The 72,089-nt window shown below is 36.7% G+C and overlaps 3 protein-coding genes across 3 annotated transcripts in view; 1 reads left to right on the top strand and 2 right to left on the bottom strand.

Moving 5' to 3' along the window:
- LOC135273229 (uncharacterized protein C12orf50 homolog) overlaps nt 1-19,624 on the bottom strand; it is a gene marked incomplete at its 3' end in the record, with an annotated part of 45,132 nt that extends 25,508 nt beyond the window's left edge. Inside the window, exons 1-7 of the mRNA XM_064372116.1 lie at nt 19,571-19,624; nt 17,456-17,575; nt 17,004-17,121; nt 7,622-7,777; nt 6,534-6,611; nt 6,338-6,451; nt 4,305-4,415 (exon numbers count right to left, since the gene is read on the bottom strand). Of these exons, the coding sequence (XP_064228186.1) occupies nt 4,305-4,415; nt 6,338-6,451; nt 6,534-6,611; nt 7,622-7,777; nt 17,004-17,121; nt 17,456-17,575; nt 19,571-19,624 (751 nt within the window). The remainder of the gene's footprint in view (nt 1-4,304; nt 4,416-6,337; nt 6,452-6,533; nt 6,612-7,621; nt 7,778-17,003; nt 17,122-17,455; nt 17,576-19,570) is intronic.
- Nucleotides 19,625-24,605: 4,981 nt separating this feature from the next.
- On the top strand, nt 24,606-40,009 carry RLIG1 (RNA 5'-phosphate and 3'-OH ligase 1). The gene is given in 9 exon segments (XM_064372118.1): nt 24,606-24,811; nt 29,326-29,443; nt 32,347-32,442; nt 33,090-33,206; nt 35,404-35,420; nt 35,422-35,602; nt 36,633-36,802; nt 38,070-38,175; nt 38,178-40,009. Coding segments are annotated over 9 exon segments (972 nt in total). The 5' UTR covers nt 24,606-24,721; the 3' UTR covers nt 38,255-40,009.
- On the bottom strand, nt 38,257-71,475 carry LOC135273230 (centrosomal protein of 290 kDa-like). Its single transcript, XM_064372117.1, has 10 exons — nt 71,432-71,475; nt 55,046-55,132; nt 53,190-53,354; nt 52,536-52,658; nt 51,012-51,184; nt 45,204-45,345; nt 43,974-44,047; nt 43,273-43,367; nt 40,205-40,284; nt 38,257-39,277 (listed from the first exon to the last, which is right to left on the bottom strand). The coding sequence occupies exons 2-10, from the start codon at nt 55,106-55,108 to the stop codon at nt 39,119-39,121; spliced, it is 1,074 nt and encodes a 357-aa protein (XP_064228187.1). The 5' UTR covers nt 55,109-55,132; nt 71,432-71,475; the 3' UTR covers nt 38,257-39,118.
- Between the last annotated feature and the right edge of the window lie 614 nt (nt 71,476-72,089).

Raw genomic sequence — 72,089 nt, 5'->3', positions numbered from 1 at the left:
GTGAGATGTATGTATATGTGTGTGTGTACGTATTTGCCCAAGGAGCAATGATTCAGTGTTTGCTAATTCAGGGTTCATGTCAGCTTTATGGAACGTAGCTACCAGGAATAACAAGAATCAATCGTGTGTGGGTTTTTGTGTGTATCAACTGTGTGTATATGTATAGACTATATACAGAGAAGAAATGCCCATGTTTTCATATATAAATACATATATATAGTATACATCTTATATATAGAAATGTGTGTATATATGTGGCATATATCTATCTGTCTGTAGATATTTACAGCAATATAAAAAGGCTACTGCTACAATCAACAGCATGGATCAGTCTCATAAAAAGAGCATTAAGTAAAAGAATCCAAACTAAAAGAGTTCAAACTGTATATTTCCAGTTATATAAATGCCAAAAAGTGCAAAATTAGCCTATAATAAGAGTGAGCAGGGTAGTGGTTACCATTGGGAGAAGACTACTGACTTGGAGGGAAGGAGCCATCTGGAGTACCATAAATGTGGTTATATTGATACATACACACGTAAAATTTTAACAAGCTATTCACTCCAGATCTGTGAACTTTATTAAAGTGTATAACACATTAAAATAATATTAAGATAAGACAATACCTCAAGTATTTCTCTTGAAATTGAACACTAACTCATTAATTATAATTTCAATTTTTGATCACCTTCATTTCAAAGATGTCTTATGAATACAGGGGTCTGAATATGTTTAGATATATCTATCATATACATATACCCAGAAGATTCTTTTATCTAGTGACACAGAGAACATTATGATGCCTGGAAAATCAATAAGCCTAACTATGCCAGAATCTAGAATGCCAGATGATGGAATTCTTGTAACATCCTTTTGGTATGGTTGTTCAACCAGTTTATGATAGTAATTTATAACAATATTACAGTAATAAACTGGTTGAACAACCACACCAAAAGGATGGTAGATAGACTAATGACTGTATAATGACATTCTCACATTTTCTAACACCCAACAAAGTAGGGAATATATAACTAATGTCACAATGTGAAGGAAAGTTTACTTTTATATGAAATCATTAGTTTATCAATGGTGGAAAATAACTTTTGATTAACCAAAAGGCAATTGGATTTGATAATATTTCAACAAAATGTTCAATTAGAATTGCTCAGGTTAAGTGGACCCCACTTATACAGGTTATACAGACAGTGGGAACTCCGATGGGAGAAACTACCAGTGTTTCTAATTTGCAGCTAAACTGATTACTTCAAGGCAACTAAATGATGCCAGCTAGACTAAAATGCTGCAGATATAAGAAGAAAGAATCAAATTACTTTAGCACCAGAATAAAAAAGAAAAAAGCATACACAGAAGAAAATGGCTGACACCAGGACAGCAGAAAGTATCACCAATATGCCTAAGATATACTGGTCCTTACTGACACCTGCTCTCAACTCCCTTCCTGATCTTCATGCACATTGTTCCCACCAGCCACACCTTTCAATCTCCCCACAAACTCTCTCTATATTTTTAAAACAAATGCCTGGAATTTTCAGTCAAAGGATTGATTTTCCAACATGTTTATGCTAAAAAGCAGTTCCAAAATATTTAAGCTATAATACACAGTTAGAATGTGATGTGTTGGAGAGATCCAAGATGGCTGATGATTAGCAGCTCGGGCACGTACCTCCCAGTGAAAGTGCAAAGAACGAGAGGACGCCACACTTTCAGACGAATATTTGTTGCTCACGGACCAGGAGATTCCCAGTGGAGGAGCTCCACGGGTCGCCAGGGCGACTCTTGTGGCCGGCGTGGCGGTTTTGCTGGTGCCTTAGCACGCCAGTTCTTGGTGCAGAGTCCGGAGATTCCCGGGCAGAAAAGCACCATCAATCTTAACACCGCTGTTTTGGCCGGCTCAGTGGATTGCTCAGATTTCGGCGCAGGGAATCAACAAGTTGGACGTCAGAGACCCAGTTAGAAAGTCGGTAATTATAAAGACGACAGACGGACAAATATATAATGAAGGGAAGAAACCAGCGTAAAAAGGTAGAGAATACTCAAAATCAGAATGCCTCTCCCTCTACAGGGGATTGCAATTCCTCATCAGTAACGGAACAAGGCTTAATAGATTACACGTGTGTTCCAATAACAGAAGCAGGTTTCAAAACGTGGGTGATAAGAAACTTCTGTGAATTAAAAGAACTTGTTCTAACCCAATGCAAAGAAACTAAGAACCTTGAAAAAAGGTTTGACGAAATGTTAACGAGAATGGACAATTTAGAGAAGAATATAAGTGAATTGATGGAGCTGAAAAACACAACACGAGAACTTCGCGAAGCATGCACAAGTTTAAACAGTCGAATTGATCAAGCAGAAGGAAGGATATCAGAAGTCAAGGACCAGCTCAGTGAAATGAAACGAGAAGACAAGAATGCAGAAAAAAGGATGAAAAGGAATGAGCAAAGTCTCCAGGAAATATGGGACTATGTGAAAAGACCTAATTTACGTTTGATAGGTGTACCTGAATGTGATGAAGAGAATGAATCCAAGTTGGAAAATACTCTTCAGGATATCATTCAGGAAAATTTTCCCAACCTGGCAAGGCAGGGTAACATTCAACTCCAGGTAATACAGAGAACACCACAAAGATATTCTTCAAGAAGACCAACCCCAAGGCACATAATCGCCAGATTTATTAGGGTTGAAATGAAGGAGAAAATACTAAGGGCAGCCAGAGAGAAAGGTCAGGTTACCCATAAAGGGAAGCCTATCAGACTTACAGCAGATCTCTCAGCAGAAACCCTACAAGCCAGAAAAGAGTGGGGACCAATATTTAACATCCTTAAAGAAAAGAACTTTCAACCCAGAATTTCCTATCCAGCCAAACTAAGCTTTATGAGCGAAGGAAAAATTAAATCTTTTGCGAACAAACAAGTACTTAGAGAGTTCACCACCACCAGGCCTGCTTTACAAGAGCTTCTGAAAGAAGCACTATACATATAAAGGAACAACCAATATCAGCCTTTCCAAAAATATATCAAAAAGCAAAGAACTTTAACACAATAAAAAATTTACATCAACTAATGGGCAAAACAGCCAGCTAGCATCAAACGCCGGTATTAAACTTATATATATTTTAATTGGATAAAAAGCCAAAACCCATTGGTATGCTGCATCCGGGCCCATCTTACATGCAACAATACACAAAGACTCAGAGAGAAGGAGGAAGATTTACCAATCAAACAGAGAGTAAAAATAAACTAATAAACAAAAAGCAGGAGATGCAATTCTCGCCTCTGATAAAGTAGACTTTAAAGCAACAAAGATCAAAAGAGGCGAGGAATGACATTACATAATGGCAAAAGGATCAATGCAACAAGAAGAGCTAACGATTCTATAGATCAACGAGATGGAAAATTAACAAGGATATTCAGAACTTGAACTCAGACCCGGAACAAGTAAACTTAATAAACATTTATAGAACTCTCCACTTCAAATACACAAAACATACATTACCACCTCACGCCTATTCCAAAGGTGACTATATAATTGGAAGTAAATCACTCCTCAGTAATCGCATAGCATTTCATAGGTTTAAATTAAATATTGGTTGGCTGTTTGTTTGTTATTTTCTTCCCTTATTCCTTCCTGACTACATCATTAAGCATAATTATCAGTGTAAAAGAGGTTTTCAATACCCATTACTAAATTGCATTCTAGCCTGGGCAAGAAAGCAATACTCCCATTCTCTCTCCCTCTTTCTTTTCCTTCTCCCTCCTCCCCATTCTCTCTCTCTCTTTCTCTTCCTTTTTCCTCCTTCCTATTCTCTCTCTCTCTTTCTCTTTAAAAAAAAAAAAAAAAAAAAAGAATGTGATGTGTTGGCACACATGATATATATTTGAATACAGCTGCTTTAAAGCAGACTTACTCAAATGACTTATTAAGTGCCTCTTTCATTTACAGCTCTGTTATAGTATATTACAGCACATACATGACACCTAAATTCATTACAGTCTGGAGTCGAGCCCCCACACACACACACACACAAACACACACACACACAGGCACACACACATCAGGTTTCTCATTGAAATATGGAAAATGGAATGTCTTACACACTGAACACAAATTCACACAAGGTATTTCGTAGAGATTTTAGTCTCTGAAAGCATCTGATTTTGTAACGTACCTCCAACTCCCTCTGTTAAACATGACATGGTCAAAAAAAGAAAAATTAGTTGTAAAAGATAAAATTCAGACATTCATTATATGGTGATAGATTCAGTCAATCAGTAATAAATTAACTCACCTCCATTTTCAGAAGCAGCAATGTCAGTCCCTGGTTTCCTATGCAATGATATTTTTATTTCACCTTGTCTTTCATATTGGTTAAATTTTGTTGGAACTGTAAGACTATCTCCTAGAAATAAGAAGAAGAAAAAGTCACTCCAGAAATTATTAGATGCTTAAATAAGAAATTTATGGTAGAATTCATGATGAAAGTAAAAAAGCTTTCAAGTTAATGCGAGTGTTGTTTGATCAGTGATCTAATAAACAATAAATTAATAAATATATGAGTTTTAAATTCTGTAATTGTCAACAAAGAAGTAAGCGAGTATATTCTCCTATTTGGATTATTTATTCAATGGCAATTAAAAAATTTAAGCTATCTAACACTATTGTATGTATTTAGTCAACACTAAACATATGGATATGTTTCTCATATACTGAATTTTGTAATATTGCTTTTGATTTTATCTGTTCACCAGGAACAATCAGATAAAATGTATTAACACTACAAAATGCTAATTACACTGATAATTAAATAACACTCTCGGCTTTCCTCATGCACATCTAGATAATTTTCTTCTAAAATAAACAAAAGCAGAATAAAAGAGAGATGACAACGTAATGCAATGTGTGATTATAGATTGAATCCTAGACCAGGGGAAATAAATAATTTTACTATAAAGAACATTAATGGTATAATTGGTAAAATTTATGGGAAAAGAAGGTAGTAAATGATATTGTTATCAGTGGTAATTTTGTGATTTTATATTCATACTACAGTTATGTAAAAGCAAAGCGATATCATTTCTATAACTTATTCTCTTAAACAGCTCAGAAAATTATAATTGTATATTTAGAGAGAGTGAAAATTCAAATATGGTAAAATGCTAACATTTGAAGGAAATCTAGGTGAAGGGTATATAGGAATTAACTGAAGCTATTTAAAAATAAAAGCCTTGAAAGCATAATACAAAGCAAAAGTACATACAATAGTCTTCATAATATGTCATCTTTTTTTTTTTTTTTTTTTTTGAGACAGAGTTTCGCTCTTGTTACCCAGGCTGGAGTGCAATGGCGCGATTTCGGTTCGCCGCAACCTCCGCCTCCTGGGTTCAGGCAATTCTCCTGCCTCAGCCTCCTGAGTAGCTGGGATTACAGGCACGCGCCACTATGCCCAGCTAATTTTTTGTATTTTTAGTAGAGACGGGGTTTCACCATGTTGACCAGGATGGTCTTGATCTCTTGACCTCGTGGCCCACCCGCCTGGCCTCCCAAAGTGCTGGGATTACAGGCTTGAGCCACTGCGCCCGGCCAATATGCCATCTTTAATGTTCATTGTTAACTTATTTTTTTCTTTTGTTTTTATTTCCTTCTGTTTTTTCTCCTCTGAGTAGTGCAGCCTTGCAATCTGTCCTTCCCTATATGGCTCCCAAGTCTTGCAGACTCTTCTCCATCTGATGGTGTGTTGCTGCCACCTACGGCCACATGTTTGAATAGTTCGCTACAAACAGACTTGCACAGCATCTTGCGGATGTTGACCCACAATAAATCAGATTCTCCAAAAGTAAGCGCCATAAAACACAGAGCCTTTGATTTGTCCTCCAGCACGGACCCTGAAATAGCCTTGTCCACAGAAGACTCTCATTCAATGACCAAATAATCTTTGTCCTGCCGCTAGCGTCATTCTGTGATCTCTTCTTCTTGGGCTAGGCTTACTTTTCTATTCAGAAAGAAAAATCTAGACCTCTTTCACAGGGGTGATTTATCTCAAAGACAAATAAAATGGTAAAAGCAAATTATTTACAGGATTACCCCATGGAGTGTGTAGTGTCATTGTGTGTTATGAAGTCTATTCATTCTGTCATTTCTCTAGGATAACATAATCCCATTAATAGCAGCTTTGGGTCATCCAATACAAACACTTTTTTCTAGCTCTCAATTACAATGTATTATTTATCACTTTATTCTTCTGTACATCATACTAAATAATTCAGTCTATCACACCAAGTATCTCTTATATATCACTATGAATGCTACCTTTTCATTTCTTACCTTTTTGCAATTCACTGCCACTTTCCAACGTCTTTTCTGACTCTTTCTCTGATATACGGGCCATACTTTTCGAGGATGAAATACCTGGAGGAGTATGAAATCCATAGTATTCTCCTAATCGACCATAAGAAAAGTAATAGTTAGTATATTGATCACATCAAGTATTATAAAATACAAAAAATGTTTGATTTCTTACCAGATTTATGATAAATCTCCTCAATTGCTCTTATTTCTTCAATTTCTTCAGGAGTCCTTGTCCATAATCTAGAAGCATCTATAGGATACATTTTTCTACTTAAATTTTCCCAAAGCCAAATAATGTGAAAATTTATAAACTAGAAAGAAAAACCCCAAATACTGTTTTCATGGATAGATTATGTTTTTATATGTTTAAAGTCAATAATTTTACATACTAGTAATAGTTTCAAGTTGCTACATTTTAAGGATTAAAGAGAATTAGTCAAGAGAAAAGAAAGGACTATGTAATATGTACTTTGAAATGAGATACTGAATGTATAGACTCAATGTTGAGATGATGTATGTTTATTTGGAGGTTGATGTAGGCATGAGAGACATGGAGCTGCAGCACACAGAAACAGTAATAAGTAGCTCTGTGTATTCCTAAGCACAGAAACTATGGTGGCCTGTGGCCCACAGAAGGACACATTCCAGCACAAAGACAGAGTGAGAGTTTATTTTTCTTCATGTTTATCTTGTATATGCACACTTTCTGGCACCACTGTTTTGGGTTGATAAGGGAGGCAAAGGATGGACTAAACTGCAAAAACCTGGGTTCTAAACCTGTTCATACTCTTGTGAGGATGACCTAGAATAATGCAGATGACAGTGCTTTATAGATTATTAACTATTACATAGATCTCTGTAACTCAAGGATTAAATGTGAAGCTAATATATTATTAATACATATGTATATAAATAGAAACATGTGCATCAATGTGTTTTAGAAACAATATATATAAAAAATGGAACTTATTGGTATCTCTCTATATATATTAATATATACACCTGTATATATTTAAGCATCAGATATGTCTCCCAACCATCACACAACAAAAAATTTCCAATCCAAATGATCATAAATATGTTAGACATAGAACAAATTAGAACATAACAAATTAAATTTGTTTAATACAATTCAAGTAATGTTCTCAGCAAAATCTGCCTTATATATTTCATCATAAACCTCTATAGTTAAACATACATGTAGAAAATGTTGCGAGGTTTGTGAATGCGCATTATAAACCTGAGAAAAGGTCTACTAACCATTTTGTTCTTCTATTTCCTCTTCTTCCTCAAAATTGATTTTTATAACTAAAGGACCGTGGATGGGTCGTGATATATTTTCCTGAGGTTTCAAAGGTTTCTGATTCTGGGTCTGGAGTGGAATTCCTTCCAGACTTTCTTTCTGTAGTGTTATATCTGCAGAGAAAATGCAACATTTTAGTCCATTAAAGATAAATGTGATAAGTATATTCGATAATCAATCATTGCCCTCCTAATTAACTATATATTATTTTACAACATGTATAATAATAATGCATTAATAGATTGTGTTTCTACGCATTAGCAATGAACAAACTGAAAATGAAATGAAAAATAATCCCACTTACAATAGCATCAAAGAGAAAAAATATTTAGGAATTAATTTTAAGATGTGCAAAATTTATATTCTGAAAAGATTGTTGAAAGAAGAAAAAAATGTTGTTGAAGGAAGTTACAGAGGTGTTGAAATGGAAAAATATCCTTGTGTATGGATTGATTTGTTGTTGGTATGGCAATATTTTCCAAATTAATCTATGGGTTCAATACAACCCTTATCAAAATCCCAACAGACTTCTTTGCAAAAATTGAGAAGCTGATTCTAAAATTTATATGGACATTACTACAAAACTAAAGTAATCAAGACTATCCGAACTAGCATAAAAACAAAAATAGATCTATGTATCATTGGAATAGGATTGCAAGACCAGAAATAAACCTTTATATGAATCAATTTATGCTCAATTGGTTTTCATCAAGGGTACATAGACCATTCAATGGAGAAAGAATAGTATTTTCAACAAATGGTGCTGGGACAACTACATAGCCACATGCAAAGTAATTAAGGTGCACAACTTCATCACATTATAAACAAAAATTAATGCAAAGTGGATCTAAGAACAAAATCCAGGAGCTGAAGCTATAAAACTCTTGGAAGAATCCTTAGGTTATACAAAGCTTTCTTAGATATGACATCAAAAGGATAAGCAATCATTGAAAAATAGCCAGCCCCCTGGCACATGGAGGTGAGCCACGAGAGCACCTGTCAACAAGGCCTACATTTTGCTGAAAAGCAGAAAAGCAGTTCCCAGCCCTCTCGGCCAGAGAGTGAAGAGACACTCAGAACCCCAAGGTGATGCAGAAAGAATGAGTAAGATCCAGCCTGGGCAACATGGCAAAACCCTATCTCTACAAAAAATACAAAAATTAGGCAGGTGTGATGGTGCACACCTGTAGTCCCAACCACTCAGAAGGCTGAGGTGGAAGCATCACTTGAACCCCAGAGGTTGAAGCTGCACTTAGCCAAGATCATCCCACTGCACTCTAGCCTGAGCAACAGAGCAAGACTCTGTTTCAAAACAAAACCAAAACCAAATGAGATATCACTTCATACTACAGTGATTGCAATTATTACTTTTTTTTATTAAAAAGACAATAACAAGTGTTGACAAGGATGTGAAGAAACTGGAATCTTCATACATTGCAGTTGGGAATGTAAAATGTTGCAACTACGTTAGAAAACAATTTGACAGTTCCTCAAAAGGCTGAACATGGAGTCATCATAAGTCCCATCTATTCCATTTTCAGCTACATACAAAGGGGTGTAAAAATATATGTCCATATTGTACAAATGTTCATTTGTACACAAATGTTTATATCAACGTTATTTATAACAGTCAAAAAGTGGAAACAACTTAAATTTCCATTCTCTGATAAATGGATAGATAAAATGTGGCATATTCATAAAATGGAGTGCTATTAGGCTATAAAAAGGAATAAAGTACTGCTGCATGTGAGAGCATGGATGAATTTTGAAAACACACTAAGTGAAAGAAGTAATTCACAAAACAATAATGTATGATTCCATTTATATAAAATAACAAAAATATATTTGTAGAAACAAGAAGGAAATTAGTGACCGTGTAGGTTTCAGGAGTTGGGAAGAAATGAGGAGTAACTCTTAACGGGTGTGGATTTCTTTTTTGGAGTGATCCAATGTTCCAAAATGGAATATTGTTCTTTGATCCATTTTGAGTTAATTTTTATAATGTGATGCAGTTGTGCTACTTAATTGAATCATGGGGACGAGTCTTTCCCATGCTGTTCTCATGATAGTGAATGAATCTCATGAGATCTCATGGTTTTAAAAATGGGAGTTTCCCTGCACAAGCTCTCTCTCTCTTTGCCTGCTGCTATACATGTAAGATGTGACTTGCTCCTCCTTGCCTTCCATCATGATTGTGAGGCTTCCCCAGCCATATGGAACTGTAAGTCCACTAAACCTCTTTCTTTTGTAAATTGCCCCGTCTCAAATATGTCTTTATCAGCGGCATAAAAATGGACTAATACAGTAAATTGGTACCAGTAGAGTGGAGCACTGCTGGAAAGATACCTGAAAATTTGGAAGCAACTTTGGAACTGGGTAATAGGCAGAGGTTGGGACAGTTTGCAGGGCTTAGAAGACAAAAAAAGTGGGAAAGTTGGAACCTCCTAGATACTTGTTGAATGGCTTTGACCAAAATACTGATAATGATACGGACAATGAAATCCAGGCTGAGGTGATCTCAGATGGAGATGAATAACTTCTTGGGAACTGGAGCAAAGGTGACTCTTACTACATTTTAGCAAAGAGACTGGCAGCACTTTGCCCCTTCCCTAGAGATTTGTGGAACTTTGAGAGAGATGATTTAAGGTATCTGGCAGAAGAAATTTCTAAGCAGCAAAACATTCAAGATATAACTTGGGTGCTGTTAAAGGCATTCAGTTCTAAAAGGGAAACAGAGCATAAAAGTTTGGAAAATGTGCAGCCTGACAATGCAATACAACAGAAAATCCTATTTTCTGAGGAAAAATTAAAGCTGGCTACAGAAATTTGCATAATTAACAAGGAGCCAAATATTAATCCCCAAGATAATGGGGAAAATGTCTCCAGTTTATGTCATATACATTCACAGCAGCATCTCCTAACACAGGCCCAGAGACCTAGCAGGAAAAAATGGTTTCATGGGCTGGGCCCAGGGTCCCCATACTGTGTGCAGCCTTTGGACTTGGTGTCCTGTGTCCCAGCCACTCCAGCCATGGCTGAAAGGGGCCAAGGTACAGCTCAGGCTGTGGCTTCAGAGGGTGCAAGCCCCAAGCCTTGGCAGATTCCACATGGTATTGAGATTGCAAAAGCACAGAAGTCAAGAGTTGGGATTTGGGAACCTCCACCTAGATTGCAGACTTAGAATTCATGCCTGTAATCCTAGCACTTTGGAAGGATGTATGAAAATGCCTGGATGCCCAGGCAAAAGTTTGTTGAAGGGGCATTTCATGAAAAATCTCTGCTAGGGCAAAGTGAAAGGGAAATATGAGGGTAGAGCCACCACACAAAGTCCCTTCAGGAGCACCACTTAGTGGAGCTGTGAGAACAGGGCCACTGTCCTCTAGACCCCAGAATGGTAGATTCACTGTCAGCTTGCACCATGTGCCTGGAAAAGTCACAGACACTGAACACCAGCCCAAGAAAGCAGCCAGGAGTGGGCTCTATACCTTGCACAGCCACATGAGGGGAGCAGCCCAAGACCATGGGACCCCATCTTTTACATCCACGTGACCTGGATGTGAGACATGGAGTCAGAGGTGACCGTTTTGGAGCTTTAAGATTTGTCCACCCTGCTGGATTTGGATTTGCATGGGGCCCGTAGCCTCTTTGTTTTGGCCAACTTCTCCCACAATTCAAGATGAGATATGGGTGGAGACACAGCCAAACCATATCATTCCACCCCAGCCCCTCCTGAATCTCATGTCCTCACATTTAAAACCAATGACGCCTTCCCAAAAGACCCCAAAGCCATCCCACTTGGAATGGCTGCATTTACCCAATGCCTGTACCCCATTGTATCTAGGAAGTAACTAACATGCTTTTGATTTTACAAGATCATAGATGGAAGGACCTTGCCTTGTCTCAGATGAGACTTTGGACTGTGGACTTTTGAGTTAATGATAAAATGAGTCCCCTTTAGGGGACTGTTGGGAAGGCATTATTGGTTTTAAATGTGAGGACATGAGATTCAGGAGGGGCCAGGGGTTCAATGATATGGTTTGGCTGTGTCTCCACCCACATCTCATCTTGAATTGCAACTCCCACAATGCCCACATGTTGTGGGAGGAACTCAATGGGAGGTAATTTGATCATGGGTATAGTTCCACATGGAACTATAAATCTATTAATATAGTTCCATGTGGAACTATAAGTCTATTAATCTTCTTTCTTTTGTAAATTGCCCAGTCTCGGGCATGTCTTTATCAGCAGTGTAAAAGTGGACCAGTACAGTGTGGTAGAAAAATGCAGAAAGCTTACAGGGCACCAGATCAAATAGAGTCTCTCATTATATTTGGGAATCACTGACATGTGGAACATATTCAAAATCATAAGGCTAGATGAGACCACCAAGAAAGTAAACAGAGGAAAAAAAAAAACAAGAACTAACTCCTAAAACATTGCACATGTAAGAGGTTGGGGAAAAGAAGACAAACAATTCAGGGAGATTGATAACACAGCATTAGGAAGGTAGAAGAGAAAGAGAACAAGGCTGAAACGAAAAAAAATGTTAAAGGCAGCTAGAGAGAAGGGTAGGTCACCTACAAAGGGCAGTCCATCAGGCTAACAGTGAACCTTTCAGAAGAAATTCCACAAGCCAGAAGAGATTGGAAGCCTAGCTTCAGCTTTCTTAAAGAAAAAATATTTCCTGGGGAGTTGGGGAGGGATAACATGGGGAGAAATGCCAGATATAGGTGATGGGGAGGAAGGTAGCAAACCACACTGCTATGTGTGTACCTATGCAACAATCTTACATGTTCTTCACATGTACCCCAAAACCTAAAATGCAATTTAAAAAAAAAAAAAAGAAAGAAATAATATTTCCAACCAAAAATTTCACATCCAGGTAAACTAAGTTGCATAAGTGAAGGATAAATAAGATCCTTTACAGATAAGCAAATGCTGAGGGATTTTTTTTTTTCTTTTACCACCAGACATGCCTTACAAGAGGTCCTGAAAGATACACTAAATATGGAAAGGAAAGACAGTTACCAGTCACTACAAAAACACACTTACAAATGCAGACCAGTGAAACTATAAAGCAACCACACAAAGAAGTCTGCATAATAACCAGCTAAGAACAGGATGACAGGATCAAATCCATACATATCAATCTAATCTTGAATGTAAAGTTGCTAAATGCCCCAATTAAAAGCCACAGAGTAGCAAGCTGGATAAAGAAGCAAGATCCACTAGTATGCTGTCTTCAAGACACCCATTGCACATGTTATACAATGATACCCATAGGCTCAAAATAAAAAAATTGAAAAAAGTTTACCAAGCACATGGAAAACAGAAAATATCAGGGGTTGCAATCCTAATTTCATACCAAGCAGCTTTCAAACCAACAAGATTTAAAAAAATAAACACATTATACAATGGTAAATGGTTCAATTCAACAAGAGGACCTAACTATCCTAAATGTATACACATCCAACACAGGTGCACTCAGATACATAAAATAAGTTCTTAGAGACCTACAAAGAGACTTACATTCCCATACTATAATAGTGGGAGACTTCAACACCCCACTGACAGTATTAGACAGTTTGTCAAAGCAGAAAAGCAAAGATATTCAGGACCTAAACTCAAAACTTGACCAAATGGACTTAATAAACGTCTATAGAACTCTCCACCCCAAAACAACATAATATCCATTCTTCTCATTATCATATGACACATACTTCAAACTGACCATACAATTGGACATAAAACAATACTCGGCAAATTTCAAAAAAATGAAATCATAAACAACCATGTCCTCAGACCACAGCACAATGAAAATAGAAATTAATACTAAGAAAATCACACACTACCATACAATTACATGGAAATTAAACAACCTGCTCCTGAATGGCTTTTGGGTAAACACTGAAATTAAGGCAGAAATCAAGAAATCCTTTGAAACTTATGAGAAAAGATACAACATACCAGACTCTCTGAGACACAGCTAATTCAATGTTAAGAGGAACGTTTATAGCACTAAATGCCTGCATCAAAACAAAAATCTCAAATTAACAACTTAACATCACAACTACAAGAACTAGAGAAGCAAGAGAAAACCAACTCTAAAGCTAGCAGAAGACAAGAAATTACCAAAATCAGAGCTGAACTGAAGGAAATTGAGACACAAAAAGCCATACAGAAGACTGGCAAATCCAGGAGTTGATTTTTTGAAACAAATTAATAAGAAAAATAGACTACTACCTAGACTAACAAAGACAAAAGAAAAGAGAAGATCCAAGTAAACACAATTAGAAATGACAAAGGGAGGCCGGATGCAATGGCTCACATCTGTAATCCCAGCACTTTGGGAGGCCCAGGCAGGTGGATCACTTGAGGTCAGGAGTTTGAGACAAGCCTGGCCAACATGGCAAAACCCTATCTCTACTAAAAATGCAAAATTTCACTGTGCATGGTGGTACATGCCTGTAATCCCAGCTACTTAGGATGCTGAAGCAGGAGAATCACTTGAACCCTAGAGGTGGAGCTTGCAGTGAGCCAAGATTGTGCCACTGCACTCCAGCCTGGGGGACAGATCTGTCTCAAAATAAATTTTTTAAAAAATGACAAAGGAGACATTACCACTGACCCTACAGAAACACAAAAACTATCAGACATTACTATAAACACCTCTATGCATACAAACTAGAAAATTTAGAAGAAATGAATATATTCCTAAACACATACAACCTCCCAAGACTAAACGAGGAAGAAACTGAATCCCTGAAGAGACCAATACTGTGTTCTGTAACTGTATAAGTAAGAAAAAAACCTACCAACCAAAAAAAGCCCAGGGCAAGACAGACTCACAGCTGAGTTATGCCAGATGTAGAAAGAAGAGCTGGTGCCATTCCTACTGAGACTATTTCAAAAAATTGAGGAGGACAGACTCATCCCTAACTCATTCTAGGAGACCAGCATCATCCTGAAACCAAAATGTGACAGAAACACAACCAAAAAAGAAAATTTCAGGCCAATATCCACCATGAACACAGATCAGCACCACAACAAAAAGCTAATCCATCATGATAAAGTATGTTTTATCCCTGGGATGCAAGTTTGGTTCAAGGTACACAAATCAATAAATGTAACTGATTACATAAACAGAACTAAAAAAAAAAAAAAAAAAAAAAAAAAAAACCACATTATTATCTCAATAGATGCAGAAAAGGTTTTTAATAAAATTCAACATCCCTTCATGTTAAAAATACTCAATAAACTAGGAATTGAAGAAATATACTTCAAAGTAATAAGAGCCATCTATAAAAATCCCACAGCCTACATCAGACTGAATAAGCAAAAGCTGGAAACAATCCCCTTGAAAAATGGAAGACAAGTGTACCCTCTCTTACTGCTCCTACTCAACATACTATTGAAAGTCCTGGCCAGAGGAACCAGGCAAGAGAAAAAAATAAAAGGCATCTAAATAGGAATCCAGGAAGTCAAATTACCCTTGCTTGCAGATGACATAACTCTCCATCTAGAAAACCTCATAGTCTCTGCTCAAAAGTTCTTTGATCTGATAAACAACTTCAGCAAAGTTTCGGGATACAAAATTAACATATAAATATCAGTAGCTTTCCTATACACCAACAATATCCAAGCCAAGAGTCAAATCAAGAATGCAATCCCATTAATAACTACCACAAAAAGAATTATATACCTAGGAATACAGCTAACCAGAGAGGCAAATGATGTCTACAATGAGAATTACAAAACACTGCCTAAAGAAATCAGAAATGATGCAAACAAATGGAAAAACATTCCTTGCTCATAGATAGGAAGAATGAACATCATTAAAATGGCAATGCTACTCAAAGAAATTCACAGATTCAGTGCTATTTCTATCAAACTACCAATGACATTCTTCACAGAATTAGAAAAAAGCTATTTTAAAATTGATGTGGAACCTAAAAGGAGCCCAAATTGCCAAGGCAATGTTAAGCAAAAAGAACAAAGAAGGAGGCATCATGTTACCCAACTTCAAACTATACTATAGGACTACAGTAACCAAAAAAGCGTGGTACTGGCACACAAAAAAAGACACATAGGCCAATGGAACAGAATAGAGAGTCTAGAAATAATGTCTCACACCTAAAACCATCTGATCTTTGACAAAGGTGACAAAAATAAGAAACGGGGAAAGGACTCTCCATTCAATAAATGATGCTGAGATAACTGGCTTGCCATATGTAGAAAATGGAAACTGAACCCCTACCTTATACCACATACAAAAATCAACTCAAAATGAATTAAAGCCTTCATTGTAAAACCTAAAACTATAAAAACCCCGGAAGATAACCTAGGAAATACCATTCTGGACATAGGACATGACGAAGATGCCAAAAGCCAACTGCAACAACAACAAAAAAACTGACAAAAAGGATTGAATTAAACTAAAGAGCTTTTGCACAGCCAAAGAAACTACCAACAGAGTAAACAGACAACCTACAGAACGAGAGAAAATATTGAACCTGGGAGACAGAGGCTGCAATGAGCCAAGATCATGCCACTGCACTCCAGCCTGGGGTGACAGAGAGAGACTCTGTCTCAAACAAACAACAAACAAAAACCATTCCATCAGAAAAACTTGGTGGCCATAGAAGGAAAGTAGAGTAGTTACAAGCATCAGGGAAACATGATAGTCCCCACTTCTTCAGCAAGGTTCTTACCATTCACTGCTTTACACTGTGGTGTCTTCTGAATCCATTTTCCAGAACCTACTTTAAGGTTCATCGCATAGTAGAGTCTCAGTACAATTTAGTTAGACTGAATTGAGCCACGGCTTTCGTAGCAATGGCATTGCATTTTCTCCACTATTGAGGAGTTAGAAAGAACCATCACACATGCCTGTTCTGCTAGAAGCAGAAGTGTGTAACCCAGGTCATGTCCTTGCTCTCTCCACCTATGAGACAGCTTTCTGCACATTCACAGAGACCACCAGTGAAGGCATGATCTCTAAGCTTGGCTTCAGTTGTGTGATACTTTGCTGAGACACAGCCTCCTTCTGTTTAGTAAGGTCAGTAGCTGTCTTACTTTCCATATGAATAATATCTATTTTAGATACACATAGAGAAAGTTTAACTTGCTCTTTGTTCACATCATCTTGTTAGTTACTTAATGGTTCATTCTAAGCTTTCTCTCATCTCATGAGTCCTGATAAAATCATTCCAAATTATCCATTGACCATCAAATTGCATTGCTCATCTTGTCATACTGTATTTAATGTGTCATTCTACGCTGCCACTCCAAAACCAGATTAGACTATGGTATGTCCATGTTTTCAAAAAATGTACTCACTGCTACTTGGTGACAAAAATAATCCATTGATATTTCGAGGTTTGCTGTGATAAAACATACAACTGATCCTCAGACAACCGAAAGGTTGGGTTTCCCAGAAGCATGGAATGCAGTTTGGCTAAATAAAAGGAGATGGGGGGAAATGGAGTGATTAGATGCCATATTCACAACAAATACAATGTGCTACAATACAGCACAATGAGACAAAAACAATTACAGTTAACTGATTTAGGATCATGTGTGTTTTCCAGCGTTTCTAAGCCCTGCTATTCAAAAGATGCAATGGGTATTTCTAAAACATTTTCCTCCATTAAGTTGAAAAAAATCGCAAAATGCCTAAAATCAAATAGTAGAAGGAAGAAAGATTTCTTCCCTATTGTTTTGTAAAAGTATAATCCAGCGTTATTGAAGGGAAATGCTTTAACAAAAACGATGATGCTAAGTAATTATACCTGCATTTCCATGTGTCTAAACCTGCAGAGTGGAACAAAACATTTCCTCTGTCTCCATAATGAGCACACGGTGTCACTGCCCAGGGCCTCTTCACAGTGTCGAAATCGGCACTGGGAACCCTAAAAGAAAAAGTAAACAGTGTAGAAAACTCAATTTGTTGACATTAGAGTTCAACAACAATAGGCTGCTAATCAGTAAAAGAAAATATGAGTAGATTAAATTAGAATCACGAAGATATACTCTATCAATATTAGACCGTAAGTCTAAATTTCAGCAGATTAGTCTAACTTTAGTGAGAAAGCAGCAAGATAATCTAATGATTAAACAGTATAACATGCCGCAAATGACTGATAAAATGCTACGTTTTGTTATCCGTTAATCCATATGGTCCACTAGGAATAGAGGTGCAAGACTCCAGTGGCACTTTGACCACAATCCAATGACAGAACGACTTAATTTCTCTTTCTGAAGAAAGCCAGATGAAATTTTTAAGAATTTCTAGCTATATTCTAATTGTGAAAACGATTTCTATGAATCAATCCTTTTATTAGATAACCTGTTTTCTCAGTCTATGGAGATACTGTTAGGTTTTTATGGAGCTTAAAAGGTATGTTATTGTGGAATTTTAATTATGATGTTTTGATATACTCTATTAAATACATGTGCTTTGTGCCTTTGGCTTAGAAAGATAAACAATTGCCTATACTCACTGACTTCTTTATATGCCAACAAAAGTAGATGTGGTTTGTTTCAATAGGCTGGTATTCTTAAAACTTCTACCTTCTTTTACACATAAACACACACTTGGTAAAACTATAAGCCCCTGTTGTGTGGGCAGAGAGGATAACATTCTTCCCTCTTTTGACACATGTTCCATGGTTGTTAGTTATCTTTTATCTCTCTCCTACTTCTATCTTCATTCTCTTCCCCTTGTTAAAGTAGATCCATGTACTCTCATAGCATGGGTTAGTGGGCAGGGGCTATCAAGTCAATAAACTAGTATGTGAACCTCTGGCTCCACTACTTGCCCATCGTCACAAACTTAATACTTAACTCATACTCTCTGTGCTTTAGTTTCCTCATATGTAAACAGGACATAAAAAATACTTTCCTCACAAGTTAGCTATAAAAATGACATGAGATAAGGTGTTGTGAGCTATTATTATTTTTATTTATTCATTTAATTATTTACTGAAAACTTATCACTCATTAGTCACTGTGCTAAATACTTGGGGATACAGCAATAAAACAGACAAGACACTCTGCCCACCTGGACATGGATTCTGCTGTTACTCTTTATCACCCTAGCATTTAATCTAACAGGTAATAGAAGTGAATCTAATTCCTGTAGTCAGAGAGGCTGACTCTATTCAGGTTTCCTAACAGAGAGGAAACACTTAAAACCAGACATGTCATCTTTTTTCACTGGATTCTTTCTGGCATGAGCACAAAGCTTCAAATACTGAGTTTTTACCTTTATCTGGTTTTATTAAGATCCATTCATCCTCATTCCTTGGGGGAATTACCAGTTTTTCCCATTTAACTTTATAAACTTTAATTTGTATGTGGCCAATTGGCTTACATTAATTTTCTTTTCTATTTTTATGATATTTAAACACTTGTTGTTACTTAGACTTTTGACAAATGAAAACTTAGTAATTGGGTTAAAAAAATTCAAATAAGGAAACAGATTTATTACACTAACTTTGACAGCTACCTGAATTCAACTATTTGAATTTATAATGACTGGAATCATATTAACTAAAACAAAATCTTATATCATATAATATTTCAATATTAGGAATTTAATGTCTCGAGGAGCCATCATATAGGCAAAAGTGCCACATGAATATTCAAAAGCTATAGGCATGTAACTGACATATATAAGAGTAGTTTCAAGCAAATAATAGTTTTAAATTATTTCAGATTTCTTCAGATAAATTCAGGATGTCAAAAATACATGATAGGCTTTTTTACTCCATATTTTAAGTATATAAGATATCTTCCAAGAAAATAGTAAATTTTGGTTCAGCAATGCAAGTTACTGCCATATCTTCCTTCATTCTACTAAAAAGATTAAGCATGTGAAGTACTGTAAATAGTCCAATATTTACCTTGAGGCACGTGGAATTATAAAAGAAATAGCAGTCATTCCCAAATACTGCCATTTTCAACTCTCTTGCTGCTAATCCAATGTATTTTGAAAAATATATATGTATAAGAATTGCAGAAATGCAAATATAAGAACTATCAGTGTGTAAGAGAGAAAAAGAATATCTTTTTCACAGTCTTTCAGGCTATCAGTAGTGTTCCTTTAAAACTGACCTCCTGTTGACAGTATATTACACAACAGATAACTCTTAAAGAAATTTCAGTTAGAGGATACCCTCTCTAGCTTTGCAGACCACTTTTTGTTGAAAGTGGTTGCTAGGAAGCACACAAACTGAAACTTTCAGAATTTTCCTCACTGTTACCTCATCCAATGTTTGCTCATCATAAATGACCTCACATGTAACTGTAGGCTAGTTTACCTGAGAGAACACTGTATTTCCCTTACTCATTAACTAAAGAGGACTAGCAAAAATAAAATAGCATATTTTAATCTTTAAATGTTCTGATTTAATATGGACTCTAAACTAGTTGATACTTTTATAATAGAAAGTAGTAAGTATTTCACAACTAAACAACTTATAGAAGGTTTGAAAATAACACTAAATAGGTAAATGAGCTATCCATATTCTAAGACAATAAAAACAATTATTTAAATATGTATCTCTGCTATCCATTGATTTGGGAAAAATCATATTCAGATTATGATATATTAATAGGTACTTGAAAATAAATTAGGCTACATAGTCATCTTGTAGCTATATTCCATTTATTTGTTCATCCATCATAAAAAGAGTAATCTCTTCTTCCTATAGCAGAAAGGTTTCAGAGTGCTTGAAGGTTTTGAGAATCTGTTGAAAATAAGTGAAGTACGATTCCCAGAGGGAAACATTTCAATCAGCAGTTATTGATATCTTCCTCTTAGTGTCTTTCATCAACAAATTAAAACCTAGCAGAAATTAATTTAAAAATCATCAATGTATTAGTCCATTTTAATGCTGCTGATAAAAACATACCCAAGACTGAGAGAAAAAAGAGGTTTAAATGAACTTACAGTTCCACATGGCTGGAGAGGCCTCAGAATCATGGCAGGAGGTGAAAGGCACTTCTTACACAGTGGTGGCAACAGAAGACGAGGAAAAAGCAAAAGTGGAAACCCCCAATAAACTCATCAGATCTCATGAGACTTATTCACGATCACAAAAATGGCATGGGAAAGACCTGTCCCCATGATTCAATTACCTCCCCCTGGCTCCGTCCCACAACACATGGGAATTTTAGGAGATACAATTCAAGTTGAGATTTGGGTAGTGGCACAGCCAACTATATCATTCTGCCACTGGCCCCTCCACATCTCATGTCTTCACATTTCAAAACCAATCATGCCTTCCCAGTAGTTCCAAAAGTCTTAAACTCATTTCAGCATTAGTCCAGAAGTCCACAGTCCAAAGTCTCATCTGAGACAAGGCAAATCCCTTCCACCTGAGCCTATAAAATCCAAAGCAAGCTAGAAACAATAGGGGTACAGGTATTGGGTAAATGCAGCCACTCCAAGTGGGAGAAATTGGCCAAAACATAGGGGTTACAGGCCCCATGCATGTCCGAAATCCAGCAGGGCGGTCAAATTTTAAAGCTCAGAAATGATCTCCTTTGACTTCAGGTTTCATATCCAGGCCATGTGGATGGAAAAGATGGGTTCCCATGGTCTTGGGCAGCTCCGCCTCTGTGGCTTTACAGGGTACAGCCTTCCTCCTGGCTTTCACAGGCTGGCATTGAAAGTCTGCAGCTTTTCCAGGTGTATGTTGCAAGCTGTCAGTGGATCTACCATTCTGGAGATTGGAGGATGGTGGCCCTCTTCTCACAGCTCCACTAGGCAGTGCCCCAGGAGGGACTCTGTGTGGGGGCTTTAACTCCACATTTCCCTTCTGCACTGCCCTAGTGGAGGTTCTCCATGAGGGCCTCGTCCCTGCAGCAAACTTTTGCCTGGGCATCCAGGTGTTTCCATACATCTGAAATCTAGCTGGAGGTTCCCAGACTCAATTCTTGCCTTCTGTGGTCCTACAGGCTCAATACCACTTGGAAGCTGGCAAGGCTTGGGGTTCCACCCTCTGAAGTCACAGCGCGAGCTCTACGTTGGTCCCTTTCAGCCATGGCTAGAGCTGCTGGGTCACAGGGCACCAAGTCCCTAGGCTACACACAGCATGGGGACCCTGGGTCCAGTCCACGAAACCACTCTTTCCTCCTGGGCCTCTGGGCCTGTGATGGGATGGTCTGCCTTGAAGGTCTCTGACATACCCTGGTGACATTTTCCCCATGGTGTTGGGGATTAACATTAGGCTCCTGGCTACTTATGCAAATTTCTGTAGCTGGCTTAAATTTCTCCTCAAAAAACTTTTCTTTTTTTTTTCCTTCTCCTCAAATTTTTTCTTCTACTTCAATTCTACTCTTTCCTGTTGTAAATGTCTTTCTAGTCTTAAAAAAAAAAAAAAAAAAAAACTATTACAGCCAGGCTTGGTGGCTTATACCTGTAATCTCAGCACTTTGGGAGGCCGAGGCAGGTGGCTCACAAGGTCAGGAGTTCAAGAACAGCCTGACCAACATAGTGAAACCCTGTCTCTACTAAAAAAAATACAAAAAATAATTGGGCTTGGTGGCATGCACCTGTAATCTCAGCTACTCAGGAGGCTGAGGCAGGAAAATCGCTTGAACCTGGGAGGCAGAGGTTGCAGTGAGCAGAGATCACACCACTGCACTCCAGCCTGGAGACAGAGAAAGACTGTCTCAAAAAAAAAAAAAAAAAAAAAAGCTATTACTACCCTGTGAGGATGATTCCTCCTTTCCTCCTTGTAATGAAGAGTGATGGGAAATTTGTCTCCATGGCTGGGAGTAGGCCTGAAAATTCTGTAAGTATTTTGTGTTGGCCAAAGCAGCCTCACTCTGAGTGTCTTTCATCTTTGGTGCATGCTAGAGCACTAACATATCAGTCAGAGAAGAAAGACTTTCTTCGATTTTGTAATCCTGTGACACCACTTTTAGTACAGTGACTGGTAGCAACTCCTTGGTAACTCTTCAGAATTATGAGAATTGGGCAAAGTTGATGGCTGCTACCCATCAGAGCATGAGTCCAGTTTATGACCGTGAATTGATCTTGTGACTCTCCCCTGATGTGGACTTGTGTTTCTGCCAGAAGCTTTGCTCCAGCTACTGAGGAAGCCAAAGTTTTGGAAATAGAAAGTGCTTGCTAAGAGATGACTAGATTTGCTCCTACTATACAAATAGTAAGTGTAGTGTGGTTTTAGGAGATGAGTATTTCCCAGAAATGACAGAATGTTGGACCTAAAAGGTTCTGTGGCAGTTTGGGAGGTGACAGTTAATAGCTGTGAAAGTTGTTGTCTCTTCGAAACTCATGAAACGAGCCGCTTTTCTGAATGCCTCTGAAGGAACAAAGAAGTCACTGGCACTTGACTGCAAAATGCTAAAAAGTTTCTGGTTCCAACATTATACAGCCAGCATCAGGTGTTTTCTTTTTTGGTAAATCTGGGATGTGATGTGGGAGAGGTTTTTGTGTTTTCCTATGAGAAAAAAGAAAGCAGAAAAGAAAGTAAACATTTTGAAATGGCAAATCTATTCCATCCTCCCTCCCCTCTGAATCCAGCAATCAAAAAATTGTGAATTTTTACATTTTAATTTTTTCATTGTCAGTATTCAGCATAACTGTGAACTTTTTAAAGGAGCTGTTTTATTTGTTGGGAACCCCCTTACTGTTTAGATACTGCTAAGTGAGATATCATTGCTTAATTTTTCCAAGGGCTAAGTCAGTAATATGCTGGACAGTTGAATACATGCAGGTAAGACAAAGAAATGAGACCTGGGCCTAGTCCAAGCCCAAAAAGGATGGAAGTAAAATCAGAATTCCCCTACAACTTCAGACTAGGAACCACTAAATGCAGTGAGATGGAAAGGCTACTATTCCTAAATATTTAGTATTTATTTGATTTAGTCATTGTCCATCTTATCAGTTACCCTCAAAATATTCTTTTGAGCAGTAAGTTAAAGCTGTTTTTAGCTCGCAGTTGATTGACTACCAGTACTCAAACCATTTCAGCTGTTGGACCTCACCTTTAATTAAAATAAAAAAGATTCCTATGAAAAACTTGAGAATGAAATCCTGGTTGTAGTTATTCCTGTACTTCTGCATTAGTCTAAGACTGAAACATTGCATTCACTCTGGAAAGAACATCAGAACCATTTCGACCATGTTATGCTGCACAATAAGGCGTAGTTCAAACGGTAACTTTTTTTGATCCCAGGTATTTTTATTATAGCGTTTTCTGACAGTCTACTGGAAAAGCAGTTTTCATCCTGCCTGGGGGTCTGGGGATGTCTAAATATTTCTAAACTTCTAGAGTGCTTCCCGCATGAACTAAAGATAACAGGTAAGTAGGTTTCATTGGAACTGCATTAAATCGACATCTGAAATGTTCACTGCTTATTATTTGATCTTTTTTTTTTTCTTTTTTTCTTTTTTTTTTTTATTGCGTTTTAGGTTTTGGGCTACATGTGAAAAACATGCAAGGTTGTTGCATAGGTACATATGTGACAGTGTGATTTGCTGCCTTCCTCCCCTTCACCTATATCTGGCATTTCTCCCCATGCTATCCCTCCCCAACTCCCCACCCCCCTCTATCCCCCCTCTCCCCCCCAACAGACCCCAGTGTATAGTGCTCCCCTCCCTGTGTCCATGTGTTCTCATTGTTCAACACCCACCTATGAGTGAGAACATGTGGTGTTTGATTTTCTGTTCTTGTGTCAGTTTGCTGAGAATGATGGTTTCCAGGTTCATCCATGTCCCTACATTTAACTTCCAAATAAATCATCGGTTGAAACCGAGGTGGGGGACGCACGTGGGAACGCACCAGGAACGCATCAGCTTCTGCACTACAACTCCCAGAAGGCGCCGCGGCCAGGAAGCCGCTTCTGGATGGGCCTTCCCGCCCCTAGCTGGGGCTTGGCATAGTGGGGGCGCCGCGGCGGTGGCCGGGCGCCGAGTGTGGGTGGCCTGAGCGCCGCGGGTGACACCTACAGGGCTTCTCCCCGCCTGGACCGGACGCCGTTCCAAAGCGCGCCCTCCACTCGCACTGCTTGTTGGGCTCATCATGAAGCGCCTGGGCTCCGTGCAGCGGAAAATGCCGTGTGTGTTTGCGACGGAGGTGAAAGAGGAGCCTTCCGCCAAAAGGGAGCATCAGGTAAGCGGCAGCGCCGGGTAGGCTGGGCGGCCCGCGTGGGCTTCTCCCAGCGGCGCTGGCTCAGTGCGAACCCGGCGACGGCGGCTGGACGCGTTAGAACTGCCCTGCAGGCCAGGAGCCTCTGTAGGTTTCGTTGGGGAGGTCTGGGTTGGAAGTCTTATACGCCCTGAGTACAAGTCCAGGTTCTTGTACTTTTGTTAGTTGTAAGGCAGGGCATTTGCGAGAGAATTTTCCTGATCAGGAGATTCAAACTTGCCCTCGCAGGGAAATGGAAAAACCACAGGTCAGCACCTGTGGGTTTCAGGTCAGCACCTTTTGGGGAAACCTAATCAGATAATTGCCACAGTCCAAGCTTTACTACTTTTCAAAAGTGCAGTGAGAAAGGGGGATATTATAAGACTTGCTTTACCTGTTACGTCGGAACCATTGGCGGTGTTGACAGTAGCCTAATTAGGTCACTGAAGATCAGACCTCATGTTACCAGTAATTACTTAATTTATTCTCTCAAGGTTTTCTATTGTAGCAACGTGTTTTCTATATAATGTGCCCTCGGTAAATGCTAGTGAGTGAATAACAAGTAACCTATATTAAGGCAATTCTTTCATGTTGTACTATAAAACGTTGTAGTCTTTGATCAGTAGAATCCCCAGTCATTAGTTGGGTGCTTCCCAACTTTGTTGATTGCATACAAAATCCACGTGTCCATTGGAAATCCACCTCACTTGAGTTTCATCACTGGCACTGGCCTTCTCATCTTCTAGACTAAAATGTGTTTAAGGCAGATTGTCCTGTTATCTTTAGTCCCAGCCTGTAGGACCTGACACGTGGTAGGCACTGGATAAATATTTGTTGAATTAAATAATGAACCCTGGAATCATTTCAGGCCAATTTTCCCTTCACCTTGATGCTTTTTACCTTATAGCATCTGATCTTTTCATTCTTTCTACTGCTGTCACTGCTGTTATAGTTAATATTTCATATCCTGCCCATTGCACTACCTAATTGGTCTTACTTGCCAGTCTGATCATCACCATGTTCTTTCCTTGTCTAAATACCACAGTTATTACTCAATGTTTGTAGCAGCAATCAGCCTTTTTTTTTTAGCTGTAATAAATAATGTAATCCATATAAAACATTATCATCTGTGTTAGTATTTCACTCTACTGTGATTTCCAACTTTGTATGTTAGAGGGGAGTAGTTTGTAAAAATATTCTCCACCAGGGAAAAGAAGCAGCCCCTTCTCTTACCTTTCTGCAATTAAAACAGCTTACAGTATTGTTTATAGCATAGCATCCACATTCTTAATTATCATTCAGGGCCTCCCACTAATGAGGCTCAGTCTATCCTCCATCCTTCTTAAAGTGAATTCTCTGTTTTAGCCATCTGTTTCATCCAGTGAACATATCAACCACAATCCTGTCTCAATTTTTGCTCAGACTGTTCACTCTGGGTCACCTCTAGAATGTTTTTAATTTTTCAAGTCAGTTCTTCTCCATAAAATCTTAAATCAACTTAGTCATCTCAGTAATTTCTCCTACCCAGAAATTGTAGAGGGACACTCAATTGATATTCACTATTTTAATACATGTACTTTTTCCCCCCAGTAATAGTCTAAAGTCTTGATGACAGGTAGAGAAGGAGAATTTTATGTACCCCTCAGTGTCTCATGTTGTCCTTTGCACATGTGGATAGCAAAGACCAGATAATTGATTTTTATGGAAGGAATGTTTATACTCATCAGGAGCTCCATGGGGCAATCTTCCCCCCAGGATCTTTGATAAATTTAGATACACACACACTGCTATTGGACCAGACCCTGTGGCTCTACCTCCCTGGGTTAAATTGATATCCTTTGATACCAGAGTCATAAGTTAGTGAAAACCGGTTATATTTTTAAAGTACTGAATCCCTACTAGATGGTTATATTTTAAAAGTATTGAATACTTTCAATATACTTTCAGTACTAGAGTACTGAAATATACTTTCAATAGACTTTCAGTACTTTGAGTACTTTCAATAGTACTTTCAGTACTAGAAGGGGCTAATTTCTTAGTTTACCTGCTTGAAATAGTACCTTAGTCTGAAGCACACACACAGCAGTATGTTTATATAGTACAGTGTTGTTTCACTTTGTAAGATGTTGTTACTTCAGATATAACTGTAGAAATTGCCTAAGTCTTCTTCAGCAATGAAAATGAATTATAGATAAAAAGTTGGTAGGAACCCAAGAAACTGTCTTTTTCTCATCCTTGGTGCCTTTTTTTCTTCCTGACAGTAGAAAAATCATAAATATGTCAACAGCTCACTACTGGTAAAGCTGAAAGGGACAAGAAGAGGGTACCCTCAAAGCAAACACATTCAAAGGAAAAACAAAAGACAGGTGATTCTTGGTAGTTTTAAAAGTGAAAATTGTTAGGGGGAAAACATGAAAAAAAGAAAATCAGCTTCAGATCTTGAGTACTCATTGTGCAAAGACTTAGAACTAAAATGGTACTGAAGTATATGGTGTAACATCGCTGATATGGTCTAGTGGGCCAGCTTGCGCTATCTGTGGGGCTGTATTTACTGGAGTACCGATGTGAGGTCTTGCCTAAGAGGTGATGCCAGCAGGTCTTACTCCTTTTTTATATTCTAACTGCATAGTCTAGGACAAGGCCGTTCACAAACTAGATGCTCAAACTTTGTTGAATGAGTTACCACCAAGATTTTTAGATCAATGTAGACTTCTGAATACAACTTTCAAAGTAAACAATTCATCAGACTACATGAGGAAGTCAGGTAACTGTAAGAAAACTACTGTCAAAGTGAAGCCTAACTCAAGAGTCAAGAGATTTGTTTTATAGAGGAGATTTTTCTTTTGCCATCTTGAACATTTTTTAAGTAAGTAAATAAACCATCGCTGATACAGCTCAGAAATTTAAGTTTGTAGAACTGTCATGTCTCATATAAATCACTATTAATGGTAGGAAACCATCGGGGTTAACTTTCCTTTCAAGCAGATAATATATTTTCTAAGACTATTTGTTGAATGTTATGATGATACATTTGAAGATTTTTAGGATATAAAACTGAATCAAGGATCAAATTGTTCTGAAAATTAAGAAGCTTTTAAACTGTGTGATCTGTAATGTTTAGACAGCGATGCAAGTTCTGTAACAATCGAGGTATACTAATGATAATTGCTTTATGAAAAGGATGAAAATCATAGTTTAGACAACTTATGCTTATAATAGCAGTTGTTTATCACGAAGTTGAGGAGGAAAAACATCTGAAGTTGAAGAGGAAAAAAGGAAATCCAGAAATTCATTTTACTTTGGCTCTTAAAGAAACTTCTGGGTAGCAAATAGAAACTGATGTCAGTTAATACTGAGAAAAATGCACTGAAAAAGAGAAAAGAAGTATGCCAAAAGGTTCTTGTGATACGTCTGAATGGTGATGAAGTGGGTGATTCATCTATGCCTTTCTACATTTCATTTTCAGATTTTCTATAATGAGCATGTATTAGCTTTGCAAGAAAAAATGGTTAAAAAAAAAAGGCAAAAACAAAGTATGAACTATCTTCCATCTATTTTGCCTGCTCCCTGAGAATTTGCCCTGAGACAGGAGTATATTACCACACCCTTGCTGAGACTCCTTATGAATCAAGTCTTAATTGAAAAACAAGTTTTGTAGATCACAAAAATGTTTGTGCTTATAAAAAAGGGGGAAGTCTCATGTATTGAAGAGTAGATTGATTCTTGGGAAAACTGAAAATTATGATTGAAAGACACTGGTATTGTATACCAGGAGCACCTATGGAGTTAACGTTGATTAAACAACGTTTAATCTAGTTTTACCTTCACTCAGATCTAGACACAGTGGCTGCCTTAAATTCTTCAGACACATCAAAAAACCTCCTGAGTTGGGACCTTTTGTTTTCCTCAGATATTTACATAGTATTCCCTTGCTTCAAGTTTGCCCAAGGTTGCCTCCTCAAAGAAAGCTTCCCTTTCCACCATATCCAAAATAGCACCTCATCCCCCTTTCCTTTACCCACTCGTTTTTCTCTTTAGCACGTGTTTGTCATAGCTAACATACCATGCACTGTGCTGCTTCTGTCTCCCTCATTAAAATGCAAGTTTCACCAAAGACAGGTACTTTTTTGTTCACCTCTGTATTTCCAGTGTTGAAGACAATGCTTAATCCATAATAGGCATTTAGTAAATAATTGTCAGGTATATGATTAAATATACTGAATGCCTGTGCTAGGGTTGCAGTGCTGCAAAGAACAAAGGTGCATAAAGAAACGGAAATAATTACAGAATTATGTAGAAAATCAGATGTTGCTGTGGTAGCATAGAAGGGAGGGAACAATTCAGAACTTCACAGAAGAAATATTTTTAAATCATTCTGAAGGATGAACAGCAGACCATCACTTAAAACTAATGAAATTAAGAATATTTCAGGTGAGCATGTGTGCGAAAACATAGAGGCTGTCTATCTTAAACCGGTTTTCTCTCTTTCTTTTTCTAAGCCATTTAAAGTTTTGGCAACTGAAACTATAAGTCACAAGGCATTAGATGCAGATATATACAGTGCAATTCCAACAGAAAAAGTGGATGGAACATGTTGTTATGTTACTACCTATAAAGGTAAAATAAAACTATAATATTTACTATAAATATTACTTATTTTTCTTAATCACTTTATAGACTATATGATATGAGGCATTTGCTCTTCATAAACCCTTGGAAACCCAAGTATAGTAGCCAAACAAAAAGGTCACAATTGTTACAGTTTACCTAAATTATTATTGTACTTTCTTCTTGGGGAAAAAACGGTAAACTAAAACATTTACCTAATACCCATTAAGGGCACAGGCAGTATGGTACTTGATATATCTCCAGTTTGTACAAGTAGCCTCTCCATTTCACAGATAAGAAAAATGAGGCCAGGTTACAGGCATGGTGACTCAGGCCTGTAATCCCAGCACTTTGGGAGGCCAAGGTGGGTGGGTCATCTGAGGTCAGGAGTTTCAGACCAGCCTAGCCAATATGGCAAAACCCGGCCTCTACTGAAAATACGAAAATAAGCTGGGCATGGTGGTGCATGCCTGTAATCCCAGCTACAAGGGAGGCTGAGGCAGGAGAATTGCTTGAACCCAGGAGGCAGAGGCTATAGTGACCCAAGATCGCGCCATTGCACTCTAGCCTAGAGGACAAGAGGGAGACTCTATTTCAAAAAAAGAAAAGAAAAATGAGGCTCAGTGAACTTAAATAATTTATCCAAGACCGTATAGTGACTGAATGACTGAACTGTCAGTGGAACCTATGTTTGTGGGACCCTTAAGCTTGTTCTTCCTGCATTGATTCCAGTGGCTTTATTACTTTTGTCAGCGTCTCTAATTAGTTTCATTTTAATGTATTTTAACAGAAATGCAAATAGAAATTTTCAGTCATTTTAAGAAGAAATGTATGGAAGAGAGATTTTTTTGTGATTATTTTTGGATGGTGAGATTACCTTTCACTTCCAGAAAAAAAACAGCATCTGGACGCAGTCCTTGGGCATTAAATAGGCGTCTGGACACATTCCTTGTATCAGGAAATTCATGAAATGCAGTAAAATAAATCTAACTGTGCTAAAATGTGCATAATATTTGCCATCTTAACCATTTTTAAGTATGCAGTTCAGTGGCATTAAGTATGTTTACATCGTTGTGCTACTATCACCACCCTCCATCTCAAGAACTGTTTTCGTCTTATAAAACTGAAATGCTACCCATGAAACAACAACTCCTTATTCTCCTACCACGCCCCTTGTAACCGGCATTCTACTTTCTGTCTCTATGAATTTGACTACTCTAGGTACTTCATATAGGTAGAATCATACAGTGTTTATTTTTTGTGACTGGCTTATTTGACTTAGCATAATGTCCTTAAGGTTCATTCATGTTGGTAGCATGTATCAGAATTTCACTCCTTTTTAAAGGAATGGAATTAATATTCCATTGCATGTATCTAGCACATTTTGTTTATCCAGTCAACCATTGGTGGACAGTTGGGTTGCTTTCATCTTTTGACTGTTGCGAATAATGCCACTGTAAACAGATGTGAACAGATATCTGAGGCTCTGCTCCCAGTTCTTGTGGGTATATATATCCAGAAGTGGAATTACTGGATCATATGGAAATTCTAAATTAATTTTTTGAGGAGCAACCATACTGTTTTGCATAGTGGTCGCAACTATTTACATTTCTACCAACGGTGCACAAAGGTTCCAGTTTTTCAGTTTCCTCACCAGCACTTATTTTCTGCCTTTCTCTGTTTGGGTTGTTTTTGTTTTGGGGTAGTAACCATACTAATGGATGTAAATGAATTGCATTTTTTATGTTTACTGGTAAAAAAGAAACAAAAGGTCCACTGAACCAGAAATGATAATATAATACAGGTTTCATCTGGTTCTTCATATTATTTATCTGGATAGCTAATAAGTAGTACAGAATATCAGGACCAACGTATAGCAGTTTCTTTATAAACCCTGGATTTGTATATTTGAGAAAACTGTAAAAGATTTTTCAGACATTGATGTCTATTAAGAAACTATAGTGTGTATCACTATGCATGATGATGGCAATTACTGGGTTAGAATTTAACTGCTAAAGTAAGTCACAGAATGCAAAGTGACAATGCTTACAAATCCACATTTATTACTGCTAAAGGATACACAATATACCAGTGGTATTAAAAGTAAAGATGTGTATTATAGCCAAGGACTGTCTCACAGCAAGGAGTATGGCGAGGCCAGGTAAAAGCTACTATACTTCAAAGCTGCTTTGAAGCCTTGGCAGGACACATTTTCTCAGATCAGGAACCACTTATGTGTTCAGACAAACACCTTGGAACCAGGGAATGCAAAATGGAGTTACAGCTGGGGATTTTTATATATTTGCTGGTCATGTAGGTAGGCATCTTGCTGCTAAGTAACCAGCTTCAGCAGCAGAGCCTAGCAGGGGTCTCAGACCAGGTGCAAGCTATGAGTCTCACTGTTAACAATAAAGAACACTAGCACAGTGCCCTGCAACTCCTCAGATCCATGAGTACAAATCAACATTATTAGTATTTTCATACCTTGATGAGGGGTCAGTGCAATGCAAAACAGCTCAGCCTGATTCCAGCTGTGTCAGAATTAACCTTTAAAGCACAGTGTAATGTTTGGGGGGTGGTGGTGAATACAGTTATCTGGTTATGTTTCCATTTTGTAGAGGTAGCTTCCGTTGTCCATAAATGCTGCTTACTCATAAAATATGAATATGCAATGCCCTTATAAAAAATATCATATATTTACTTTTTGTCTCCTGTCCTCATTCTTTAACCAGAGAAGTAATTCTTCTCATAGCATCAAGTACCGCTAGGTGGTATATATTCTTATATTGCATATTTCCCTTTAGCTTCTTTGAGAAATTAGCCTCCTGTTTATTGAAAAATTCTATTCTGAAATGTCTTTCAAGATAAGTTTTGTTTACTTCATTCTTTTGCTTTTGTTATTACTTTTTTAGATCAGCCATACCTTTGGGCTCGACTAGATAGAAAACCAAACAAACAAGCTGAAAAAAGATTCAAAAATTTTCTACATTCAAAAGGAAACCCAAAAGGTTAGTTTTTAACTTTTCATGTTTAAATAGCTGAAATCCGTGGCGTATTTATTGATATGGTATTTCTGTACATTATATCTTTCTGTATAATTTAAGCAATTTAGAATACTTTTATATATAAAAAGGATATTATTGAAAAATATTGTAAAATATTTTCCTAATATTTGTCACTGAGTCTATTAAAACATACAAATCACTACATATATATTGAAGTGAATGACACATTTTGTGTAAGAGACAAATATGTAATTTTATAAATCAAGTGTAATTAAAATCTCAGGAAATTAATATCTTTAATTATTAAAATGCTTTTAAATATCTGTAGTAGATATATACACTCACTGTATACACATTAATGTGTTTATATTTGTATTCATAGTATATTAAAAATTCATGAATCTAATACTTAATGGAATGTTGGTTACTTTAGTTAAACTGTTAAATACTGTATACAAATGGTGTATATGAAATTGAATATTTAAAGTGTTAGTATTCTAACCGTAAGTACGGTCACATTGTGGTGATAATGAATGGAGAATAATTGTATCATCCCTGATAGGAGGTTTTAGTAGCTGTTCCCATTTTGATTCTGTTTAGTATTTTATGTTTTTTAAAGCATCACCACATATAACATTATCTCTTTTTAGAATTTTTTTGGAACGTTGAGGAGGACTTCAAACCAGCTCCAGAGTGCTGGATACCAGCAAAGGAAATAGAACAAATAAATGGAAACCCAGTGCCTGATGAAAACGGACACATTCCTGGTACCATGATATCTCTTCTAATGCAGTTTTGCATTTACTAGTAAAATGATCAAAATATCCATTCAATCAGAAATTACAGAATTTAATTTTAACCTGGTTCTTCATTAGTATGTATAGCACAGAATTTCTGAATCAAATTTATGTAAAGTCCTGTATATCAAAGATGCTTCATATCAAGAACGTCCTCTTAGCTTTAGAATCTTTTCTAAGATGGCCATTTTTTACTAGCTGTAGTCTGTGACAATAAAGCGTCTAATGAGAATAGCCTTGAGGCCAGGTGCAGTGTCTCATATCTGTAATCCTAGCACTTTGGGAGGCTGAGGTGGATGGATTGCTTGAACCTAGGAGTTTAAGACAAACCTGTGCAACATAGTGAAACCCTGTCTCTACAAAAAAATACAAAAAATTAGCTGGGCATGGCAGTGTGCGCCTGTAGTCTCAGCTACTCGGGTGACTAATATGGGAATCAGCTGAGCCCTGGAAGTTGAGGCTGCAGTGAACCATGATCATGCCCCAGCACTCTAGCCTGAGCATTGGACTGTGACCTTGTCTCAAAAAAACAAGAAGAGGGAATAGCTTCCAGGTTCTTGTCAGGTTGGATGAGATGATCTAGTCTGAAATGAGATCTCAAGAAGTGTCTATACCATTAGGGATAACAAATAGTCTATGTGCGTGTGTGCATGCGTGTGTGCGTGCGTGTGTGTGTGCGTGCGTGTGTGTAGATCCCAGAGTATCTCAGAGGGAGTTAAAAATAGTTGTCTCACAAGTTGTTTTTCTTGGGATGGGAAAATTTTGCAAAGGTATGCTGAATAGAAAGGTATCCCAAATTAAGGTTATAGGTCCTCAAGTGGCATGTCTTGAGTGCCCATTATGTGCAAAGTCCTCTTAGTTTCTGGTAATACAAAAATGCAGGTCAGAACCCTTGTCCTCAATGATCTTTAATTAGACATCGGGAGAAATCAACCAATAGTAGTATGATTTAAGAACTAACAGGAATGAATGCATCAGGTACCACTGGAGAAAAGAGGAGGAATTGCTCATTCAGCTTGTGTTTAAGAGGGAAGATCAGCTTAGGCAAACTCCCAGGAAGAGGAGAGGGCATGGGGTATTTTGGATGTTTTATATAACACTTCACTGCAGCTGGAATGTTCAGGGTATATGACATCATGAAGCGGCTATAAAAGTTGAGGCTGGGCCAGGCGCAGTGGCTCACACCTGTAATCCTGGCACTTTGGGAGGCTGCGGTGGGTGGATCACCTGAGGTCAGGGGTTCGAGACCAGCCTGACCAACATGGAGAGACCCCCATCTCTACTAAAAATACGAAAAAAATTGCCAGGCGTGGTGGTATATGCCTGTAATCCCAGCTACTCGGGAGGCTGAGGCAGGAGAATCGCTTGAATCCAGGAGGGAAAGGTTGCGGTGAGCCAAGATCACGCCATTGCACTCCAGCCTGGGCAACAGGAGCGAAACTCCATCTCAAAAAAAAAAATAAAAAGTTGAGGCTGGAAGTGGGGTGGGCTCAGATCTTAAAGGCCCTTTTATTCTATCTAAAGGAGTTTCAAGTTTATCCTGAACATAATGATTTTTAATCAGTGGTACAGCAAAACTAAATTTAAGTTTTACAAACAGAACTATGACAAAAGTGGGTTGGATTTCACTGGAGGCTAGCAGACCAGCAAAGAAGTTATTACAGTAATCTAGGGTGAATAATGAAGGGAGCCAGTTCTGGCAACAAGAATGAGAAGGGTAATAGCAATAACATTCAATAAACATGGCATCAGTAAATTGTTCAGTATATATTGGAACAGTTTAATGAACTTGGAACACTTACTGCACTATATCCATTGTCCCTGAAGCTTGAGAGAAGGTAGAGAGAAAACTTATTTTATAAAAAATTTTGAGTGCTATGTCTTAGAACAGTGCTCAATTCTTACTAAGGTGAATTTTCTAGTAAGAGAATGCTAGGTGGTGCTCTGTAGTGAATAACAGGTTAATTCTATAGAACAAAAAATGAACCCTTATGATTTTTAAAAACGTAATAAACTGTTAACTTTCCCATTGATTTTTAAAGGAATATATCTTTGTGATAGACACCCAGAAAACATGGGAAATTTACAACAAAAATAGAAATTACCTGTAGTTTCAATCCAAAGAAAAATGATGTAATAAAAAATAACTTTCTTCTTTATATGATAGGTTGGGTACCAGTAGAAAAAAAACAACAAACAGTATTGCTGGCACTCCTCCGTAGTTAATTATGAATTTGAAATTGCCCTGGTACTAAAACATCATCCTGATGATTCTGGACTTTTGGAAATTAGTGCAGTGCCACTATCGGATCTCTTAGAACAAACACTGGAGCTCATAGGAACAAATATCAATGGAAACCCATGTGGTGAGTGAAGCCTTTTTCTTGTTCAGTTACAGTAACTGTCATTTATAGAGAACTTTCTAGGGTCAACTTAAAAAACAAACCCATGCTAAAGAAACGACTAACAAATTTGAGTTAGTTTCCTAGGATTATACCTATTTCTGTTAACTTTACATTCATAGAAAAAACCATTTTATTAGTCCAAAAGGTTGATTTTTATCCTTATTCTTTCCAATAATAATATTACACAACTGTGTATGAAAAGTAATGACTCAGGTGTAACACCCTTGCTTTTTAAAATTCAGGTGAGTTGAGTCAGTTGATGAAAATGCACTTTTCTTTGTTATGATAGCATCAATTTGCATAGCCAGGGGTGTAAAGTAAGTAAAGAATGGCAATGAATACCACGTCAAGTATCAAAATATATATCATGATGAATTGAGTGCAAGTCCTGAGAGCACTATGGGTGACCTTGCTGACAAGGGGATGGGAAGACAGACCTAAAGACACTAAAGCTGTAATAGGAAAATCCTATGTAGAGATCAAAAGTAGACTTCCAGGTGTAAAGAAGCTAAGATCGTAGTTAGACAAGTTATCAGAGATGCAGTACAGCTCTTTAGCAAACATTGAAGAATAGTTTAATGTGGCCAGTGCCACACTGGTACCAAAGGTTGGTAGACTTTTTCTGCAAAATGCCAGATTAGGTATTTTAAGTTTTATGGGCCACTCTTCTGAAAGGAGGTACAGACTGTACTTACATGAGTGGGTGTGGCCGTGTTCCATGGAAACTATTTACAAAAAAAAAAAGGTCTAGACTTGGCCTGCAGGTCATAGTTTGCTGAACCTTAGTGGAGAGTACAACAAGGTGGAATTTAGACTTACTGGAATAAGGTGCCAGTGCACTTCAGTTGTATTCTTTTTAAGGAAACAACCAGCCTTTCTACCTTTATTCCTAAGTGTCTCAAAAGACTTTTTATTTGGAGAGGTACATTTTCTCATTCTTTCTGAAAGTTCCTTCAAACAAATATGGCTAATGGCAAATTTTTCCACTTAGGGTTAGGGAGCAAGAAACATCCATTACATCTTCCTATACCACATGGAGCATTTCAAATAAGAAATCTACCTTCATTGAAGCACAATCATCTCTTGTCCTGGTTTGAAGGTTGCAAAGAGGGTAAAATTGAAGGAATAGTATGGCATTGCAGTGATGGCTGTTTAATAAAGGTAATGACAAAAATAGCTCGGGTGGGGTTATGTCATCTCATATTCCTACAACAAAGTAGAAGTGATACTAAAATTATCTCTACAAATGGCAGCAATTCTTATTTGCAGTAAAGAAATTTAATTTTCTCATCCCACATACCACCATTTTTTAAGTGGTAAAACAGTGTTTCCCAGTGTGTATTGTGTGAGGCATTGATCCTAACAGGTGTGCTTCAGAATTAAAGTGATACTATGTATCCCTTGCGAGGAAATTCGTGTTGCACAGTAGTGCTCTCTGTGACATCTTGTACTAACCTGATTTAGCTCGGCATCTCCCAGACTTGAATATAGAATGTGTTGAGTAAAGAGTGCCAAGGTAACAGTTGATATATACAGAATGAATTATCTTCTACTTTGTTCCCTTTCTGTCTCCTGGACTTGTCTATTCGACTTCTTACAGGTACCAGAAATTCATAATATTCAAAACTGGACCTAGTTGTAACTCTCTGACTCCACATAATTCACTGAAGTAAATAAAAACTTGGATATTAATTTTAACCCCTCTTTTCATTACTTCATACATCCAGTTATCAGTTCCTAACAGTTCTAATCTATGTACTTCTTCTCAACCAATTAACTGTTAATTTTAATTCAAGCCAAGATTCATGATTTAGCTGTCATATCAGTGTCACCCTCCGAAAACAGAATCTTTCAGTTTTAGTCCTGTCTTCTCCATTCTTCACAAATGAATGAGCATATTACTTTCCTGCATAAATCTGTTCAGTTACATTAAGTATTCATGATCTGACTCCTGCTTAACTTCCCAGAACTGCTCTTCATCTCTGCCCCCACAAACACACTGACATTGTGTTTGCTCTAATCATGTTTGCAGTAGCAAAAAAACTCCATCACGTAACATTCCCTTCAATTAGAATGCCTCCTTTCCCACATTTTTCAGGTAGCTAGTCTGTAGTCAGCAACAGACTCTATGATTCTTAAAATTTTTATGAAGCCCCTGATTATGTTCCTGGCATGTTTCCAGGTGCTGGACATACACAGTCAACAAGGTGTCTGCCTTCATGAACTCACATTCTAATGGGTAAGATAGATAGACAATAAACAAATATGTAATATGTCAAGAGAAGAACAGATATGAAAAAAAAAACAGGGTAAGATAAAGTAGAGCCTTACACAGTGCCTGGCAGATAGATAGTAAGCACTTAAATATTTCTAAGTGAATGAAAATAGTATCTGTATGCTAAAGCTAATACCTTTTTTCTCTTTCCAGGTTCATCGCCATCATCTTGGCTTATGCTGACGAATTCCAGATACTTACATGAATTCAAGACCAGTTATTATCAACATAAACCTGAACAAATGTGACTCTGCCTTTGATATTGTTTGTTTAATCATTTTTCAAAAATCGATAATCAGAAATTTGCTAGACTCAAAGATATAATATTTGATGTATAAAATGCAAATAAAATTAGTTTATTATAGTTATATTCTAATCTTGGATATTCTACCATGTTTAAAAATATTTCAAGGTTCCTATTCATTATGAAACATCAATATGTCTTCTACCATTTGTGAAGAAATGAATTTTCCAGTTTCAAATACCTGTTCAAAATTTTATTCAAAACCAGCAAATTAATTTTAATCTCTTGCCATAAAAATATAAGTAACAGTGAGCGCCTAAGCTTGTACAAAGGCTGGAGCTGGATTCTCTCCACTATTAACTGAGTGGTAATTTAAAGGCAACAATTAAACCAACAATTTAATGTCACTAATTTTCAAAATTAAATAGTTTAAGCTCAATTTGATTTTGCTAGATATTTAACAAAACATATGGCTCAGCCTCATAACCTGTATGTCTGTATGTCTACACCTGTATTTATATATATTACAGTTACGATTTGAGAATCTTAACACATGTATAAATAAGTATATATAAACTCCAATTTTAAATATTAAAATGGCTGAATTTACCCTCATACTCTTTAAAAAAACTTAATCAAAACATGAATGTAGAGAAATTCACCGGAGCTCATTGCCTATTTGATGGCGCTAATTTATTCTAAGTCTTCAAATATATACTTTTATAATAAGTTGAAAATTTCATATAATTTTGTTTATTAAGAATTCCAATCTAAGTATAAAGGTACAAGGTAGTGAGAAGGAAATACTACAGTTCAGAGAATTGCTTATTTCCAGGTAGATTTTAACTTATGAAGTTAATAAATAGTTAAATGAAACAAATAGGTGACCTTTAGTAAATGGGGAAATTAACAGGACTTTCTTCATCTTCAAACTCTTCAGAAGCAGCAACAGGGCTAGTTAATTCAACTCCCAATTGTTCTGAAGTTTTTTTACCTTCTCTTCTAGGAGAATATTCTTCTTTACTTCTTCCTTGTAATTATACTTAAGATCTTCAATTTCTTCGAAAAATGAAGGATCAAAATTTTCCAGTTCTTTTTTCAGCTTTCTTATTTCCTCCTAACAGAAACATTATCTTTAAAAGTTGCATATAGGAAATATACATATTTTATATTTGAACTAAGATTAACTTTCAATATGAAAGCCAAAGTATTCTTGAGTAGTCAGCTACAGCTATAAAGGCAGAATAATTAAGATTTCTGTTTGTTCCATTGTACAGTGTAAATAACTAAGCTGTTAACTGTCAAGTCCAGTTATCTATTCTGCAAGTTGTGTTCTAGTCTTTGACTAAAATTTATCATCTTTTATAGTAGGATGTAATATTTCTCTAAAAGCACATAAGATCCTCTGAATATAGCAATCAATCAAAAAGATTTTGTGATTCATAATATTGAAGTTAGTCTGGTTAAGAGTTTTGGTTTAGACTTCATTTATATTTTCTTTACAAATATCTAATTTTTAATAAATAATGATCAACTTTTTATAAAGTTATTAATATGATCAGGGAAACCTTTGGGACTTCTGGTGAAGAAAGAATTCAAGCCTTAGTGACTATTTAGAATAGCCAGTGATCACTAGCTAATTCTCATATCCATGCCTTTTTGTCCTGTTTACAGTCTTAAAAGAGGTAAAACATAGCCAATATTTTTTAAGGGAACTATATCCTTAAGATTCCTGGAAAGAATTTCAAAAGAAACTATAGACACTGTTGCCAATGTGACCCAAAACTTAAGAACATACTAATGGCATATATTTGTTACAATTAAAAAATAAATTTACTATTTAATCCTACTTGTTGAGTCTGAATTTTTTGTTACCTCTTATTTAATAAATATGTTAAGAATAGTCAGATAAACATAATGAACTTTGTAATATAAAAATCAAATATAAGATGTTATATGAATTTTTTAGGATATGTACTTCAAAGATGGTAATGAAAATAGTTTTGAACAGCTGTTTTCACAAAACAATACTAATAAACATTACCTTCAAATGCTGCTTTTCTAGATCTGACATTTTGAGTTGTGTCTCTAGATCTTTTACTTTTTCCTTTAGTTGATCAGCATCTGTCAAAAAAGTTATACAAATTAGACTCCGCTTTTTCTCACTATGAACGAGTTCAAGGTAATGGATTTGTTCTAGAGAACAGAGATTTATGAAACCTAGAAACTGGAAACTACTGGATTTTATGGCTGAAATACTTAAGGATGTAAATACTTGTTGCTACCTCCCTCCATCAAGTATTGCAATTTCATAGCAGACAAAAAGGTATCTGCTAGGTATTAGAAGTGTAAGGTCAGGTTATTTTTTTTACATGGTAGAAATTTTACATGAAAAAAATCCTAAAACCAGGAAAATTTGTTAGGTACTAAAAGTACAACAGAAGAAGCAGACAGTTGGGTAAGGGGCTATAACCATGGCCAAATGCTCCCACTATCCCACACAGCATTGGCTAGTCCATGTAGGTTATTACACATTTATTGCACAATTACTATGTGCAAAACATGTCATGCAGGCTGTATAATACAAAGATGAGTAGGACACAGCCCTAATACTTTGGTAGGAAAACAAAAGTCCACAAATATAGCACAAAAGTTCTAATTTATTGGATTCACCCTGCAAGTTAACATATCTCTAACTTTTTTTTTTTTTTTTTTGAGATGGAGTCTTGCTGTGTCACCTAGGCTAGAGTGCAGTGGTGTCATCTTGACTCACTGCAACCACTGCCTCCCTGGTTAAAGTGAGTCTCCTGCCTCGGCCTCCAGAGTACCTGGGATTATAGGCAAGTACCACCATACCTGGCTAATTTTTATATTTTTAGTAGAGATGTGGTTTCACCATGTTGGCCAGGGTGCTCTTGAACTCCTGACCTCAGGTGATCTGCCTGCTTCAGCCTCCCAAAGTACTGGGTTTAGAGTGTGTACCACTGTGCTGGACCTGGGACAAGTATCTTAAATGTTTTACTACTTACATAGACAGTGATTTAGAATTTCCAAAAACAGTTCTGGTTTGATTTGTAAGCCTTAATGTTTGAAAAATGATAGGTAATCTGTCTACTTCACATCAGAGAAAAGGAATTTGAAGGCTCAGAAATTCCCTTAAGAAACTGAGGTTTAGAAAGAGTACAGAACTATCTATGGCCATATGATCCTTAATGCACATGCACCTGATCTCTGATCTCAGAAGCTAAGCACTGTTGGGTCTGGTTAGTACTTGGATTGGAGGAAAATCATAAAATTTTCCTAACGTCGACAGCTTTAATATTATGTTTAGTCTATATATACCAAGCTGGCTGCTATGAGACATATGTTGAGAGTATTTAGTATGTACTTTTAGCTACCAAGATGCAGTACAGCATAGTGCTTAAGGGCTAGGAAACCAAGGAGCTATGGAGTTTTGTAGATTTAGATTTTAATCATGCCTCTGCTACTTCCTAGCTGACCTTGGGGAGAGGTTACTTAACCACTTCAAATCTATTTATCACATAAAATGGAGACAGTAATACCTATCATATACGTCTGTAAATATAGAATGCTTGTAACGCACCTCACATAGTATCTAGTACAACTCACACTTGATGGCTTTATTACAAATTACTAATAGGACTACATAGCACATTGAAAAAACTACAAGAAATAGTCAAAAGATTGTTCAGATATAAATTGGTATACTCCTTTGGAGAGAACCTGGAATTTCTATCATACTATCAAACAATGGCATGATTAGGTCAAGAGATTAATCATATTTTATAAAAGCAAAAACTTGGAGGCAAACTAAATATCCATCAAAACATAAATGGTTTAATGTGTTATACATGCAGTAGTAATCCACTACAGAATGATTAAATGGGTAAGACAGACTTATGAGCAGATATCAAAAGATGTCCATGATAAACTTAAATATGTATAGTATGAGTTCAATTTTATGTGACTCGCCAAGAAAATATATATACATATATAGAAACAAAGTCTATTCTTTATCCACAGTTTTGGTCTATAAAGTTAGCCCAATTAGTGAATATCAAACCACTGTTGCTAGGGGAAATATGTACAGAGATGAATATATATAAATATACATACATATCTCCCGTAGATGATCATCTTAAATCCTAAAGACAACTCATCCTGGTAAATTCTATTTATTTTACATAAGAAAACAAGGTTCAGAAGTGTTACATGACTCTTCTAAGGCTAAAACACTAACAAGCCTCAGAATTGGGATTCAAATCCCTTCCAACAGGCCCCAGAGCCACGGCTTCTTGCATGATATTGTGCTGCCCTCTACTGTCTCCATCCTCTGCTCATTTCTGTATGAAAACTGAAGTGAGAATACTAAACATTGCCTTGTTGGACCTCTGCTGGGAACATGTAGGTGGGATTATTCAAATTTTCCAAGGCTCTCTAGGTACTGCAAAAGTGCTGTGAGTGTTGATTTGGGGATTACATACACACTTTAGTGAGTTGGTGATTTAGAAAACACATAATCCACAAATAATGAGGATCTATTGTACATTGTGGGCACATATGAACATATATATACATGCATGCATATGTGTGATATATATATGTATATAAAATGTGTGTGATATGTAGGAATGGGGAATGATTAGTAATCACTTTTGAATGGGAATGGAAGGGGTAGAATGATACTTATTTTTCACTTTGTAAAAGGAAAAAAATATAGGCAGTGTTTACTTATTTGCAGTTTTTAAAAATGTTCAGAGGACTTGAAAGAGCCTATACTTAGGAACTGGAAACAACATATTTGGTATTCAATGCTTAGCACTGTATTGTGATTAAATCTGTAACACCCAGATGGAGAACAAAGAGAAAAACACTTGGGCACTTGCTACTCTGTAGTATAAACAACACAAAGAGATAAATGGGAATATTTTTATATTAATAGCATGGAGATACAAAAGATCTAAAACTTCTTTTCAGTAATTTCATTTTACAGGGAGACAATGAACAGAAACTGGAGCGGAAAAAAAAAAAAAAGGCAAACCTGAATTCAAAAACTTGGGGGTAGTTAACATGTTTTTTAAAATACATTACCAGGGATGGTGCTTTCAGGTTCACTTTGATCCTTGTTAACTTCTATTTGACGGATTAATTCTGCTTTCTCTTTCTCCAGCTGACTATTAGCTAATCTAGAACACAATAATAATGTGTTAAAAACAAAAAACAGATATTGCTTCATAAAATACATGGGCATTTCTTATGAACTAGTGATGTACAGTAATCAGAACATGCTAGTCTTTATCAAAGTAAACATTTACTCTCCATGCTACAATGCCACCACTCTCAAACAAAAAACCTGGAATACAAAAGCCTCCACATTTTTCTTAACATCTGACCTGATGTCATTTTCAAGAGTAGTTTTGTTATAAGAGGAGGCTAATGAAAGTAGGCTACAGAGACCCCTGGAAGTAAAAAATTACTTGTTCTCTTTCATTAGTATTTTCCTCTGGGAAGCTAAGGTTTTATTCATTCTATGCTGTTAGAAAAGTTTAAACTAAATTACAAACTGGAAACTTACATTAAGGTTGGGTTTATCCTTTTTTCCAGTGTGTATTATAAAAAAGATAGAGTGATTAGCATTAGAAGGAAGAAATAAGTACCTTATAATAAGCCTATTAGGTAGTCAAGTTGAAAAATGCTTTTCTCTAGTTGTAGTAATTCTGGGTATATGAAAACTAATAATTTTTATTTTTTAAAAAGAAAAACACAAAGTAGTCACATAAACACTGATGTACCTAAGAACTTGCAGCTCCCGTTTAAGGCCTTGTTCTGTCTCAGCACCTTCAGGAACATGTTTAAGAATCTTAATCTATGGGGACAATGAAAAGTTAGAAGATAAAGTTTGCCATGGAAATACGGGGTTTTATAAAAATACACATTTTTAATAAAGCATATTAAAATCTGATTTTTAAAAGCACACATAGGCACTTTTCTATATCCTATTCACCATTCATTGAACAAGTATTGAGTAACTACTGCGTAACCAGCATTATCCTAGGCACAGAGGCTACAGCAGTGAACAAAATAGGCAATGTTCCATCTTGCATGGTCTTCATTTAGTGAGGAAAGACAAAGAATGTGTATGTAATGTGATATGATGTAATAACAGTGCCAGATGGTAGGAAGAGCTATCAAGAAAATATAATCCAGGGTAAGAGGATAAAGAGTGATGGAAAGTAGCATAGGGCTAGGGTTAGGGTTAGGGAAGGTCTCTCTGAGGAGCCTCTATTTCAGCAGACACATGAAGTCTGGGAGTAAGCGATGAGAATATTTGGGTGAACAGTATTCTAAACAAGGAAGCAAGTGTAAGGACTTGAAGCTTAAATGAGTTTGTATTGTTTAAAGTACTGAAAGAAGGTTAATGTGATTAAAACAATGTGAATGAAATGAAGGGAGAAGTGGTAGAAGATAAGATTGGGAAGAAAACTGGGTGCCAGACCTCATATGTTGTTTTAGGATAGGAAAAGAACTTCTAAGTTTTATTTTAGGGTGATGGAGAACCACTAGAAGATTCTGAGAATAGGACTACTGTGATGTGCTTTATGTTTTAAAAGGGTTATCTGGCAACTTTGTAGAGACAGACCAGAAATAGGAAGAGGGTGAAACAATGAAAGTGGAAGCTGAGACACCAGCTTGGAAATTACTGCAGTTGTTCAGGTATAAAACAGTAACTTGAACAAGATTGGTAAGTGATGTCTCAAGATGCCCAGAAGGAGTTAGATTTGGGATAAAGTTTGGAAATATAGCTGACATAATTAATGAATGAAAAAAAGATGTGGAGAAAAAAAAGAAAGAAGTCATTGACGATCCAACATTTCTGGCTTAAGCAAATGGGTGAATGGGGTGCCCTACAGTTGGATGGGTCTTCTTAATCGAGTCCATTTTTATCTTTATAAGACAATGCAAGGAACAGCTTGTGATATTATGCATTATTTTATCATGTAAAGAAAAATTATATTACTTACCTGTTGTTCAAGGTCTTCAGTGTATTTCTTAACCTTTTGTTCTCTCTCTGTTGCTTCTCTTACAAGCTGTTTAAGGTCAGTAATGCTTTGATTTTTTTTGGCAATATCAGTTTCCAATTCTTTCAACTTGGTTTCATACATTCTAAAAGTATGAAGAAAAAAAGTATATGTTGAGAAACATTAAGTTTACCCTGCCCCTATGGCTCCTTGTGGAGAATACCTTTTAGTTTATAATTAGTGGTAGGCAGGTAATTGCTGCCTACTTGGTATATTTGTGAATTATAAGTTAATATAGCCCACCTGTTTATTACTAAGAATCACCTGTAAAGAGAATAAATAAGTAGATGAGAATCTGCTCAGGGCCTTCAGCCTGGAATGCTGTCAGGCCCTGAGGCTCTCAGCTCTGTAGGCTGTTGGTCCTCCAGATAGATCCACTTTGCCGTTCTGTCTGGGTGTCTGCCTCTCAATACCTTCAGCACTGCCTGGGTGTGGGGTCTCTCAACCAAGCTGGTATTCGGTAAGTGGTGCCCAAGTGTGGGGACTCGAACCCGGGACAAAGGGTTGCTTGAACAACGGAGAAAGAGGCTAAGCTGAAGGTATCCCGAGAATATTTGAAAAGAATCCCCCACAGGAGTTAGGGGGAGCCTGGAAGTAGCCTGAATACTACTGGGAAAAAAATCCTCGGAGTAAGTTGGGGAGCTCAGAAGGAGCCTGGGGTGAGTTAGGGAGACTCCCAGGTGAGTTAGGGAGAATCTGGAAGTAGACCAAAAACTTTTGAAAAAGATTCCCCAGGGTTAGTTGGGGAGCTCAGAATTAGCCCGAGAACTTTTGAAAAAACGTCTCTCAGGGTGAGCTGGGGGAGCTCGGTCATATTGGGGTAACAAGGGACAAAGATCAAGCAAATGCGAGGCTTATCTGGTGTGGTCTGTTTGGGCTTTGGTGTGTTTTGCCTTGGAGCTGTTTCAGACAGACAATGAGAAAAAGGATTCAAGAGAGGGGAAGGAGTGTGATGAAGTATGTGAAGAATCTATAGAGCAAAAAGATGAAGAGTCAATATGAGGAAAGGGTGTGCCCATCAGCACCCACACCCCCCGCTCCGGTATCCTGTCAAGGGATGGCCAGATCCTCCTAATATTTCTACCTCTGCTTCTGTTGGCGTTTGTACTCCTAGAATTACGGTAACTGGTTCCTTCAAGGAGTTCAACAAGTGAGAAAAGAGGGCTATTTGGAGCCACAGCAGTTTCCAGTTGTTGTACATCCTCAAGATCAGCAGGGGCGAGTACGGGTTGCTTTTGAACCCCTTCCCTTCAAATTACTGAAGGAGTTTAAACAGGCCATCAGCTAGTATGGGCCTGAGTCTCTGTTTGTGCTAGAATTATTGAAGAACGTGACTACTTCTTACCAGCTGATTACAATAGACTGGGATACTTTAAAGTTAACCCAAACTTGTTTGTTGCCTTCTCAGTTTCTGCAGTCAAGTCTGTTAGTTGCTACAGTTCTATCTGATGCTCAACATTTCCACACACTGACACACTTAAATGCAGTGGAGCTGCGGAAAACAAAATGACTTAACTTGGAAAGAAGCTAAAAAGATTGTTCAGAATTGTCCGACTTCTCAGCTGGTCAATTATCCTCCCAACTCAGGGGATGTAAACCCCCGGAGGTTAGAATCAAATACTTTGTGGCGAGATGAAAGAGGTAATGTAATAACCTGTGGGAGAGGATTTGCTTGCATTTCTTCAGGTACAAATCAACAACCAGCGTGGGTCCCATCCAGATATTTAAAGCTGTACTATGAGCCAGATACCAAAAAAGAGGCTTGCAGAGGACCCCTCAGTCACAGAGATGGCAAGATTAACATCGAGGTGGACTACTGTTCCCACAAGGAGGACACACCAAACATCGCCACCAACTTGGGGTCAAATTAAAAAGCTTTCACAAATAGTGGAGGAAAACCTGAAGAAAGCAGGACAGCCTGATATGGTAATTATGATGACTGTTATCACGATTAAAGTGTGTATTTCTGGAGTTGGGATAGAAGTAAAAGAGAGTTTCACACATTGGGCATATATTCTTTCCTTCCTTTAATGATCTCTGGCCTTAGTATTTTCTGTAATAATGTAGGAAATAAAGTAACAATGTTTTGGCCATCAAAACCTGAATACAAATAAAGAATGGTCCCCTAAGTTAAGAACATTAATCTGGGAAGTTTGTCTTGTGATAGAGGCTGAGGTGCTGCACAGCAAGTCCTATGGAATTACTGATTATTGGTCCCCAAAGGGGATACTTAGCATTGATTGCACTGGTCAGTCCTCTTATAGTAACATGGAATTCAGATGGCAGATAAAGAACTACAATTACTTAGAATTTATACATACTGAGATCAACAACTCTATTGTCTGGGGAGAAGGGGGATTAGTAGGACCACGACCAAAAATAGTATGGCCAATGTTAAGAGCTGAATAAAAAGAAACTGAAAAATACCTATGGCCCTAAATCCAATAAAAGTCTGGGAAGGAAAATATAATAGAGAATCAGGCCCTAATTCTTACTCATTAGAAGTTTATAAGAAATAAAAGCTCTTTAGATTCAGAGCTGTGTTAAACCCCCCATATCTTGTGGTGGTGGGAGAGTTGCAGATAGACTTCATTAACTCTAAAAGTATGAGACTGAACCTAATCAGGAGAGAATAAAACAGCTTCTGGAAAGGCCTTTAGACAGCAAGCAGGGAGGAGGGACCCAGAAGACCCTCGACACCCCTTTTCAGCAGGAAGCAGTTACAGAAGAATGACCTCGGTGTCACTGATTTAAAAGTCAGTTAAAATTACTGTACTAAAAATAAGAATGTCTTACTCTTTTTTTTCTAGTCAAAGTTTGTTATATATTTAGTATGAAAAGGTGGTGGCAAGAGATAAGGTATCCTTAATTAACAGATGGCCTAATCAAAATAAAGGATTTAGGTATTGTCCAAGATTATAAACAAGGATGGAGCCTGATTTGACCAGTTTAAAATTAATACTGTTTTTCAATCACAAAATAAGAAAATGCAAAGTAAAATTCATTAGAATATAAAATTCTATATTACTAGATATTCTTAGAAATATAAAGATGGCAAATCAAACGCTTTTCTCACAGACACGCACAGGTATCTAGGTAGAAAAACTCTAGATACAATTGTGCAAAAGCATGGGTGAGAGAAATAGTGTATGATGGGAGAGGGATAAAGCTTGTAAAAATCTGAATAGATTTGCAATTATTAAAGAGACAATAGTTCAAAAAATACTCCAGAAAAAAGTTTTGTAATTGAGCCAAACAGTTTTACAGGTTCATCATACCTAAAGAAAAATGTTTACAATATTCAAACTTTTCCAGAAAATGAACAGAAAGAATGCCTTCTAAGTTAAAATGGCCAGTATAGCTTTGGCAACAAAACCTGCTAGGATAATACAAGAAAGGAAAATTATGATTGTCTAAATACATTCAAACAGCTTTTGTTAGATCTTAGAAACTTGGAATGTTTTTAACCTGACAGATACTATCACAGATCTACCACAAGTAAATGGTGAAATATCAGAAGCTTACTCCTTCACTTCATCTACTTATCTGTTCAAAAGCCACCCAAGTAGAGAGGCCTTCTCTGGTCACCCTATCTAAAACAGCCCCCACATCACCCTGGTTTGTCCCAGCAGTCATCAAAAGGCCTGACACAGAATATGTATTAATAAGTTTGTGGAATAAATAATAAAGCAACTCTAAGGATATCAGCATGAGCAAGACCTGTGTCATGGGTCCCAAAAAGATCTCTCTAAACTGCTTTCTTGAGAAGGGTGTATAATCCTCCCAGATGTAAACTTTAGTAAATTTATTTATTTATTTATTTAATGGATTTAGGGAACCTGGAAGTCAAGGATCAAAACGAGCCTTCTCTCTGTCAAGAGAGTTCTCCTTAGACTTATGTCTTCTGGAAATGGTTTACTGAGGCTTATGCTCAGTGACCTGTACAGTTCTCAGACTAAAAGCACATATACGATCTAAAATGCAAAGTCATCTTCAATTATGGTGAAATATCACCCTCTACTAACCATTTATAAACCTTATAAACTCTTTTTGCACTAACAATTTCTTCTGTAGCCCCATAGAACCCTCTTAGAAAAAACTTGAGCCCACAGAAAGAATATAATTTACTTAAGATCATAGTAAGAATTAAATCTTTCTAAACCAGTGAAGCTACCTGGTTCTTTGAGAAAACCTAGGCAAGGTGGGCTTTTTAGAAATAATATCCAACATAAAGAAGAGTCTGGCAGTAGGAGGTACTAAATAAATACCTTTTGCATAAATAGATTTCAGAGTAACTCAAAATTTGTTCTGAGTCCATACATGATTATAGAAGAAAACTAAGGAACGACCAAGAAATCAGCATTTAGGGCTGCTGGCTGAGAGCCACTGCTAGGGTCCGAGAAGACAGTAGAAGAGACCCCGTCCCCCACTCCAAACTATCATACTTGTTATATCATCTAACGCTGACACTGGCCTTCTGACGAAATAATTTTTCCCAGTGTGTAGATGGGAAAAGTGAGAGCTGATGTGGAGAAGCGTGGATTCTGACTACTCTAGCTTTAGTATTAGGACAGGAACCAAGGACTCCTCCAGGACTTCATGGTCATCTTCATGGCTGTCCTTTAATGTGCCTACTTAATCTTTCTTTTTTCTCCTCAGGGTTAGTTGACAGAGCAAGTGCAGTGGAGCAGGCCCTCGGTGGGACTTGCTATAGCCTCACAGTGCTAAGACTCCCATCCTAGTTGCAGTGAGGTTGGTCGCTATCTTGCCTTCCATCAGGACTATTCCAAATAGCAGATGGGGAAGATAAAGCCTCAAAGACATCAAAGAGGATATTGGAGGTGCATGGACATAAGGAACTCTATCAGAATGTTGAGATAAAGATGAGTATGCCTTTTGAAATGGGGGTGGCAGATGTGCTAGATGGTAAAGGATACTACTTCATACAGGATGACTTGAATGGGAAAAAACACGGGCAGGATCCCACTGGTGAATGACTTCCAGACTCCTTGAAGCAGCTGCTTAAAATTGGAAATGAGAAGAGCCTTTTACCTCCTCATCACAGTCATGAAGAACCACACATGATGATAGTGGCAACAGACACATGAATGTTTACTCAAACTCCCACCACCTCTTTCACAGCCACAAAAATTAGTTTCACAGGTGGGAATCCCATGTATTCAGGGTGGGAGAAAATCAAGTACCAGAAAGCAGAAACTAGAAAGGCATCAAAGCTGCTGCTGAATTCATCTTTTGGGGCTATCTGAAGAGAAGGTTGCCCAGGATACAACTGCAAAAGCACTGCAGCACAGCCTAGATCCAGTATGCCACACATTATGACAAGACAGCTCAATTATTCCTGGCTCATACTTAGGAAAGCAAATTATACAATCAAGAAGCTGCAGCTGCAGTTTTGGAGAAAAATAGCACCCAGGAGAAGCTAAGCAGCCTCAGCCCAGGCTCATGGCTGATAACAGCTTCATGATGCACACACAGCTCCAACACCTTCACCCAGCCCCAGCTCTACTCTGTTCCATGCCCTGCCACCCAAACAAGGTTCAATAAGTTAAACATTTTAAGGAAGAAAAAGACTCTGCCAATACTACCACAGAAAAAGTATTATGTTAAAACAACAACCAAACTATTCATCAGGAAGAAACCAGGTTATTCAGAAGAGTGTTGTCTTTCAAAACAATAATGCCAAAATTCGAAATGATTAAACTTTGTACGAGTTTAAAACTTTGTTCCTACCTTGTAACAACAATGGATTTCCAGCTCTTACTGTCAGCACCTTCAAGCTGTGGACCTCTGCTTTCTGCAAACTGCAGTCTCTTACCAATCTCTTCTAATTGAACTGTCATCTTCTCATTTAATATCTCTAAATTATTCTTTGCTATCCGTAATTTCTCTGCAGCATCAGTTTCCTATCATTAAATGCTAATTAGTATATTATGAGAAAACATACTATTGTTCTCACAGATTCAGTGTATTCAAAATTATCATCACAAATTGAAAAATAAAAAATAACCTGGGGATCTAAATGCTGATTAAAATTTCAATAAATTCAACATTTCCCCTCCTCTAAAGAAGCAATCTGGCCAATAACTAGAACAACAGATCATGAAAATGAGGTCAGAGAAATATATTTAGTTACTAGTGATTACTTTAAATTTGACATTTTGTTCCTCTGTAATATTTTTAGAAAAAATGGGATAGTTTATACCTTTACACATGTAAATGATTCTTTGTTTTGACTTCCTAATGCTTAAGAGACCTAGCTATAAGCATAAAGTATGTGTTAAGTAACATAGATTATTATTATTTGAGATGGAGTCTCACTTTGTCACCCAGGCTGGAGTGCAGTCGTGTGATCTCGGCTCACTGCAACCTCTCCCTCCTGGGTTAAAGCGATTCTTCTGCCTCAGCCTCCTGAGTAGCTGGGATTACAGGCATGTGCCACCACGCCTGGCTAATTTTTGTGTTTTTAGTAGAGACAGGGTTTCACCACGTTGGTTAGGCTGGTGTTGAACTCCTGACCTCGTGATCCACCTGCCTCAGCCTCCCAAAGTGTAGATTATTTCTATTATTAAACCACATTCCAAGCACAGTATCATTGGACCTCATAATATATTCAGATAATATTCTAACTAGTTTTAAAATATTAATTTTAACTTATTCACTAGATCTTCCATATAACTTACAGATATTTGGAGTTAAGGAATATATTTTGGAGTTAAGGAAAATACTAATTTTAACTTATTCACTAGATCTTCCATATAAATAACAATATTTGGAGTTAAGGAATATATTTTGCTGAATAAGCAAAATAAACCTTACCGTTTAACAAGACAGTTTCATATACTCCTTACTATCTATTGGCCTAAGTCACATGCACAAACATTAACTGAAATTCCACACAGCTCTGTGAGATAGATATACTTATTATTCCTAATTTTACAGATGGAAATTTTACAGAGGAAACTGAGGAACAGAGAGGGGATAATTAGTTGGCCCTAGCTCCCATGGCTAACAAATAATAGAGCTAGAAATTAAATCTAGGCTAATGTCTACATTATAGTGCCTCTAAACTTACTAACTTTTAGTATCAATGTTTTTCATGGTTGAATGTGATGACAGCATGTATAAAAACACAATTCCTCAATCTCTTAATATCTACCTTGAATAGACACTCTCATCAAGGATATACTTTCAGTTTTCCAAGACATATTAAGTGAAATAAAAATCGATAATGATAATCATTCATAAAAGTCATACTTTTTTAAGTTCTTTACGAAGCCTTTCATTTTCAGCAATAACTTTTTCTGTGCCTTTGGTCTTGGATTCATAGTGCATGCTCAACTGATGCCCAAAATGAGCTTTAAGTTTTTCTAATTCAGTCTAGTAAAAAAACAAAAAAACAAAAACTATACATTATCAAAATAATAATATTATAAAGATAATATTATAAACTCATAAATCTTAATTCAAAGTCGTTTTGGAGACTATATTTTATAAGATTAGAATTAAAGTCTTCATTTGAATATTAGAAGTTCCCAACATTGGCTACACATTAGATATAAACTGATGACCTAAAATAATAACAACAAACATACCTGTGTTAGGACTCACCCTAAAATAATTAAATCAATTCAGGGATGGGAGCTTGGGCATCTGTATTTCTAAAAATAGACACAGGTATTTAATCTGTGCTGTCAGAGAGAAAAGTATTGGTCTTGAAGTAACAAGGAAGATCAGGTTGACCTACTCTATAAACCTTAGCCATGCCTCTCATAAGTTTTTTTATATGTATAAAATATGTACTGTAGTCATTAATGCCATTTTATATAGTAATAAGCATATTTGAAATTTCCTAAATAGTAACAAAACAGTAAAATATTCCCCTAAAAATGATCACACAAAAATAATTACCTTCAATTTTTCATTTTCCTGCTTAATATTAGCCATTTTTTCACTAGTTAATATTCCTGATGCTTTTTTCAACTGTTCATTTTCTCTCTGGACTTTTTCAACTACTTTTTTCATTAAACCAATGGTTTTTTCCAGTTCGGGGATTGTCTTTCCACTTCTACCAGACTACAAAAGAATATGTTAAATCTTTAATCAAATGTTTTAGAGCGTATAATACAAAGTACCAACAATACGACAGGTACATTATACTCAGTATTAATACATCCTAATATTTGAAGTCAAACCGTGTTAATTCAATTCGTCCTTAAAACAATTCTATAAGATATAAATTATAATTTCCATTTTAAATAAAAGAAAACCAAGACTAAGGAAATTTGACATTCCTAAAATCATGCATCTAATAAGTAACAGCTTAAATCGTCTCTAGCTTTGATGTCTGATCAAAATAAATAAATCTAAATAATCTATTTAGCTAATGTTCTCTCCAGTATATCGGTGTTTTCATTACTCGAAATAAAACCATACAAGATAAATTGTGTCTTTAAAGAGCTCATGAATAATTAAATTTTAATTGCAACATAATAGAGGCAATTTTCTCTAAGAATTGCTATTGCTTAGAAATTCAGTTTCTGTCCAATATAAATAGAAGAGATATCTGAAATAAAAAACCTTGCATAAATGTATCAACAGAGATGAATCACTACTTAATAAGTTTAACTGCTTATTTAAACTAAAAATAATTTTTAACAGTTAAATGGTTTGCTTAATTTTTTTTGCAGTTTAGTAATCATCCATAAATAAGAATAATCCTGTAACATAAACGTTTACATCATTTTAGTATATATTTTCATAATTAACTTATATGGCAAAGGTCAAATTAACACATATTTTCATTGATGAATCAAATGTTGCTGTCAGCAAGATATTTGTTCTGAATATTTTTTCTTTTTTTTTTTTTTTTTAAATGGGGTCTCGCTCTGTCACCCAGGTTGGAGTACAGTTGCATGACCATGGCTCACTGTAACTTCCACCTGCCAGGTTCAAGCAGTTCTCCTGTCTCAGCCTCCTGAGTAGCTGGTATAGGCATGAGCCACCATGCCCAGTTAATTTTCATATTTTTAGTAGAGACGGAGTTTCACCATGTTGGCCGGGCTGGTCTCGAATTCCTGACTTCCAGGAATCTACCCGCCTCAGCCTCCCAAAATGCTGGGATTACAGCGTCAGCATGGAACATGGTTTGTTCTGAATATTTTTCTAATAACACATAATATTTTCACTGAATCCATCATATACTTAATATTACTATCAGAATGACTGCATTATGATTGCTTCCATTTATGACACTCAGCAACATGAAATCAACAGGAGTTTAAGTCTTTGGCCTTGAGCTCATAAACAACATTTATTCATTATATAAGGTGAATAAAAAATAACATAGGGAGAAAAGTACAAGAATACAAAAGTCGGGGAGGAACGATGTATTTATAAAACATTATACTAAGAAGGCTTGAAGATATCATAACAAATGGTTACAAAATGTCAGCACTGGCTCAAGGATCAGTTAGTTAGCAGTTACCTCAATGAACAAAAAGATTCCTGGAAGTTAAACGTTTTCAAGCTGTGGAGGCATATTCAATAAAAATAGAGATGAAAGTACACAAGGTATAACAGATGAAAAATACATGACTTGAGACACACAGGAATACTTAGTGTTTGATATTACAGATGCAGAATAAAAACTGAAGCTACAGGACACTAATAAAAGCATATCACTACTATTATGATATATATAAACTTTTCATTTCTGGCTTATCACTGCTGAAACCAAAACAAATGTATGGTAAATTCTCACATACCCCTCTAACATAGCCAAGTTTCCGCTCAACTTCTGCTTTTTCTTTCTTAAGAAATTCACACATTTCCTTCAAATCACTGACTTGATTCTGAAAGATAACAAGCAAACATGTAACAATTTAACATAGCTTTAGCCACTGAAAAGAAAAGGCAAACTATTTATGTGAACCATCAATCTCTTCAATTGTATAGCCAAAACAAATAATTAGGTCTCTATACTAATGGGGAAGATTTTGAACTAAGAAGTTGAATTAATAAAGAATACTGTGTATATGAAATGTTGATATATTTCCCACATTACTGCCTGACTCAATAATACAAATTTAGAATTCTGATTCTAACTGTCCCATATATTGCACATGTAGATCCTTACCAAGTGTACAGAGCAAAAGGCAAGTGAACTTCTAACACTGGTTCTATCAATGTAAAACCAGAATAAGAAGCAGTACCAAAAAAAAAAAAGACAGAAAAAAAATGGCAGATTAGTGTCCTCAAATAAATAAATGAATAAATAAACAGTGTGAGGCAGGACATAGCTTAATTATATCACTATCAGTGGAATTAACAGATAGCTAACATTCTAGATTAGAAAACAGAACTGAAGCAATTAGCCAAGAGATAAAAGGATTCCCATAAATAGGGTAAGGTTATTACAAACCAGATTTCTTTGCTTCTATTCCTTACAGCAGAAATAGACATCCTCAGTTTTCAACTATTTTTTCCCATTTAGGTGATCAGACAAAATAAAACTAGACTCTTCAATAAAAATGTACTAAATATTTTTCAGGTTCCAAGTGCTTTTCTGGCCACTGCAGACACAAAAACTAGGTAAGATATGATTCTTACTCTGAGGAAACTACAGCTTAGTGGGAAATAAATAAGTATAAGGAAATAATGTGCACATAACATGAAAAGTACTAAAATAAAGTGCCCTAAATATTTCCTTTCTTCCATACTTTTCTCTACAACCAATATTTCTCAGAGCAGCCTCATAGCTATGGAATTTTCCTCTTTAAATCTTTTATAAATTTCTCATGTACCTTGAATAAAATCCAACTCATTACCACAGCTAATACTTTTAACAAGAGATAGTCTTGCTTATGTTTCCACTTTCATCTCTTGCTGTTCCATCCCTTGATCCTCCCATAAGCCAAGCACATTCCCACCAAAGAATGCCTTTGCCTTCACAAATCCCTCTGCATGAAGGTGGCAAGCCTACATCTTGGCTGATTTCTTCCTGCAGTTTATATCATTTCAAACGGCACTTCTCAAAGAGGCTATCCATAACCAAGACATTAAAAAGCACTCCCTCTTTAGTTATTCTTTATTACCATGCACCGTTTTACTTTTGCATGGCACTTAACATGCATGTGTGTACTTCTTCACTATCTGTGACTCCCACAGAGTCAGTTCTATGACAGCAGAAATTTCATCTGTTTTCTTTACCACTATGTGCCTAGAATGTAGAATCGCTCCTGGCATATGGCAGACATGTTGGGATTCACTTAGGGTAGTTGGCAAAATATTAGGGGAAGTATTAGGGAAAGCTGTAAAATTTATAGTCTCAAACCTTTTGGAAGGCCAAAAGGTTTTAATGGGACAGGCTGAAGTCAGCCAGTTCTTACCTTAGAGCATTAGGTCATAGGGTGAAGATCAAGAATAATAGTTGGGGAGAGATAGCATGGGGAGAAATGCCAGATATAGGTGATGAGGAGGAAGGCAGCAAATCACACTGCCATGTGTGTACCTATGCAACACTCTTGCATGTTCCTCACATGTACCCCAAAACCTAAAATGCAATAAAAAAAAAGAATAGAAGCTTCCCCAGTTAAGTCTGTTTACCCCACATTCCTCTGTGAGGACACTTACTCCGTGTTTACTCATGTAAACTCTGCAGGGATAGCCCTATCAGGTGGAGGTCGAAGGAAGATGACCCATTAATAGTGTTTACTCTGGGCCCCAGAAACAAAGCTTTTATCATTCGTAAAACCATCACTCTTTTAACCATGTTAATTATCCACAAGCATGTTCACTTAGAACCTCTGTTATTAAAGCTATACTGAATAAATGTGAAGAGGAACAGCAAGTAAAGGTCCGGTATCTGCAACTGCCCTCTGAGAGCAGGTAACGACCTTCCGAGCCCACTCAATTCACTGTGCTTTGTGTGTTTGAGTGTATTTATTCATCCGCCGCTGAGTCAAGGTCTCCACAGGTGGTGATCAACGTCTCAAGTGGTGACCGTGATGTGATCAATGCCACACAGACATTCTATACAACTTTTAGTGAAATGAGTGAATGAATGTACATCAGATTGACACAGGGGAGGGCCCTTGGGCAAACCCAGGGATTCATGGAAAACTTATTAGAAGAGAAATTCCTACTAGTCTTTTTGCTTCACACTCAAAATCTCAGATTCTTCCAAAACTATCTTTCACGAAAAGATTTCTAAACCTTACCAGCTCCACAATCCAAAGGGTTATTTGACAAATTCCAGTTTTAAGCCTTTCTCTTAAAATGAGACTCAAAACTGAATGCAATAATCCCAAAAAAGTTTGTACAGCACAAAACCTACATATGTACTTTGTATGATCTGTTCCTTGGATTCCTATTAGTCCAAACTGAGTAGGCTCTTAGGCATAAACCGTCAAAATATCATTGGTTCAAACAGAGATAATGGTGAACTAAAACTTAGAGTCACATTACTGCTGTTTAGCTTCATTCTGTACTGTGACGATTTCTTTTTATACCAAAGTTCTGATGTTTATGTTTATCTCATTAAATTTTATCTCTTTTATCTCACCCTTGTATTCGAAATTATCAAGATCATTTCAAATCATCATTTTTGTCATCCATCATATTAATTACCTGATCCAGTTTTTTGTCAACCACAAACTTTAGCAGCAGTTTCTGTCATGCTTTAAATTATTGATTAAAATATGGATAGTTAATCAGTATTTCTTTATCATTAAAGAAATATTAAATTGCTTTAGATTTCTTTATTGCTATACTTGCAATAAGGAAACTAGTGTCCACCTTGAAGTTGATCTTTGCTCTGACTGCTGTATCTGTTTTTCTACAATGATCATAAAAGAGATTTTGTTGTATGCCTCACATATCGTCAGCTCAAACTTTTTAATGAAGTTTTCTCTACTTTTTCCAAGGTAGAGTTTTTCTAGTGGATAAAAAAGATAAAAAACAAGCAAAACTGAGGCATGTGTTTTAACATAAATGGTCATCTATTTTAATACTTGGAAAATGTATTTCTTATATATAACTATTGAAAATATAATTTATGCTTTGGCCCAAATAAATACTGATTTTTATTTTCGCATGTTGACGTTACAACTTTCGATGCTAATTAGAAATTATTCACACATTTTGCTGTGCCAATGGAAGTAAAAACTTTTTAAAGCTCAAAACAAAATAAAGATGAAATTAGTTAAAAGACAAGCAACAAATTTGAATGGCTTTCAACTAGAAAATATGAAAATCTGAAATAAATGAATAATTTTTTGAGAAAATATAGCTTACCAGAACTGACAACAAAAAATAAAGGTCTAAAAAGAAAAATTCCCCACGAAAAAATATTTTTTAAAACTATCAGAGATACTCCACCCTCCATAAAAAGTACAAGTCCCAGATGACTTCACAAGCAAAGTTACCATGGAATTTAATCTAATTGAGATAACAAGAAAAGGAGAAATGCCTTCTAATATTTGTTCTGAGCCGTAACAGAAATCAATTTCCTTTATATATACAAAGAACAACCATTAGGAATAAATAATGGGAGAAATTACTGAAATTAAAATAATAGAAAAAATGATTAAATGCCTGGGAATGAATAAGATCTTAAGAAAGTTATACTACAGTAATAAATGTCCTCATATCTTATTGAATTACAAGGACAAAGATTTATTTCTCATTTATATTTCATGTCCTTGGAGACTTGCCTGCTTACATAGTCCTCTAATTTTTTTTTCATTTTGAAACTCAAGTTGAAAGAGCATCACCTACCAAGGACATGTTCATCTCATGACAGAGGGAAAGGCTAGTGATCCTTAAAGTTCATGTCAATGAGTAGCATATGTCCCAATCGTCCATATGATCAAAGCAAGTACTAAGGCCAAAACTGACATAAATGGAATGAGGAATTATAACCCTTCATATAGATAGGTAAAGAATAATTGGCACAACAATCATAAAGTCTACCCACAACTCAACTGTAACTGAAAATAAACCTGATTTTAAAAGAAAGATACAGTTGGATCTCATTTATGAACATTGATGCAAAATAGAGAGATGATTGAAAGTCTACTACTTACATCAAGTGGGCTTTGTTCTAGGTATTCAAAGATAATGTTTAACAACAGAAAAATTGTTAATAAAATTCATTTTGTTAACGCACCTAGGAAAAAAGTATGATATACTCCACAGACACTGAAAAAGCATTTGGCAAAAACTTAAAACTTTTCTTTTCTTTTCTGATACAGAGTCTCATTCCATTGCCCAGGCTGGAGTGCAGTGGCACAATCACGGCTGACTGCAGCCTTGACCTCATGGGCTTACATGATACACACACCTCAGCCTCCCAGGTAGCTGGTACTACAGGCATGTGCCACCATGTCTGTTTAATTTTTGTTATTTTAGTAGAGAGGGGGTTTCACCATATTGCCTAGGCTGGTCGCGAACTCCTGACTCACGTGATCTGCCTGCCTCAGCCTCCCAAATTGCTGGGATTACAGGCATGAACCACCACACCCAGCAACACTTTTTTTAATTTTAAAAAATCCTCAATAAAATGAGAACTGATAGATACTTTTTTTTTTTTTTTTTTTTTTGAGACAGAGTCTTGCTCTTGTCACCCAGGCTAGAGTGTAGTGGCACAATCTCGGCTCACCTCAAACTCCACCTCCTGGGTTCAAGAGATTCTCCTGCCTCAGCCTCCCTACAGGCACCCACCTCCACACCCGGCTAATTTTTTTTTTTTTTTTTTTTTTTTGTATTTTTAGTAGAGACGAGGTTTCAGCATGTTAGCCAGGATAGTCTCGATCTCCTGACCTTGTGATCCACCTGCCTCGGCCTCCCAAACTGCTGAGATTACAGGCATGAGTCAACACACCTGGCCTCTTTCTTACAATGACATGCCAGTGTTATACTGAATAGGAAAACACTGGAGGCATTTAAGCTAAAGATATTGATAGGGCAAACAGGTTTTCTGACAGCACTGTAATACAACATTTTACTAGAGGTATTAAACAATGCACTGATATAAAAGAAAAGTAAATATATTGAGACATTAAAATAGAAGATATTAAACTATATTTACATGTGACTGAAATTTTTGTGCACCTGGAAACCAAAGAAAATCAGATGCTGGAGAGAATGTGGAAAAATAGGAACACTTTTACACTGTTGGTGGGAGTGTAAATTAGTTCAACCATTGTGGAAGACAGTGTGGCGATTCCTCAAGGACCTAGAAATAGAAATTCCATTTGACCCAGCAATCCCATTACTGGGTATATATCCAAAGGATTATAAATCATTCTGTTATAAAGACACGTGCACATGTATGTTCATTACGGCACTGTTTACAATAGCAAAGACCTGGAACCAATTCAAATGCCCATCATTGATAGACTGGACAAGGAAAATGTGGCACATATACACCATGAAATACTATGCAGTCATAAAAAACGATGAGTTCGTGTCCTTTATAGGGACATGGATGAATCTGGAAACCATCATTCTCAGCAAACTGACACAAAAACAGAAAATCACACACCACATGTTCTTACTCATAGGTGGGTGTTGAACAATGAGAACACATGGACACAGGAAGGGGAGCATCACACACTGGGGTCTGTTGAGGGAGACTAGGGGAGGGGCAGCGGGGATAGGGAGGTTGGAGAGGCATAACATGGGGAGAAATGCCAGATATAGGTGATGGGGATGGAGGCAGCAAAGCACATTGCCATGCACGTACCTATGCAACAATCCTGCATGATCTGCACATGTACTCCAGAACCTAAAGTACAATAAAAAATAAAAATAAAAATAAATCCCCACCCCCAAAAAAGAAAATCAATTATACAAGAGCTACAAGAATAAGATAATTTGGTTTGGTAACTGAGTTTCCAAGTAACATCAGAAAGCAATTGTCTCCAATATATGTAAAGAATTGCCTTTAGGGAGCAAACCTACAAAGGAAGCAAAAGTTGCAATCATATTATCAGTACAATGATAAAGTACCTAGGAATGAGTGTAACAAGATATATACAAGGTTTATGTGAGGAAAAACTACTTGTCTGAGCGTTTAGTAAGATTTAAATGAATGATAATATTTTCCATATTTGTAATTTAAAAACTAACTGTACGTAATAGGAGAGAAGCTTTGCCTAAAACTAGTAAAACAAGAATTGGGTATGTAATAAGTTATTAAACCACAAAGGTGATTTGTGAGAAAAGTTATAATAATAACTATCAAACCTTGGGAATATGTCAGAATCCAGGCTGAAGTTAAAGACTCAGATGGAGAAATAGAGTAAATTCCCATCTTTTTTTAACTTTTATTTTAAGTTCAGGGGTACATGTGCAGGTTTGTCACATAGGTAAACATGCCACGCAAGTTTGTTGTACATATTATTTCATAAGCCAGTTATTAAGCCTAGTACTCATTTGTTATTTTTTCTGATCCACTCCCTCCTCCCAACCTTCACCATCCAGTAGGCCCCAGTGTGTGTTGTTCTCCTCTGTCTTGTCCAGAGAAAATGTGATGAGTTGCTAGTAAAGTAGTATAAATATATTGTTTAGATTTTCACAGGTAGCCACCAAAAAAAAAAAAAAACAGAAATGCTTAAAGAGTTTTCCTCTGGGAAATCCTAGCTAGAGCAGTGAGGCGAGAAAAAGAAGTAAAAGGCATCGAAATAGGAACAGAAGTCAAACTATCTCTATTTGCTGATGATATGATTCTATACCTGGAAAACCATAATGGCTTTGCTAAAAGAATCCTGGGGCTAATAAATGAATTCAGTAATGTTTCAGGATACAAAATCAATGCACAAAAATCAGTAGCATTTCTATACACCAATAAGGTTCAAATCAAGAATTCAATCTCATATACAATAGCCGCAAAGGAAAATAAAATACCCAGGAACACATCTAACTAAGGATGTGAAACAGCTTTGTAGAAGAACTACAAAACACTGCTGAAAGAAATCACAGATGACACAAACAAATGGAAAAGCATTCTATGCTCATGGATTGAAAGAATCAGTATCATTAAAATGGCTATACTGCCCAAAGCAATCTACACACTGAATGCTATTACTATTAAGCTACAAATGTCATTTTTCACAGAACTACAGGCAGCTATTCTAAAATGTATATGAACCCCCCCCCAAAAAAAAGGGCCTGAATAGCCAAAGCAATCCTAAGCAAAAAGAACAAAGCTTGAGGTATCACATTACCCAACTTCAAACTATATTATAAGGCTGCAGTAACCAATACAGTAATGGCACAAAAACAGATACATTAGACTAGTGGAGCAGAATAGAATACCCAGAAATAAAGTCATACACCTATAGCTATATGATCTTTAACAAAGTCTACAACAACAAAGCAATGGGAAAAGGACCCCCTTATTCAATAAATGGTGCCGGAATAGCTGGCTAGCCATATTCAGAAGAATGAAACTGGATCCCTACTTTTCACCATATACAAAAATTAATCCATGGAGGATTAAAGATTTAAATGTAAGTCCTCAAACCATAAGAATACTGGAAGAAAACCTAGGAAACGCCATTCTGGACATTGGCCTTGATAATTTATGATCAAGTTCTCAAAAATCGTTGTAGCAAAAATTAAAACTGACAAGTGGGACCTAATTAAACCAAAGAGCTTCTGTGCAGCAAAACAATTGACAGAATAAACAGATTACCTGCAGAACGGGAGAAAATACTCACAAACTATGCATCTGGCGAAGGTCTAATATCCATAATCTATAAGGAACTTAAATAAAATAACAAGCTAAAAAAACCCCATTTAAAAGTGGGCAAGATATGAAAAGGACAACAAACAGATTTTTCACAGTCCCACAACACTAACCATCATAGAAATGCAAATCAAAACCACAATGAGATCTCATACCAGTCAGAATGACTATTATTAAAAAATCAAAAAATAACAGATGCCAGTACGGCTTCAGAGAAAAAGAAAGGCTTATATACTGTTGATGGGAATGTAAATTAGTCCAAACAATGTGGGAAGCAGTTTGGAGATTTCTCAAAGAATTTAAAACAGAACTATTGTTCAACCCAGCAGTCCCATTACTGGGTTTATATTCCAAAGAAAATAGGCATTCTACCAAAATGACACAGGATATCCTATATTAATAATGGCCCTATTCACAATAGCAAAGGCATGAAATCAATCTAGGTGACCATTAACAGTATATTGGATGAAAAGAATGTGGTGCATATATATCATCAAATACTATGCAGCCATAAAAAAGAACAAAACCACGCCCTTTGCCGCAACATAGAAACACCTGGAGCCCATTGTTCTAAGCAAATTAACACAGGAACAGAAAATCAAATATAGCATGTTCTCACTTATAAGTGGGAGCTAAACATTGGATACTCACGAGGTTGGGCGTGGTGGCTCATGCCTGTAGTCCCAATACTTTGAGAGGCCAAGGAGATGCCCAAGAGTTCTAGAACAGAATGGACAACAGTGAGATCTCCTCTCTTTAAGAAAAATAAAAGTACTTATGGACATAAAGATAGCAACCGTAGACACTAGGGACCACTAGAGAGGTAAGGGAAGGAGGCAGTCAGCGTTGAAAAACTAGCTATTGGGAACTATGCTCAGTACCTGGGTGATGGGATCAATCATACCCCAAACCTCAGCATCATGCAATATAGCCTGTTAACTAACTTGCACATGTACCCTCTGAATCTAAAAGAGAAGTAGAAATTTAAAAAAAAAAAGTTTCCTTTTGGGATATGGGCCTGGAAAAGGGGAAGGGAACATTTTATTTTCCTTAGCTCTACTGTAATAATTTTTTTTTACTGTATGCATAATTTCCTTATTTAAAAAACCAATACGAATTAAATGATGGAAAATTAAATACAAAAGAAAAGATATAAAATATTTATCCTGGAGAAGGTGAAAATTCATTGAGCCCCTAACTTTTTTGGACATCCTTTGTAAATCATAGTCTCCATAGGTAAAGAAAAATCAAAGCAAAACCAATCTATGAATTACTGAAACTATGTGATGCACAAAAAGTTTGAGAAAATAAGAGAGACAGTGCCATTCAACATCTTGATATTCTTTATGGCTGATACGGTTTGGCTGTGTTTCCCCACCCAACTCTCACCTTGAATTGTGTCAATCCTCACATGTCGTGGGAGGGACCTCGTGGGAGGTAACTGAATCATAGGGACGGGTTTTTCCCCTGCTGTTCTCGTGACAGTGAATAAGTCTCAAAGATCTAATGGTTTTATAAAAGGGAATTTCCCCGCACATGCCCTTTTGCCTGCCGCCATGTAAGATATCCCTTTGCTCTTCCTTCATCTTCCACCATGATTGTGAGGCTTCCGCAGCCATGTGGAACTGTAAGTCCATTAAACCTCTTTTCTTTATAAATTACCTGGTCTTGGGTATGTCTTTATTAGCAGCGTGAGAACATACTAACATAATGATGATCACAGGTCATAAGACTGAAGCTTTGCAAGAAGCCCCATGTAACAGTTCCCAGTGCTCTTGCTGACCTTTTTATAATATGATCTCTTTCTACTTCTAACTTTGTAGTTCTTATTTCACTTTGAATTTCTACACACAGGAATTCAATCTTTGTGAAGACCATGAATTTCTAGGTCAGCCTGCAATCAGCTCAATTTATTTCCAACCTTAAAGTACAAAACGTATCTCTGGAATTGTACTTTTAAAGTAATTTTTACATTAGGTCTTATAATGTTCAATTGTCTTACATACTTTAGAGTAGTTGATAATGTTGTTCTCCCTCCCTAAACTTTTCTTTCTGGTTTTGCATTTAAATGGAAAGGACCTACCTCCTGAAACTCAGCAGAACGGTAAATTTATTGAGTGTTTTGACAGGCATAAGAAATTTTTTAATTATGGTAATTTTATTGGAATTATTAGGAAATGGAAAATGAATAGGAATAGGTAAAATTAGGACGATTGTATTATTTCTAATTAGGCAATAGCTATTTTAGATTAAAGAATCACAAAACTGATGCACCAATAATGCTCTATGGCAACCTAGGTTGGATACTGGCACAGAGAAAAAGATTAGGATAGGATAGGTGAAAAAGCAGGTGAAATCCAAATAAGTCAGAATTTTAATTAACGATAATCTGCCAGTCAACTTCTTACTTTTGAAAAATGTACCATGTTTATACAAAATAGTAACATCAGGACAAACTGGGTGAAAAGTGTTAAGAAACATCTCTATCTTTGCTAATATCTGGAGTCAGGGAAATGGGGGAAGGAATTAAGTATTAGTGTAACTTTGTAAAGAAAAGATTTACTACAGGGGCAAAATAATTAGGCCATCAGATCCAACAGAAGGAAGAAACACAAAGCTTTTTGATTTGGCCCAACATTGACATCTGCCCCACTTAATGTATACAATAAAAGCTTTAAAAAACAAAATCACTTGTATAGAAACATTCATTTCTTTTCCCCTGGATAATAAGCATCATGAACCTTCAGCTCCTGCTCTATCATTGGTATTGCTGCCATATCATTGGTATTGGAAATGTAGTAGGCATTCAGTCATTTGATCAATAAAAATTAAAGTAATTTCTCATTGATATTGCATTTATGTTTATGGTGTATTAAGCTTCTAACATATCCCAATTACTCAGAATCAACTGACTGAAGGGAATTGATTCTGATTTGTATGATCAAACCATATAAACAGAGTTAGTTATAATGTGTTATAATTATTAGTGAATTACCACCTAGATAGGGTGGTATTATCAGGGTTGTTAATGATAACAGTAAATCAATCTGCAGGAAAATATCTCCATATTTTTTCAGTTGCTACTTCCTTTATGAGAAACCAATAGCAAAAGGCATCTATCCTGGCCATCATGGTGGTTTATGTCTGTAATCCCCAGCCCTTTGGGAGCCCAAGACTGGCAGAACACTTGAGGCCAGGAGTCTGAGACCAGTTTGGCCAACATGGCGAAACTCCATCTCTACTAAAAATACGAATATTAGCTGGGTATGGTGGCACACTCCTGTAAACCCAGCCTACTTGGGAGGCAGGAGAATCACTTGAACCCAGGAGGCAGAGACCACACCACTACATTCCAGCCTAGTCTACAGAGCAAGACTCCATCTCAAAAAAAAAAAAAAAAAAAAAAAAAAAACAACTTTTTCTATGATAGTAAAGAAATATTAATAGTTTTTAAATATGAAAGGATTTAGCTTTGTACTATGCTGATAATTTATTAACTTAGACTGAATATTTAACATATCTCTGAAAAGTAACTGTACATGTTATTACCAAAAATAATATATCTATGATTTGATTACCTTTGTTAAGAAAGCTGACTTTAGATTCTGGAAAATCATTTCTCCATTAAGGTTAGACATTCATACACTTAAAATGACAACCTTTAATTTAATATATCCATTTAGGAAAATAATAGAAAATATCTGGCTTTGCAACCATTATAGCAGTTTAATTATTCAGAAAATTTTTAACAGTACAATATATTTCAATGATATGGAGATTATTAAATGTTTTAATGGAATCATTCATTTGGAAGAAGACTTTCATCTTACAATTAATTTTCCAGTTACCAAAATGTTAAATTAATAAAATGTTCACATCTTTTCATGTAATTAATCATGTAATTGAAATTCACAAAGCCCAATGTCTGGTGCCTTTTTTTTGCATGGTTTACTTATTGATTGGACCAAGAATATATGGTTATATATGAGAAATTAAAAGGGTACACTGTTCAATGGAGAGTGAGGATCTCTCTATGGTTCTGCATTTCTTTATCTAAAGCAAATCACCTGGTATACTATATTTATGTCCACTCTTTATCTTATTGCTGTCTTTATAAGTGATACTCCACTTTATAAGTGATACTTGTAAGAAAGTGTTGCTACTACTAGGTACTTCCAACATTTGGAGAAAAAAAATTGGCACATAAAGGTTTTTAAGAAACATTTTATGAATGTCTTTTTATTTCCTTCTTCTAAGTTAGAACAAAATTCTACATCTGATAAAGTGCCTTTAGACAATATTTTCTTGTTTGTTTTTGTTTTTACCAAACAACTAATTTTGATGGTTCAGACCTTTATCCACTAAAAATAGTACTTAAATACAATTGCTCCCAGTCTTTTCTAAATATACTAAAACAATAAATCACTACTCTTAATCATTGGATGGCATAATTATATACTTCATGGTTCAAAGTTAGAGAACACAGCAGGGTACCTTATATTTTTAGAAATCTATGAGCATATAATGTGAGACCTAAAGACATGTACCAATTTCACTGGAGAAAAGCAAGTGACTGTGGATTGCCTAGGGAGCTTAAATTACTTCAGTATTGATAAAAGGCAATAAGCATAATTCAAATGCAGGATTCTTCATCAAGCCTGAAAATGAAAGCTCTTTCAAATGAGAAGATAAAGGAAAGTATAAATACTGAATGGCAAAAGTCTTCCAAAGCATCTTAAGGAAAAACTAAGGAAGAAAGATTTAGATATATGAGTCGTATTATTTTCCTAAGGTTGCCATAACAAATTACCACAGATTGAGTGGCTTGAAAAACAGAAATTTATGTTCACAGTTCTGGAAGCCAGAAATCTGAAATCAATAAACACGTCATCAGTTCACAGTCCCTCTGAAAACCATAGGCGAGAATCCTTCCTCTCCTCCTGCTAGTTTCCGATGGTTGCCATCAATCTGTGGCTGCATCCCTCCAGTCTCTGCCTCAATTAGTCTCATGGCTTTTTGTCCCATAAGTGTATCTGTCTCTGTTTCTTTGTGTTTCCATGTCTTTTCTTACAAGGATGCCAGCGATTGGATTTAGGGTCCACTCAAATCCAGTATGACTTCATCTGAACTCACATCTTAATTATATCTGCAAAGACCCCATTTCCAAATGAAATTGCAGTCACAGTTACAGGGTTAGAATTTGAACACATCTTTTGGGGGAATACAATTCAAACCATTACAGGCTCTGAAGGAAAGTAACATCTCAAAGCTTTTTCTTAAGAAAGCTGTGCCATGCCAAATAGAAATAAACTTAAGTATGAGAACTATTCTGTGAGTATTCTTTTTCTTCGGCCATTTAACTCAATGTGATCATCAAGAAAAGAATTGAAAATATTTGTCGGGCCATAGATCTCCCCAGGGAAAAACTGTAAGGGGACACCATTCACAGAGGCTATGGTAGATATGATGCTTCCTGGAGTGGTAGCATTCAAAGTGTGTGCTTCAGTTTCCAATTCTTTACTGGAGCTAATAAGATAATCTAAAGGAATTAATCAAGCTAATGATAGAGTAATAATGGGAGTGGAGCCTGGATAAAATTGGAATGTCCTATCCAAAGAGACAGTGTTATTTCACTCCTTCCTATTACTTCCTACTATGGTCATGCAGAAATATGGTTCAGTGCTACTAGGCAACTCATTTTTAAAAAGAGAAGAATAAGACTAGGTGTGGTAGCTCATGCCTGTAACTCCAACACTTTGGGAGGCTGAGGTAGGAGAATTGAGGTCAGGAATTTGAGTCCAGCCTAGGCAATGTAGTGAGACTGCATCTCTACAAAATTAAAAATTAAAAAAAAAAAAGGGTATAGTCAAGTGTGCCTGTCGTCCTAGCTACTTAGGAGGTTGATTCATGGCTGCAATGAGCTGTTATCGAGCCACTGACTCCTACCTGGGTGACTCTAGAGAGAGACACTGTCTCAAAAAAACTTAAAAGTAAAAAGTTTCAAGAAAAGTATGAAATTTTAACATAAAATTCTCTAACGTTTAAGTAATAAAAATGTTTAAACTATAGGATGATTTCAGATGTTGAGTCTCTAATTTGCAATCTCTGATTCAAATATATCTTCCTCATATTATGGGAAATAGTTTCTTAAACTAAGAATTCTGACCTTAAACGGGAAAAACTGAGAAGACTTTAACCCTAATGATGGCATAAGTTGTATAACTTCCACATAGGCATAAGCATACACTAATGACTTGCTTTTAATTTCACTGTGACAATGGAAGTAATCAGAAGAGAATTCCTCTAGTGCTTACCACAAAACTGCCATCTGTCCCTGTTTTCTTATTTCTTCTGCCTTCCCTCCTGTTACAATGGATGAATGATTCATGCTGCTCTCTAGGCCATCCCCTCCACCTGTGTCATGAATCATATTCTTTTTTTACCACTCAAAGCCATTTCCTTAGCAATGCAATGATACCTCTCTCCCTCTCTCTCTCTCTCTCTCTCTCTCCCTCGCTCTCTCTCTCCGCCAAATTCCTTAGAAGTGCTGTTCTTCCATCTGTAAAGATTTTATTCCCAGAATTTACTGAAAATGCTAATATGCAAGGTCAACAATGACTTCTACTTTTCCAAGTTTTATCAATTCTATGGCTTCATTTTATCCAATCTATTATCAATACTTGTTCAACACCTCTATTTGAACTCATTTTCACTTCACTTCGATATCACCATCTGGGTTATCCTCCCATTTCTTAATCTATTTTGACAGTTTCCCCATTTCATGTCCCAGAATGTTCGGCGACGTGAAAATAAATGTTCCGTCACATCCTTGACTTGCCTGGGGCCCAGAAGTCCTGTGGGTAAGAAACTTGAACACAGCTCATAAATAACATGTCGGTACACAGAGACCTATCTAGTGAACTAGGAACCCTAATGGAAGCTGATTTAGATGAAGAAGGGAAAAAGGAGCTCAGAATATTATATATATATATAATCCCAAAAATGAAGAAGTCTGGCAAAATGTGGCAAGGAATGAAATGTAGAGAGAATAGTGATCCCAGGTTTAATATGGGGTGCTACCTGTGACCTAACCCAGCAGCACCCTCCTGTAACACTGCACACACCCTACAACCACAGCAAGAAAGAAGAGAGAGCTCAGGAATAAGGGTGAGGGAAAGTGTACCTAGAGTTTCAAAAGTCTGCCCATGAGGAAACCCTTTGCTTAAACTGAGCAAGTCTCAAGAAACAGAGGGCCAAAACCCATAGAGGTCAGGAGGAAATTGGCCATACTGGGATAACGATGCAGGCAGCCACCCTACGAGGGGAAGGAGCATCTGTCAGTGCAACAGGAGCTGAAGAGGCAAACACTAGAGAGAAAACTGTCAGAGAAGAAAATACCAGCTCTGATTCTTACGTACAACTTCCACTAAACACTCCTGGAGGGAAGAAAGATGTGAAACAAAGCCTGGACTTCCAGTTCATCAGCCGTTCTATAAATGATCTGAAATTATATAAAACTGCTAACAAAATATCCAAGCAAAGGCACACATGGTGTTTGTTTTAACTTCTTAAATATTTTTTTCCTTAATTTATGAAAATAGCCTTTCATTTAGAACAATGTCATGAAGAATTTTACTCCATTTTTCAGGGTTTGAACCCTGAAAGCTTTTAGATCCCACCCTTGATCTTTCCCCTCTTACCACGCATCTGAGCAAGCCAATAAGAAGGCCCAGCAACTCCATCTCCTGGTGCCAGTGGGGAAGTTCAAAACAAATTGGGCTGGGATTGCACAGAAATGCTCACAGCATCCCCACTCTCTAACCACATTAAAAAACAAAGCTATTATCATCCCTTGGCTCGAGCCGTTCCAAACTGGCTTGGTTGTCCACCCTGTTCTCCCCAGAAAGTCTCATTTTGTGAGAAATAATCCATTTCATATTGTCTTGGTACATGTGTGGCATCCTCAGTCTCCACTTGGAAAGAAATTTTGAATGGGAAGGATTGATCCCCCACCCTCCACAGGTAGCCACAAAAGAGCAGTGTTATGATGGAGTGTACCAAAAAGTCCCATAAAATATAATATCTAAATAATAACAGGTAAAAGAAACTGAGAGAAAATAAAACAATCTTTGGCAGAAAGTGAACTATAACGGTCAGTTCCCAAAGTCCCCATCTCTTTCCATTTCTGGAGAACATCTTCTGAAGTTAAACCTCCCTTATTAGTGTTAAGCTATAAATAAGTAAACACTTGGGAAGGTTCCCCATGAGCCCTTCTCAAGCTGGAAGCATCCTTTAGGAATTCACAGCATATTTTCACTCAAATGCCATCAGTGTTCTAATACATTTAGAAAGAAACAATATGTAATGAAATACACACATTGAAATGACATTTTATTACCTCAAGCAGTATATCCCTTTAATCTCCAGCTTGTAATCATTCATCAGGTGCTATTCAACATGAAGCTTTCTCATTTCTGAGAGTGTTCACAGACTCTTTGCATATAAGCACAATCTATACTTGCCAACTGACAATTGTTGCAGAAATCTTGCTATCTCTAGAGCAGATAGAGTGAGCATGAGAAAATGATTAAGGGCTCCTTGCCGAAGGGAAGAGAGAATTCCATTGAAAAATCCTTAGAGATCATTGATTATTAGGTGAAGAACCAAAAAGAAAACAAGAAGGGGAAGGAAAATTAAAGCCTGAAAACAGATGTGGAACATTGTTTGCATGTAAAAAAAAATACATGTTTTCACTCAGATGATTAACTTCTCGAGGCTAAAATGTTACTGGCTTTTGGTGCATTCTTAGTTTCTCACAGAACGAAACCCAGCATTCTGCTTGGCATGGGTTACAGTCTGAATTTTATTGACTATTTTAAAGTTCTGACATGATTTTGATCTTTACTTAGACATTAAAAAAAATGTCTGAACAAATAACAGGGTAAAATTCACTCTTCAACCTCTGGAACTGAATTCAGATTTGGTAAGACATCAATTCAAGGGTAAAACAACTTTAAAAGTCCATTAACAATGGTCACCAGTTAAAAGCATCTTTA

The sequence above is a fragment of the Aotus nancymaae genome, unplaced genomic scaffold (genome assembly GCF_030222135.1).
Source record: "Aotus nancymaae isolate 86718 unplaced genomic scaffold, 86718_ANA_hifiasm-v0.15.2.pri h1tg000488l, whole genome shotgun sequence".
Taxonomy (NCBI): Eukaryota; Metazoa; Chordata; class Mammalia; order Primates; family Aotidae; genus Aotus; species Aotus nancymaae.
Note: the sequence above shows the minus strand (reverse complement) of the source record. Positions and strands in the feature narration are given on the sequence as shown.

Excerpts from the sequence above, each read along its gene's own strand:
- LOC135273230 (XM_064372117.1), bottom strand. The coding sequence starts at position 55,108 with ATGTGTGAATTTCTTAAGAAAGAAAAAGCAGAAGTTGAGCGGAAACTT. Across the intron at positions 52,659-53,189 it reads AGGAAAATGAAAAATTGAAG|ACTGAATTAGAAAAACTTAA; the intron begins GTAATTATTTTT and ends TTTTTTTACTAG. Across the intron at positions 39,278-40,204 it reads TAGAAAAGCAGCATTTGAAG|GAGGAAATAAGAAAGCTGAA; the intron begins GTAATGTTTATT and ends TGTTTCTGTTAG.